The sequence below is a fragment of the Herpailurus yagouaroundi genome, unplaced genomic scaffold (genome assembly GCF_014898765.1).
Source record: "Herpailurus yagouaroundi ecotype Mexico unplaced genomic scaffold, PumYag 159, whole genome shotgun sequence".
Classification (NCBI taxonomy): Eukaryota; Metazoa; Chordata; class Mammalia; order Carnivora; family Felidae; genus Herpailurus; species Herpailurus yagouaroundi.
The window spans coordinates 1,514,578-1,586,227 of NW_024412400.1; the positions used below are offsets into that span (position 1 = coordinate 1,514,578).

At 47.0% G+C, this 71,650-nt stretch overlaps 3 long non-coding RNA genes across 4 annotated transcripts; 1 reads left to right on the top strand and 2 right to left on the bottom strand.

Annotated features, from left to right (window-relative positions):
• Window positions 1-17,993: 17,993 nt before the first annotated feature.
• On the top strand, window positions 17,994-27,658 carry LOC121033301 (uncharacterized). Of its 2 annotated transcripts, XR_005791813.1 has the most exons (3): window positions 17,994-18,128; window positions 23,495-23,885; window positions 27,405-27,658. It is a non-coding gene; the product is annotated as an uncharacterized LOC121033301 (long non-coding RNA). The 2 variants fall into 2 exon arrangements; XR_005791812.1 differs by lacking the exon at window positions 27,405-27,658 and having other exon boundaries at window positions 18,000-18,128; window positions 23,495-24,069.
• A 2,437-nt stretch (window positions 27,659-30,095) lies between these two features.
• LOC121033416 (uncharacterized) lies at window positions 30,096-33,270 on the bottom strand. The gene is made up of 2 exons (XR_005791883.1): window positions 32,023-33,270; window positions 30,096-31,818 (listed from the first exon to the last, which is right to left on the bottom strand). It is a non-coding gene; the product is annotated as an uncharacterized LOC121033416 (long non-coding RNA).
• Window positions 33,271-38,570: 5,300 nt separating this feature from the next.
• Window positions 38,571-42,728, bottom strand: LOC121033303 (uncharacterized). The gene is made up of 2 exons (XR_005791814.1): window positions 42,546-42,728; window positions 38,571-39,776 (listed from the first exon to the last, which is right to left on the bottom strand). It is a non-coding gene; the product is annotated as an uncharacterized LOC121033303 (long non-coding RNA).
• Between the last annotated feature and the right edge of the window lie 28,922 nt (window positions 42,729-71,650).

The following is a 71,650-nucleotide window of genomic DNA, read 5'->3' on the forward strand; positions in this document are numbered from 1 at the left end:
TTCTCCTCTTTCATTTCTGGTTTTTTGAATGTTTATTTTTGAGAGAGAAAGTGTGAGCGGGGGAGGGGCAGAGAGAGAGGGGGACAGAGCATCCGAAGCAGGCTCTGCACTGACAGCAGGGAGCCTGATGCAGGACTCAAGCTCATGATCTGTGAGATCATGATCTGAGCCAAAGTTGGATGCTCAATCCACTTAGCCACCCAGGTGCCCCCTGATTTTATTTATGTGAGTCCTCTTCTTTTTCTTGATGAGTCTGACTAAAGGTTTATCAATTTTGTTGATCTTTTCAAGAACCAGCTCCTGATTCCGTCTATTCTATTGTTTGTTTAGTTTCTATTTCTTTGATTTCTGCTCTAATCTTTATGATTTCCTTCCTTCTACTGGCTTGGAGTTTGTTCTTTTTCTAGCTCCTTTAGGTATAAGGTTGGGCTATTTGAGATTTTTTTTTGCTTCTTGAGGTAGGCCTGTATTGCTATAAACTTCCCTCTTATGACAACTTTGGCTGTATCCCAAAGATTTCAGACCAGCGTGTTTTCATTTTCATTTGTCTCCATGTATATTTTTAATTTCCTCTTTGATTTCTTGGTTGACCCATTCATGGTTTAGTTGCGTGTTATTTAATCTCCATGTATTTGTGCTTGCTCTTTCTACATTTTTCCTCGTGGTCCATTTCTGGTTTCCTAGTGTTGTGGTCGGGAAGGATGCATGGTATGACTTCAATCTTTTTGACTTAGTTGAGATTTGTTTTGTTGACTAATATGTGATCTATTCTGGAGAATATTCTGTGTGCGCTTGAAAAGAATGTGTATTCTGCTGTTTTAGGATGAGATGTTCTGAATATACCTGTTAGATCCGTTTGGTCCCATGTGTCATTCAAAGGCATTGTTTCTTTGTTGATTTTTCTAAGTGGATGATCTATCCATCGATGTAAGTGGGTTGTTAAAGTCCTCCACTATTATTGTATTGCTATTGATTACTTTCCTTATGTTCATTATAAACTGCTTTATGTATGTGATTGCTGCCACGTTGGGTGCATAACTTTTTATAATTGTTATATCTTCTTGTTGGATTATTACCTTTATGATTATATAGTGTCCTTCTTTGTCTCTTGCTACAGTCTTTGTTTTAAAACCTATTTTGTCTGAAATAAATATTGCCACCCTGGCTTTCTTTTCACCCCATTTGCATGATAAATGCTTTTCCTTCACTTGCAATCTGCACATGAGTCTTTTGTAGGCAGCATATAAATGGGTCTTGCTTTTTTTTTTTTTAAGATGTTATTTTTAAGTAATCTCTGTACCCAACGTGGGGCTCAAACTCACAACCCTGAGATCAAGAGTCACATGCTCCACTGACTAAGCCAGCCGGGCACCCCATGGGTCTTGCTTTTTTTATCCATTCTGTCACCCTATGTCTTTTTATTGGAGTGGTTAGTCCATTTACATTCAAAGGAATTACTGACATTTATGTATTTATTGCCATTTTGTTACTTGTTTTATGTTTTTTTAAAAATTTTGTCTATTCTCCCTTGCTTTCTTCTCTCACAGTTTGTTGGCTCTCTTTAGTGAAGAAAAGAGAAATTTGGATTCATTTCTCTTTATTTTTTGTATATCTATTACTGGCTTTGGATGTGTGGTTACCATTAGTTTGTATATAACGTCATCTGCAGTCTATATGAAGTTGATGGTCACTTGAGTTTGAACCCATTCTTTACTCTTCACCCCTCCACACACATTTTAGGTATGTGGTGTCATACTTTGCACCATCAGTGCAGAGCCTGATGTGGGGCTCGAACTCATGGAACCGTGAGATCATGACCTGAGCCAAAACAAAGCGTCAGATGCTTAACCAACGGAGCCACCTAGGCACCACTACTTTTCATCTTTTTGTTTTGTGAATCCCTTGATTGATTTTTATAGATATACTTATTTTTACTGCTTTTGTGTTTCCTACTTTTCTTAGTCCTAATTTTGGTCTTTCCTTACCACTCAAAGAGTCCCCCTTACCATTTCTTATAGGGCAGCTTTCGTGGTCATGAATTCCTTTAACTTTTGTTTGTCTGGGAAACTCTCTATTTCTCCTTCTATTTTGAATGATAGCCATGCTGGCTAGAATATTCTTGGTTGCAGGGGTTTTTTCTTCTAGTACTTGAATATATCATGCCACTCCCTTCTGACGTGTAAAGTTTTTGCTAAAAACTCAGCTAATGGCCTTATGGAGTTTCCCTTGTATGTAACTGTCTTCTCTTAACTGCTTTTAAAATTATCTCTTTATCATTACTTTTTGTGGGGTGCCTGGCTGGTTTAGTCAGTAGAGCATGTGACTCTTGATCTTGGGGTTGCAACTTTGAGCACCACGTTGGGCACAGAGATTACTTAAAAAAAAAACTTTTTAAAAAGGCAAGAGGAATGTAACACTACATTTTGCAATGTTATTACTATATGTCTGGGTGTGGACCTCCTTGGATTGATTTTGTTGGGGGCTCTCTGTGCCTCCTGGATCTGGATTTCTGTTTCCCTCCCCAGATTCAGGAAGTTGTCAGCTGTTATTTCTTTTTTCAACTTTTTTTTTTTGGGGGGGGGACAGAGAGAGACAGAGCATGAATGGGGGAGGGGCAGAGAGAGAGGGAGACACAGAATCGGAAACAGGCTCCAGGCTCCGAGCCATCAGCCCAGAGCCCGACGCGGGGCTCGAACTCACGGACCGCGAGATCGTGACCTGGCTGAAGTCGGACACTTCACCGACTGCGCCACCCAGGCGCCCCTGTTATTTCTTCAAATACATTTTCTGCCCCTTTTTCTCTCTCTTCTCCTTCTGAGATCCCTATAACGTGAATGTTTTTATGCTTAATAATGTCACTGAGTTCCCTAAGTTATTTTTTCTCTCTCCTGTTCAGCTTGATTGCTTTCCATTACTCTGTCCTCCAGGTTGCTGATGCCTTCTTCTACTTCCTCTAGTATAGATTTATTCCATCTAGTTTATTTTTAATTTCAATGATTGAGTTCTTCACCTCTGATTGGTTCTTTTTTATGTTTTCTGTCTCTTTGCTGAGGGTCTCACTGAGGCCCTCCGCTCGTTTCTCAAGTCCGGTGAATATTTTTACGATCATTACTCTAAATTCTCTCTCAGGCATATTACTTACCTCAATTTCATTTAGGTCTCCTTCTGTGATTTCGTCCCATTCTTTCATTTGGGACATATTCCTCTGTCTCCTCATTATGTCTAACTCTCTGTGTCTGTTTCTATGTGTTAGGAGAGTCAGCTACATGTCCTGCTTTTGAAAGTGGTGCTTGTGAAGAAGAGGTCTGATAGTGCCCCACAGTGCAGTGTCCGCTGTTCATCGTAACCTGGCACTTGGGTGTCTCCTACGTGTCGTGTGTGCCCTGCTATTGTGGCTGAGCTCCTTTTGCCTTCAGTCATCTGCAGTGGCTCCCTTTGCCTGTTGCGGGCAGGGTTTGGTCCTAGTGTTGTTAGTGAGTCATTCAGGAGCCACCTCGGTCTTAAACTGAGTCAGACCAGGCATTTGCCAGAGGTGCAGTAGCACGAAACTACAGAAGAATGTGGAGGTGGGATGTAAGGTGCCAGCAATGTCCCTGTTGGTGGGAGAGAATCTGAAGCTGCCAGGCACTGAGGGAGGCCAGGCTGGAGAGGGCGGATCCACAGAGGTGCTCAGGGACAGGGTAGCAGTGTTGGTAAGGTTTTTCTGGGTCAGCTGTGGGAGGGGCCTGAATTGAAGGCCTGGCTGGAGGGGGTGTGTCCACAGGAGAATGTGGGGGTGGGGCATACTTTTAGCAAGTAAGGGTAGGGAGTGTTGGTGCTACATTGGTTCCCACAAGTTCCCAGTGTCTAGGCTGTGGGATGGGGAAGAGAAACGTTGCCTACCAGCTCTTTTGTTCCTGGAGAAGTCTCCTAAAGATCCATGCCCCTCCAGAACATGCTTGGAGATTAGCGGACACATCTCCCTCCTGTATACCCCAGGAGCTTTTCAAACTGCTGCTTCTATGCTTTATCTCAGGGGGTTGTTTCTTGTACTCTCTTTAAGGGTGAGGACTCAGTTTCCTTTTGCCCTCTCCGCTCACCCAGAATCAAGCCACTGATTTTTGAAGCTCTAGGTTTTAAGCCTCGCTGATTGTAAGAACTGTTGAAATTCAGGCCCTCTGGTTTTCAAAGTCAAATGCTAGGGGATTGGTCTTCCCCATGTGGACTCCCTGATGTGAGAGTCTGTTTCTCTCCCCTCTCTGTGCCAGCAGCTCCCTGCCTCCCATGGACAGCGCAGGTCCATTCATTCCCACCACATTTCCACCTTTCCTACTCTCTTCAATGTGGCCATGTCTCTACATTTAGCTGTGGAGAGTCTGTGATACCAGTCTAAGGGTCATTTTGTGCATTACTTACACTGATGTGGCTGTTACCCAGTTGTATCCGAGGGACAAGAAGAGCTCACGGTCCTCCTACTCTGCCATCCTCCCTGGAAATCTCGTTATTATCTTGAAGTGCTAACTGAAATGCTAACTGAAATGCTAACTGAAATGCTAACAGAAATAATCAAATTTCCGTGTCAAGTTCATTGCAATGAACTCTCATCAGATCTTTAACCAGGGGGACTTGAAGTCTTTCATCATTGATAGGCAGATATGTTTTTACTCTGATGCTTTTACAAAAGTGTTCCTGCAGAAAGCTTCCTCTCCAAGCAGATTCTTGAAAAAGACTCCAGAATAAGGTTTATGATAATTTTGAGATCATAAAACTAAGTAAACATTTCCAAAACTAATGGAAAAACTGGATTCAAGCAAAACAAGAATTAATTACAGGGGACTGAATAAACTGAAGAGGGTGATTGTAATTTTCACGACTTTTTGTTTGAACACTGATGATTTTTTTTAATATTTTCTTTTCCCTTTTTTTATTTTTATTTTTTTAATATAAAATTTATTGTCAAATTGGTTTCCACACAACACCCAGTGCTCATCCCAACAGGTGCCCTCCTCCGTGCCCCCCACCCACCCTCCCCTCCCTCCCACCCCCCATCAACCCTCAGTTTATTCTCAGTTTTCTCTTAAAAACTCCCTCTCTAACTTTTTTTCCCCCTTCCCCTCCCCCATGGTCTTCTGGTAAGTTTCTCAGGATCCACACAAGAGTGAAAACACATGGTATCTGTCTCTCTCTGTATGACTTATTTCACTTATTTCTTATTTCTTGTTTCACAGGAAAACACTCTCCAGTTCCATCCACGTTGCTACAAAAGGCCAGATTTCACTCTTTCTCATTGCCACATAGTATTCTATTGTATATATAAACCACAACTTCTTTATCCATTCGTCAGCTGGTGGACATTTAGGCTCTTTCCATAATTTGGCTATTGTTAAAAGTGCTGCTATAAACATTGGGGTACAAGTGCCCCTACACATCAGCAATCCTGTATCGCTTGGGTAAATTCCTAGCAGTGCTATTGCTGGGCCATAGGGTAGACCGATTTTTAATTTTTTGAGGAACCTCCACACCATTTTCCAGAGAGGCTGCACCGGTTTGCATTCCCACCGACAGTGCAAGAGGGTTCCCGTTTCTCCACATCCTCGCCAGCCTCTAGAGTCTCGTGATTTGTTCATTTTAGCCACTCTGACCGGCGTGAGGTGGTATCTCAGTGTGGTTTTGGTTTGTATTTCCCTGTGCTTTTTCCAGATTGAAAGAAACCTTTTCTCTTAAGCTAACGGACGTGCAGCAATTTGGTAAACTATACCTTTATAAGCAGAACTAAGGCATTTACCTTTTTTTCCCTACCTGATGCCTCCAGAATTCAGAAACTGTCTGTAAGTTTTCTTATATCTTCATGGCAGTATATTTATTTGCATAAGTTCAGTAAGCATCTGTTTTCCTCATAATAGGATACAATTGAAAATATTGGTTATAACACCAAGGCTTTTGACTAGAATGTTACACTTGAGAGAAACCTGTGTAGACTCAAGTATGACCAGACATCTTTAAGGAGTTAAAGTTGGCTTTGTGCAACGAATGAAGTTCCTGGGGAAAACAGTCTGACGCTTTGCTTACAAGGTTCCTAGCAGCCTTACCAGATAGGCAAAGAGGGTTGTTTCCTGGCAGGTGCTAGAATCTCAGGGTATTTTGAAGGACCTCAGGAAGAGAGAAAGTAACCCAAATCTATAGGTATTGCAGGCAAATCTGGTGGCAAGTATTTGGCTTGGCTTCTTAGCCCAAGAGGCTATTAAAAGTTCAGTCTGGGGGCGCCTGGGTGGCTCAGTCGGTTAAGCGTCCGACTTCGGCTCAGGTCACGATCTCGCGGTCCGTGAGTTCGAGCCCCGCGTCGGGCTCTGGGCTGATGGCTCAGAGCCTGGAGCCTGCTTCCGATTCTGTGTCTCCCTCTCTCTCTGTCCCTCCCCCGTTCATGCTCTGTCTCTCTCTGTCTCAAAAATAAAATAAAAACATTAAAAAAAAAAAAAGTTCAGTCTGGAGGAGGGCCTGGGTAGCTCAGTCGGTTAAGCATCCAACTCTTGCTTTTGGCTCAGGTCATGATCTCACAGTTTGTGAGTTCGAGCTCACATCGGGCTCCGCTTTCGACTCTGCATTAGGCCCTGCTCTGACAGAGCAGAGCCTGCTTGGGATTCTCCCTGTCTTCCTCTCTCTCTGTTCCTCCACCACTCATTCTCTCTCTTTCTCTCTGTCTCTCCCAAAATAAATAAATAAACCTTTTAAAAAATGTCCAATCTGGAGATTCCTTATGAAAAGTAACAGCACAGCAAATTTAAAAGAGCCTGTAAGATCAACCGCTATTCTCTAACACTTATGTAAATGATCGGCCCTTGTTCGTTGAAACTAAACTTATTTTGAACACAGATTAGTCTTGTTTTAGCTAAGTTTGAAAACAAGGGTGACTTTAGAGAGAAAAATTATGTTTCAGTAACACACTTGTGATTCTAGTTCTGTTCACTTGTCTTTGAGGTTTTGTTTTCCGCCTGCAAACAAGCCTAGATCCTGAATTTTTCCAGTTTCCTCCAATGTCTGGGTACAATGCTGAAAACTAACATTTTTAATTTTCTCCCATCCTTTTGACTTGGAATTATGGAAAACCAAAACTGCCCCCCCCCCTTTTTTTATGAAGCCCTGCACACTGAGTACGAATGGCTTGATGGGAAATCAAGCCACATATAGACAGTCTTTGGGTCAAAGCTGCCCTCTGGGTGACGCAAAAGGATTACTGGAGGGGCGCCTGGGTGGCGCAGTCGGTTAAGCGTCCAACTTCAGCCAGGTCACGATCTCGCGGTCCGTGGGTTCGAGCCCCGCGTCGGGCCCTGGGCTGATGTCTCAGAGCCTGGAGCCTGTTTCCGATTCTGTGTCTCCCTCTCTCTCTGTCCCTCCCCCGTTCATGCTCTGTCTCTCTCTGTCCCAAAAATAAGTAAATATTAAAAAAAAAAAAATTAAAAAAATTAAAAAAAAAAAAGGATTACTGGACACACTTAAATTACAAACCAGGGGCGCTTGGCTGGTTCAGTCAGTAGAGCATACGATTCTTTATCTCGGGTTTGTGAGTTTGAGCCCCACACTGGGCATAGAGTTTACTTAAATAAATAAATTACAAACCAGGAAAATCTGTGAGAATTGCAGCTGCCTGTTTTCACACTGAAGATGCTTCAAGCCTGACATCTATGTAGTTGGTTGTGGATGGACCAAGCTTCACAGGCCTAGAAGGCCCTTGCTACCCAAGCCTAGCGGACCAGGTGTGCACAGGCCGGGCAGGTCAGGTGAGGCAGGAACCCGGAACAGGTCAAGCGTCCAGAGAAGGTGGATCGAGGAAGCAAGCTCTTGGAGGTTTATACCAGCTGCCTAATTCCAAGCCTTAACCTATACACATATTCCCCCAAATGTAAAGCTACAGGAATCTGTACCGCCTTGTCCGGGAGAAGCTGGGAAGACTGACAGGGGTGTCCCCCAATAACAGACACGTGGGAGCCTGGAAAAGTTCTGGACCTCATCAGACAGCCACTCGAAATGAGGACTGACTGTTGCCAATTCAGAGCTGCCTCCGCAGAAAGATGTTTACAGGGAAGGCTCTATGTCCCCTGTTCAGAGTTTGAGGTTCAGCCAGAGTATTCCCTACAGCCCAGGCCACCTGCATGTGGCAAACTGTGCACGTGCAGACCACACAGGTCAGGGTAGCCAGGGACCTGGAACAGGGCAGTGTCCAGCCAGGCCAGCTCACAGGAGGGAGCTATTGGGGGTATTGTGGCACCTGCTTAATTCCAAGCCCTAAACGACACAAATGCACATGTTATCCCTGAAGGCAGAGCTGGAGGGATCTGGACTGCCTTGCCAAAGCTGGTTCACGCAGGGTGGCTGGGGGGTCTACACCCTCTGTAAGAGACACCGAGGAGCCCCTTTTACTGCAGAAGTCTGAGACCCCAGCAAACAGTAAGTACTCATGGGAACTAACTGTGACTCACTTCGGTGGCTGCTTCAAAGTGACTTTTCATGGGTGGGCTCCCTCTACCCTTGAGGCAATGCGTGTGGTTGGAGACGGGCCCAAGCTCCACAGGTCCGGAGGTCCCCAGCTGCCCACCGTCTGCTGATGGTGTGTGTATTGTGCATGTGTGGGCCACACGGGTCAGGATAGCTGGGCACCTGAAACACAGCAATGTTGGGTGAGGCCGAGCCACAGAAGCAGAATTTTGGAGGTGCCTGGTATCCGGGACGTGCTGTCCCTTCCGTCTGCTTTGTTTGAGGAGGCAAATAGTGCTCAGACAAATCCTGTCTTTTCCAACCGTGTACTTAACTCTGGTTCACTGTGCGAATGTCATAGGCCGATAGAGTACAGGGTGATGTTTAGTTTACCCATAAAGAAATAATATACGCCAAAGCAACGTGAGATTAATCACACTGTTGTTCCGGGCCAGGGGAGGTGAAGGGGATCAAGTCTAGATTTTGTTGTCGTGTGTCCCCTTATAGGACCTGGTACTCAGGGGAGATGGCTTAGCCAAGCGAGAGCTGGTGTCGGAGTTGAACTCCTGCATGGCCAGAGCACGTGGCTAGGGAACACGGGTGCCGGTGACGATGGCCAAGAGGATGTTGTTCAGGAGGTCGCCGCATGGCATTCACCACTGGCAGTAAAAGAGTCACCTTTACTGCAGCAAGAACTGATTGCCTCATGGCCTTGGGACAGCTATTTTCAATCAGCAAAGTGTAGCCTTGCCCGGTGTTCACAGTACACGTGCCCTTGTCTCAGTGGCTTCTTCCTACGTCTTGGCTGATGAGCCCCCAGGGGGGCCCCTCAGCATTGGAGCCACTGAGTTCTTACGGCTAAGAACCGATGAGACCCTGACATCCTCACACCACTTCTCTTCACTCTTGCATCAAAACGTTACTTCTAAAAACTGTTTATGTCTCTGTCATAAACAAGTGGATCCAAAATCGCATCAGGCCAACACATGACAGTCCGCCCTGCGATTTCAAATCACTCACACACCGGCTAACACTAAAGCGTAGGGCCCTGCACAAATCCAAGTTCGCAAAAATATCAATCCCCCCTGTGATTCTCCATCACTTACCACCTCGATCACACACACCTGGTCATATTTCGTATTTCTCCTTTACACATCCTTTTACACCATACTTTAGTCACCAGCGTAAGGAAACATTTTCCTGATGTCATCAATATAAACATGACAAAGGACTCTTCAACATGGTACCATGTCTAATCACCAACTGACCGGAAGTTAACCCTCTTAAACCACTCCGTTCGACCTCCTTAACAATTATGTTTCCATAGGAAGATAATTTTTATAAAGCTCCGGGAGGTACAAGCCTGAGCACTGCTATCAAACACGTGTTCGACAGCCACAGCATCAGAATTCGAGGCTGTTGTCATTCATGCACTTTTGTGTTTTCAACATCTGCAAAGTCCTTTTGACTTTATTAGTATTATCTTCCAAATGTTTACGTTTTCTAATGTATGATTTCCGTGTGTTAGATTTATTTTAGGAGGTTCAATGTGAAATATTTCTCTGATTTTTTTTTTTATTTTTTTTTCAACGTTTATTTATTTTTGGGACAGAGAGAGACAGAGCGTGAACGGGGGAGGGGCAGAGAGAGAGGGAGACACAGAATCAGAAACAGGCTCCAGGCTCCGAGCCATCAGCCCAGAGCCCGACACGGGGCTCGAACTCACGGACCGCGAGATCGTGACCTGGCTGAAGTCGGACGCTTAACCGACTGCGCCACCCAGGCGCCCCTCTCTGATTATTTTTATGCTCCCTTTATCTTCTATTGACCTTGAATAATATCTTTTTTCCTCTGTTGTCACATCTGTTACCTGTTTTATTTTTACACATGCCATCGTGTCGCGTTTCTTATTTTTTCCCCTGACTCTAGAAGGTTATGATGAGGGGCTTGGCTTACTGTGTATTATCCTGGTCCAATTTCTCATGTTCTATGTCTCACCGAGGAGCCACCAAGGCCAAAGTCACAGATACTTGTACTAGAGGTTTTGGTTCTGTTCCAGCAACATACCCTTAGCAACATGTCTTCCTTCTGTCATAAGTATTGCCCCAATATTATGGCTACTCTGGGAGTATTCCACATATCAACTGTTCTTAAGGGCAACAACTGACAATCTATAGTTAGAAAAACATGTTTTAGGGGCTCCTGGGTGGCTCAGTTGGTTAAGCTGGTTAAGCTGATTTCAGCTCAGCTCATGATCTCGTGGTTTGTGGAACTGAGCCCCCGACAGCACAGAGCTTGCTTGAGAGTCTCTCTCTCGCTCTCTCTCTGTCCCTACCCCACTCACATGCACGTTCTCTGTCTCAAAAAACTAAACTTAAAAAAAATAATAAAGATTTTTATGTCATTTTATAGTACTTCCTAGTGTTTTCTCCAACTGCATTATGTCGACTTTCCATTCTTTTTTGTTTTCTTCCATGTTAAACTCGTTTATGTTGTTTTAATGTATTTACTAATTTTATTTATGTGTGTACCCGACCATGACAACACTACCACAGCATGTGTGTTAAAGTGAGATTGTTTGATTTCAGATATTTTAAAATGGAACATGACTCAATGGACTTGAACTCGAGAAAAAGTGGCTGCCATTATTCCTCCCCTGAATCCCCCCACCAGTTCAACAAGGACCTGTAAGGGTTTCCTTCATTTTAACGACTCTATTTTTGGCATAGGTTGTAAACTGGGCAGAAATGAGATGGATAAAACTGAGCACAGTTCGGGGATCTCTATCTGGCTTGAAAGTCCTTTGTGTTAAATTTCAAGGTTACTATTGTAGGTTTCACTATGATCAAGAGTGGTTTTATTAACATAGGATCCCATATTCCTGGGACAGACATCTGTGGTGTGAGATTGAAGCCTGATGTACACCATCAAAGATAATGCTATGTGAAAAGTAGTATTTATGTATTTAATAAACTTTAAAAAAAAATTTTAAAAAGGGTGGGACGCCCGGGTGGCTCAGTGGGTTAAGAGTCCGACGTTGGCTCAGATCATGATCTCATGGTTCGTGATTTCGAGCCCTACGTCAGGCTCTGTGCTGATAGCTCGGAGCCCGGAGCCTGCTTCGGATTCTGTGTCCTCCTCTCTCTCTGTCCCTCCCCCCTCATGCTCTCTCTCTCTCTCAAAAAATAAATAAAATAAATAAATAGATAAATAAACAAACACTAAAATTTTTTGTAAAAAGACAATGATATGTGTTTAAAAAAAAAAAAAAAGATAGGGGCACCTGGGTGGCTCAGTCGGTTAAGCGGCTGACTTCGGCTCAGGTCATGATCTTGCAGTTTGCGAGTTCGAGCCCCGTGTCAGGCTCTGTGCTGATAGCTTGGAGCCTGGAGCCTGTTTTAGATTCTCTGTCTCCCTCTCTCTCTGTTCCTCCCCAGCTCACACTCTGTCTCTCTCTCAAAAATAAAGATTAAAAAAAAATTAAAAAAAAAAGACAACAATATGTGTCATATGCTCAGCTTTCTGTGTCCTATATACACCTTCCAAGGTGTCCCTGTTCTTTTAAAGTCTGGACATGCTGCCCATGGGGCCTAGTTTTCATTTTCTAATAAGTGAAAATGGATTAAACAGGGCAAGTTGGGAGTGTAGTAAATGATCAGTTTTTCACCTACTTATGTTTAAAGATATCATTGCCCTTTCCATATATTCAGTAGCTGCTTTTTTACAACTAAACGCTGGCCCACAAAATGAATCAGCAATTAGATTGGGGATATAGTGACGGAGTCTCTGCCATGTGTCGAGTACTGTACTCAGTTCAGTAAGATAAGGGAAAAGTGTAAAAGTCGGTTCCTGGCTGTCTTACACGCTGGGTTATAATAACCAAGAGCCAGCCAGTAGTCTGGGCCAATCTTCCTCGTCCAAGTCCATGTCTGACAGAGGGTGCGGTATGGGATCTTCATCGCTTCCCGTGGAGCTTGAAGGGGAGGTTCCCACGGCTGCACCTGCTTCAGTTAGTTTCTCCCCTGAATGGAAGGCTTCCCAGCGAGCAGAAGGTGCAGATGGCAAAGGGTGGCGTGGACAGGTTGGGCTCGGTGAGGCCGGAAGTGGTGGGGACTCTGGTGAGCCCTCCGTTGCAATTAGCTGACCAGGATGATGATCTGTGGAGGGAGTAGAGGGTTTCACGGACGGTAGAGTTGTATCTGGATAGAAGATGGCGTTCCAATTCGGAATGGCGGGGCGAACAGAAGAGCATCCCTGGCCACAGCGAGCCTGGTATCCAGTGGTGCCCAACAGGCAAGATAGTATGGCCAGCAGGCAGCGTGCTGCCCTGCCCCACTTGGGAACATGGGCAGGGCTACCACTTTATAATGGAGTCATGCTTGCAACAGAAAAATAGTGTCCTACAAAACTTCAAGTCTTTCTTGTTGTTCTTGCCACTCAAGGAAATCTTGGGTTAGTATGGCCATTGGTGCCAACCCTGGCCCAAGCATAATTGTCCTGCATCATGTCTAAACGTTAGGCATCTAGAGTTGGTACAGTAAAAGATGGTGTTGTTTATGCCCGAAATTCATATCGAAGCGGCATATCACTTTCTTTACTTTGGTGCAATGTGCCGTTTCTCCAGTCACCCTGTAGGATTTACTAGTGGCACGTGCTGTAGTTTCCCCAAAACTATACGTACATCGTTGTTTTCTAATTAATACTTTTCCTGTTCATTTAGATGTTGGGGTGTGGGTAGTGCTAGTTCTTATCTCTGTGGGTGCCTGCAGTATTAAGTCAATGGAAGTTTTTCATCCTTCCTGTTTCTGTGGTTCAGAGATCTTGCCACCTCCAAGATTGTCTTCGTTCCAGCTTTTATGCCTAGGTTGTTAGTGAGCGACCTAAGCTTTTGCTTGAGCCAGTCAGCATAGCTTTCAGTTGATCTGAGGTTTGTTCTAGGATAAGTGGAAGTTCCATGTTGTGTCTTAGCCCGTTCTTACATTAACTTTCCTCTGAAGTGGGTGCCCCGATAGGATTTTATGATGGTTTGGATGCCATAGCAAGCAATCCAGACTTCTAATTCTCTGATGGTGAATATTTTTTTTTTTTTACCATCTTTCCTACAAGGAAAGGGGAATGCCCTTCCTAATCATGTGTCTACAATGGTACAGGCATGTAATGTATTCTCTGATACAGGCAATGGCCATATACTATCCATTTGTACAATTTGGAAGGGTCTGTCAGCTTTGACCTTATCTGGAATATTCATTGATGCTTTCACATTTCACAATTCTCACATTTCTTCATTTGAAATTGGAGGCGTTGGTTAGGTACATGCATGCTTCTTTTCCCCGAACATGTTCTCGTGCCATGTGTGACAGCAACGTGTTTGGTGACGTGCCCATGCCATGATCCTATCATGCATGGCATATCTGTGCGTTCGGGTTTTATGTTCCATTGTTCTTCTTGTTTATGTCTGGTTTTTCTTTTTTTTAAGTCTATTCATTTGTATTTGAGAGAGAGCACGAGCGGGCAAGGAGCAGAGAGGGAGACACAGAATCTGAAGCAGGCTCCAGGATCTGAGCCGTCAGCACAGAGCCCAACGCGGGGCTTGAACCCACGAACTGCGAGATCATGACATGAGCCAAAGTTGGACACTCAACAGACTGAGCCACCCAGGCACCCCCTTTGTTTTGCTTTTTTTGGAATTGGTTTCCTCCTTATCCATGAATCATTGTGTTTTTAAAGTTAAATTTAAGGAATCTTTTTTTTAATGTTTATTTATTTTGAGAGAAAGAGCACAAGAGGAAGAGGGGCGGAGAGAAGGAGAAACAGAATCCCAAGCAGGCTCTTCGCCGTCAGCTCAGAGCCCCAGCGTGGGGCTCGAACTCACAACCCAGAACCGCAATATCATGACCTGAGCTGAGATCAAGAGCCGGACGCTTAACCGACTGAGCCACCCAAGCACCCCAATTTTAAGGAATCTTTGCCTCTTTAGTTTTCTTAGTGAGTTTATCTACCTGGTTATTAAATTTGGTTACTTCAAAGTTGTCTTTCTGACGTGCAAGACACATATGATGAATATGGAGGTGGCAACCAGTGCTATTTTCTGCCATATGTCCTTACCCCATATGTTCTTACTTCCTATTTTGCAGTCATCTCCACTTCCCCCATGTTCCCAACGAAAGATCTGTCCCATTAGCCACCACCATGAATCTGAGAAAAAATATACCTCATTCTGATTTTCCTCCACAGATTTTTCCATCACTTGCTTCATGGTTCAGCATATTGTACTGATTCTTCTAAGACTGATTCTGTTAGTCCTCAAGGCCACAGTCTGCCAGCTACTCTGGATGGTGTCACCGACCCCGATCCTCTGTAAACCATGCGTTGTTGAGTGCCATGGTCCAGGGTGGCCCCCGTCGCCCGACTGCTCCAGCTTGGATAGGCTCCTCCCTCAGAAAATCTGGCAAGTCCTCTATTGGCATAGATGAGATTTTCTCACTTCATGCGGAAGGTTGACCCTCCTTCCGTATTACCCACCCACCCATTCCGTTTCCATGCTAGGACTTCATGGTCAAGAGTAGCTCCCCTGCGCTTGTCAGGGGTCTGCCTTACCCACTTCAGAATAAGCTGTTAGACAATTGGTTTATTTCCTGTTAGTGGCTCTGTATTTCGTAGGGCCTCAGAGGGTGCCCTGATGAAGCTTTCAATTACTTGATATCTGTTCTCAGCCATGGAAACTTCCTAGTCCAAAATGCATCTGGGTAAAACTTTGGGGTCCTGTGGTGTTTTAGTCCATGGTGAGCATGTTTCAAACCTCGGTGAGTATAATTACTCTACTTTATATCGAGAGTCCTTATTGGCTGGTACCAATGTATTTCAATCTCAGGCAGTATTTTTCAAATAGAGGCAGCCCTTGAGTCTCTGTCCATCTAAATTCTCTACTCCTCCTAGTTATTTCATAAATGTGTCTTAATATGAACCCCACATGTGGCATGTGCAGTTTCTAATATCCAAACACTGCTATCCTTTTCTGAGTTTCTTCTGTACTGGAACTTGGTATGCAAATCTGTTTTATTCATTATTGGGTCTGGTATTTCTCTGCCTCCAGGGGACCAAATTACACCTAGAAATTTTACTGTCGTGTGGAGTCCTCGGCCCTTACTTGGGCTGATTGTCCATCCTGTGAGTGTAAGGAATTCAACAGACTCAATTTTGATCCTGGTCTGTGTTCCAAGTAATCACCAGAAATAAGGATGTCATCCGTATAGGAAATAATGGTTTGTGTGTGTGCCGTTTTCATCCAAGGCCTGAAAGTCTTGTGTTAGGTCGGGGGCTGTTACCAGACTGTTCAGCTGTCCTTGTGGTGACCTAGTAACCTGGTATTGTCACCCTCCCACGGGAACACAGTCATGGGTTCCCTCTCCCGGTGAAGTGAAATAGCAAAGAACATGCCAGATAAGTCTATCTCTCTGTAGTAAGTTCCAGATCCAGCGGTGATATTGTTCATGACAGGCCTGGATCTGGGGGTGTTCCCTCAATTCTAGGAGTGTGTTTAAGTTCCTATCATTTACTGTAAATCTATAGGACCCATCTGGCTTTTTAATAGGCCGTAGCGGGTAATTACATGGTGAAGTACTTAGGCACGATAATAAATTCCTTTAGGAGTTTCTGAATGTTTCCTTTGAGTATGTCCAATTACATCCATTCCAAGAATGTTTCCTAAATCAGGACTTCTAAGGCATTTAAGGCATTAAGCTTTCATGGGTGAACTGTCATCAATTGTTAGGAATCTATGGCCCACGTCCTTGAGGGTGAAGTTTTATTCAAATCCTTCAGTTAGTCCTTTTTATTGTTAAAGAGCTCTAAATTAGTAGAATATCTTTGTATCATTGTTAATTGGAAGCCTGTATCTAACAATCTGGTGGTATACGGGGTTTTATTTATAAATGGGGTTTCTATCGATACGGCCAGCGTAACATGGGTGAATGCCTCCTTTGTCTGTCGGTGGCTTTTCTGTTAATGGGATTAGGTTTCGGGGGTTTCGTGGGGGTTTTTGGATTAGGCTTTATAAAGGGGTTAGTATTTACAGGAAAGGGATTAGTGGGTCTATATGTGGGTTGATTTTCTCTGAGTCTATTTACTCTAAAACGTTGGTTGCTTCCATTTCTCTACCACTTATATAATTTTTGGGGTTTCTAGCTGGGTTTCTATGTTTATCGTTTGTTTTGAAGAGTGGTAGTGTAAGTCTCTTTGGGCTATTTTGACCAGGGCTGTTTACACTGGTGTAGGCCTGCTTTGGCTGTCTGCACGGGTGTTAGCTTCACCTACTTCCTCAGCTGCTCGTACCAAGTCAATTCTGTGTTTCTGGTGCCTGCAAAGACGGTAAAAAATGCTGCTCTGTCCTATGGGGGTACGGCTTTTGGACTCACCTTTTAATTTGTTCTTTTCCACAGGTAGAGGTGAGAGTGCCCCCTGTCGTGTGCGGCCCATACTCTGGGAGCTGGCCTTGGGCTGCTGGGAGCAGGGTGGGGAGGGGGCACTCCAGGCCTATGGAGCTCAGGTGAAACTCTAAAAGCGCCTCAGGGTATTATAGAGAGCCCACACTCCGAAATCTTTCTGAGGTTCCATTTTATGTTATCTTTTATTTTTTATTTTTACGTTAGAGAGTCAGCATGTGCGAGTGGGTGAGAGGGGCAGGGGGAGAGAGAGACAGAATCCCAAGCAGGCTCCAGTGTGGAGCCTGATGCGGGGCTTGATCCCGCAACCCTAGGATCGTGACCTGAGCCAAAAGCAAGAGTCGGACGCCCAACTGACTGAACCGCCCAGGCGTCCCTCTGAGGCTCCATTTTTAACTGGGGACTTTCTGTCTCCATCCGGACCGGCTGCCTCTGTGGAACCCTGGACTCCGGCAGTCAAGCCTCCCACATATCTCTTCTGGGAGAGGACCCTAAGCACGTCATGCGGCCCTCCCGGGTCTGCCTTCCAGGGAAATAGGTGCATTTGTATAGGTTAAGGCTCGGAATTAAGCCGATGCCAGCTCTCCCTAAAAACCTGCCCCTGCGACTGTTCCTCTTTGGCCACTTTCCCTTTCTTGTGTCCCCGGTTACCTAGACTTACAGTGGCCACGCGTGTGCGGTCAGCACGCTGTCCGTTGGCCCGGGGCTGCAGGGTGCGCTACAAATCTGCGCGGGTCCAACTGGACCCCAACCACTTGAATGGGCGTCGGGTACAGGGAGCCCACACTCCACAAAGCGTTCTAAGGCTGCCTTTTAAGACGGTGTCCTCTTTGGCCACGTTAAGTCTTGGAAATAGGCCGTGCCAGGTGCTCCAAATAGTTTGCCACTGTGACCCGCCCTCTCCCTGCAATTGCCCTCCAGGGCCAGGCTGCCAATAAGAGCTGATAATGTGCATGTGCACACAGGCCGGCTTCTCAGGTCAGGTAGCCAGGCACCTCGATAAAGTCATGAAACGGGAAAGACAAGGTCACAGGAGTGGGCATTTCGGAGGACAAGGCGTCTGTTGGATTCCAAGCCCCACCCAACGCAAATGGGCATATTACCCTGAAGGCAGAGCTGGAAGAGGCATGTCTCTTCCAAGAAGAGACATTTGTGAACCTTGATACAGAAGATGCCTGCATGCAGATTAGGCAGCAGATTCAACTGGGGACTGTCACCAATTTCAGCTGCTGTCTCAGAGTAGGTATGGGGGGGTGGGCTCCAACCACCCTGGAACCTCTGCAGTCCTTTGGCGCCATGCCCAGGTTCCCTAGACCTGGAAGGTTCCTGCTGCCCAAGGCCTGCTGAAAGACTGCGTACTGAGCATACGGGGACTTCACGATCCAGGGTCACCAACTATCTGGAAGACGGCTAGGGTTTGCAGATGCCAAGTAACAGAAGATGTCTCTCGAGGACGCAGGGGACGCCTAATCTCAAACCCTAGCACGGTCTCCCTGAAGGCACAGCTAGAGGATCCCACACGGCCTAATCAGGGTAACACAGGGCTGCCCTCTGGTGACTCCTCCAGCGAGAGTCACCTGGGTGCCCTGGTTTGGGAGAAATCTGGGACTTTTGAGACAGCAGGTCCAAATGGGGACTGACTCTCCCCCGATTTGCAGCTGCCACATCAGAGTGATCTGAGGGGGGTGGGCTCACACCACCCTGGAGACTGCAGTCCTTTGGGTCCTCGTCCTGGCTCCTCTCTCCCTTCCCTCCCCCACTCTATCCCTCCCCCTGTCTCTCCCTCCCCCCCCTCCCTCCCTCTCTCCTTCCCCACGGAAAACTACCCAACATGGCTGTGAGCAGTTAAAGAAGGACCACAGAAGCCGAAAGGCGTCCTGTGCTCATGGATTGGGGGATTTCATGCAGGGAAGGGGGCAATATCTCTCAGAGGTATCTGCTGACTCAATACAAGTCCTATCAAAGGTTATTGTTCCTTTTTTAATGTTTGTTTATTTTTGAGAGAGACAGAGACAGAACGCGAGTGGGTTGGGGCAGAGAGTGAGGGAGGCACAGAGCCCGACGCGGGGCCCGAACTCACGAGCCGTAAGATCATGACCTGAGCCGAAGTCGGAGGCTCAACCGACTGAGCCACCCAGGCGCCCCTCAAATGTCTTTCTTCTGCATTTTCAAGCTGCTGTCCGTCTTTTTGCAGGGCATTTCCTTCCAAACATCACCGTTTTCATCTCTTAGAGTTAGATGGGATCTTTTTTATGTTTTCCATTTATCTATTTAACGTTTTAAATCTATGGACTACAGACGGTGATAGCAAATGTCGGAATGTCCTCCTCCGGTGGCTCTAGCATCATCGTCACCTCTGGGTCATTTTTCAGTGATTGACTGATCTCGCTAAGAGTCATTTCCCAGGCTCTTCGCGCACCTCAAAATCTTTGATGGGATACCAGACGTGCGGAAGTTGATTATGTTGGTTGCTGGTTATTCTTATGTAAATGTTGTTCTTTTTATATAAATTTCCTATGAATTTTGAGCTTTGCTCTGGGATGCGCTTAAATTCTTTGGAAACGGTTTGATCATTTCTGGTCTTGCTTTTATGATTTAAGTGGTCCAGATCAGTGCTCTGTCGAGGGCTGATTCGTTCCCGCTACTGACGCAAGACCTTCCTAAGTGCTCCACCCACACCCCCCGGGGTTATGAGTTTTCTCCCTTTCGTTTCTCTGCTGGGAACGAGGGCCATTCCCGGCTCCGTGTGGTGCCTGGCTCTGTTCCCTGTAATGATTTCCCCCCGACTGAGTACTTGCCTCACTTGGAGGTGCTGATCGGGACGGTTCTGCACACTGGGCAGGCCCCCAGACGGATCTTTCTGACTGGCTTTCCTCAGCTCTCTCTCCTCTCAGGACCTTGGCGACCTTGGCCTCCCTGAACTCCCAGCTCAGTGTCCTCAACTCGACAGGCCTTCTGGGCTCGTCTTCAGTTTCCTCCACCCTGCGATGCTCGGAAATCGTTCAAGGCAGTAAATTAGAGCAATTGACGGACTCAACTGTTTCCCGCCCCTCAGGGATCGCTGTCCTCTGATGTCTGATATCTTGAAGATCTGTGTTTCACGTATTTAGTCTGGTTTTGTTGTTTTGTGTCTTCAGGCAGGAGGGCAAACCCAGGTGCTGTTACCCTGTAACGGTGTTAAAATCTAAGTTGGAAAGTGTTCATCTAGGTTCTGAATAGACGGGGCGCTTGGGTGGGGCAGTCGGTTGAGCGTCAGACTTCGGCTCAGGCCATGATCTCACGGCTCATGGGTTTGAGCCCCGCGTCGGGCTCTGTGCTGACAGCTCGGAGCCTGGATAGAGCCTGCTTCGGATTCTGTGTCTCCCTCTTTCCCTGCCCCTCTGCCGTTCACGCTCTGACCCTCTCTGTTTCTTAAAAAATAAAATAAAAATTAAAGAAAATTTAGATTCTGATTAGAGGCTTTTACAGAGTACAGAAAATAGCGAAAACCAGAATGCAACTCGACTCGCCAGCTGGCTCCCAACACCTGACCTTACAGCCCTCCAGCATGTACCCACTGACCTTTGTCCCACATTCTTCCTCAACCTCTTCTTTCTGGTTTATCGCTTTACTCGGGCAAATAGAGAGTGAAACCGGGGCGTCTGGGTGGCTCAGTCAGTTAAGCGCCAGACTTCGGCTCAGGTCACAATCTCATGGTTTGTGGGTTCGAGCCCCACATCAGGCTCTGTGCTGACAGCCCGGAGCCTGCTTCGGATTCTGTGTCTCCCTCTCTCTCTTGCCCCTCCCCTGCTTATGCTCTCTCTCTCTCTCTCTCTCTCAAAAAGTAAACATTAAAAAAAAATTTTTTTTTCAACGTTTTTATTTATTTTTGGGACAGAGAGAGACAGAGCATGAACGGGGGAGGGGCAGAGAGAGAGGGAGACACAGAATCGGAAACAGGCTCCAGGCTCTGAGCCATCAGCCCAGAGCCCGACGCGGGGCTCGAACTCACGGACCGCGAGATCGTGACCTGGCTGAAGTCGGACGCTTAACCGACTGCGCCACCCAGGCGCCCAAAAAAATTTTTTTTAAAGAAAGTGAAACCACCCTCAAGCAATAGCGACTGCCCCATGTGACCTCCAGCCAGCCCTGACATGACCTCCAGCCGGCCCAGACCACCCAGACCAGTTTGAACTTAACCCCTGACTCCTCCTTGTGCAGATGGGCCCTGGAGTGACCTCTAGAATGACCGATGACTACCTTAACCCATTATAATACTAAAATCTCCACCCCAGAAGGAGCCTCGGCCTCATTGACATAACAAACAATGTCTGTGTAGACATGTTTCCTTAAGGCACATGGACAACTTCTACCTACCCTACATATGATGACAGGGCTTCCCTATCTAAATATGCATCTTAACCCTAAATGAAAGGAGCCCACTCACCCCTGCTCTGGGAGTCCTGGTTTTGGAAGCCACTCCCCATTATCTCCTTATTTGCTACAACTGAACTTTTCTTTGTGACAACTCAACCTGGTGCGGCTTCTGACTCACCAAGGAGGGAACTCACATTGGTTCCGTTACAAAACCCTGCAGTAAAGAAAACACTTAACGCTTGTATTTGAGAAGCACCGCACCAGTTCTGGTGACAGGTTTTTGTTTAATGCTTATTCATTTTTGAGAGAGAGAGAGAGAGAGAGAGCACAAGCAAGGGAGGGGCAGAGAGACAGGGAGACCGAGGACCAGAAGCAGGCTCCGCGCCGACAGCAGAGGGCCCATGTGGGGCTTGAATTCATGAGTGGTGAGATGGTGACCTGAGCTGAAGTGGGACAGTCAGCCCACTCAACCGACTGAGCCACCCAGGAGCCCCCTAAGGGCAGTTTTTGCTTGCCTCTGGAGCAAAAGGAGAGCAGAGGCGCCCTCTCCCTTGCCCAGGAGCTGGGTGGATGGAAGTTCCTGTGGGGTCTGCGGTGAAAGCCCGCCCTTCGCCGCTCGACATGCCCCCGTGAGAGCATGTCAGCCTTGATGTTTCTTTCAAGGGCCCCCCAAGGGAAGGACGGACAGGACTGCCAAGTGGCCTGAGGGGAAGACTCCGCTTTTTCTGAGCTTTTGTGGGGTGTCCCTGGCTAACACTGGGCCCAGACTAACTTCTCCCTGGGGATGGAGGGAAGGACAGAAGCTTTGCCAAATCCCCGGGCTGTCATCCGAGCACTGAGGGAGAGGCAAGGAGGCCCGAGTCCTCTCCTAGGCACCTCGCTGTGCTGCTCCAAAACAGACCAAGAGAGGCCTCCACTCACAGGATCGTGATGGGATGTTTGGGGTCCAGGAGCAAATGGTCAAGGAAGAATTCTTGAGGAGCGCCTGGGTGGCTCACTCAGTTCAACGACTGACTCTTGACTTTGGATCAGGTCATGGGATCGAGCCCCGCCTCAGGCTCTGCGCTGAGCATGGAACCTGTTTAAGATTCTCTCTCTCTCCCTCTGCTTCTCTCCCCCACTCATGCTCTCTCTCTCTCTCTCTCTCTGTAAAAGTAAAAATATTTAAAACTTTATTTAAAAACAGAAAGAATTCTTGAGATGTTCGGTGCAAAAAAGGTGCTTTTATTAAAGCGTAGGGACAGGACTCTGGGTGGGAAACGCTGTAACGGGGATTATGAGGGGTGACTGATTACATACTTTTTAGTTGTGGGGGGAGGGGAGGGAGAGCTAAGTCTCCAAGGAATTTAGAAGCAAGGCTTCCAGGACCTTGAGGGGCTAATTGCTGTTAAGATAAGGTTATTCAGTACTGTGTAGTAGAATATCAGTCATGAGACCCTTTCGATGTGTATCAGTGTGCTATATGTTGAAAGGTGATCGCTAACGTGTATCTTGTGGAGGGAGGAGGGTGTTGAGATAAAGGAAGTTTCCGAAGGGATTTTCATCCATTAAAGAAGACTTACAGGACCCTGGAGGTCAGGCCCCTGTCAAGCTAGGGTTGCTCGTTGCCACTAAGCAAAGAATTAACATTAAGGCAGGCTCACTCTGCCTGCCTCCAGTACTTGTCAATGGCCTGCAAGTTGCAAGGAGATTTCATTTTTGCTACATTTCTTTTGCCTTTGTTCTCGGTATCAGATCAGACTACAAAGTTCGCGTACCTTACCTGCTACACAGCAAAAACTGGGCTAGATCCCGTGTATGAGTTGGGGGTCTCGCTGTCTGCTCTCCTCGTGCTGTGAGATGTAGCACGTGTCCCCCCCCCCCACCCCCACCCCCGGGGTGTCTCAGTTCAATGGCCAAAGCCAGCTCTTTCCCAACCCAGCCCAAACTGCAGAATGGAAATAGCCCAGAAGTCAGAATCCCGGCACTTAGATTTTATTTTTTGCGAAAAGCTGCTTGCCTTGCGTAAGTATTCGGTAACACCTCGTCTACACTAGCCTAAAGATGGAATTGGCTTCTTACCACCCCTTGCTGGGGAAGCGGATCCCCCCACACCCCCACCCTGCAGCAGCTTGTACAGCCGCATCCCACACGCCCGCCGGGGGGCAAGGACCCGCGCGTCTCCCGTCAAAAGTCGACTTCAACTCCCTCCACTTTGACCTCAGGCTGTACTTTCCAATTGGTTACATTCTTTCCACCTTCTCTCTTAGCTCAGGCAGAAGACTGCTGGCCCAGCATCCCCTGCCGGAAGCCGCAAGTACCCCCCTCAAGCAATAAGGACCGTCCTGCGCTAGCAATATCCCACCCACGACGAGGACAGCCTGACCTCCCCTGCGCACCTGCACGTGCCCACCCGCCTCGGTCCCACGTTGTCCTTATAGAAGCCTGGAAGCATTTTCGGCACCTTGGAGACAGTCTTTGAAACCCCAGTCCACGTCTTCCTGGCATCAGCCTCGCTGAAGTAAATTCCCTTCTTGTTTCACCTCCACCCGAATCTCTGCCTTTGGATGCTGCAGGCTGTCAGTGGCCCAGCCTGGCCTGTGTGGGGCCCCAGGGGCCCGGGGCCCTTGGCCGCTGCGCCCCCGCTGCGCTGTCCATCAGGTGAGCCCCAAACTGAGAAACATGCCCTGGTGTACGTGTGGGAGCTCTGACTTCTGCCCAGGACAGCTTCACACCCTTCCCCTGCACGCACTGGGTCGCTGGCCTCCCCACGGCCCTTCCCCAGCCTCCCAGCCCCCACAGCACTCGTCCTAATAAAGTTCGAGCAGCAACTCTGGTACTTGCACAGCCCCGGGATTCTATGGAGAACTACACCCTTGTGCTGCCTGACTCACACCCCTGGCATCTAGGGTCACCCCGCTCCTCCAGCCCACACCCTGCCTCCTGCCCCGCCCCCACCTATTGTTCAGCGGTGGTCCTCTTCCTCCTGCCCCCCAGCCTCCTCATCCTCTCCAGCCTGATCAGGACTGGGCCAGCCCGCCCACCCCCGATTACCCAGGCCAGCCACCCCAACCACACACACACACACACACACACACACACACACACACACACCTGCCAGGCCAGCCCCCCTCCACACACACACCCAGGCCAGCCATATACACATACACACACACACACACACACGCTAGGCCCCCTTCATCCCCAACACACACACATCCACACACACACACACACACACACACACACACACACGCACACACACACACACACACACGGCAGGCCAGTCCTCCCCCATCCTCCGGAGAAGCATGGGCACATCTCTTTCTGGCCAGAACCAGGTTTAGAGGAGACTGAGCAAGATAGCTCTGAGGAACGAGGCCTGGGCCGCGCCCGCCTGCTGCCAACCCGGCAGAGGTGTGGCCAAGAGTCGGGAACCCCTGGACGCTCGGGGCTGACACCTGCCCCTCAAGATCCTCCCACACTTTGCTTCTTTGCGAGGCGACTTCCCAGGGCAGTACCGGGGCGCCCCCGCGTGGCCTCTGGGGGAGGCGCACAAACATCCCGAGTTCAGGCAAGGGCAGGTCCAAAGGAAACCATCGCGTCTGCGCCTCTGCCCCGTTGAGACCCAGCTGAGACTTTCCAGCAGGAGGTTAGCGGGGTCCCAGGCACCCCACCTCTGTCACCGCCTTCCCTTCCGCCACCACTGTGCACTTCCCCTAGGATGAGATTTCTGCCAAGTCGGCCCTTGGAGGGAAAAAAGCCACATCTGGAAAACAAAGCAAAACAATTACTCTGCAGAGCCTGGTACTTGGGCAATTTGATGGTCATCCAAGGAGCACTTGTACGGTTCTAATTTGCCTTTAAAAAAAAAAGTTTATTGACTTATTTTGAGAGAGGAGAGCACGAGCAGAGGAGGGGCAGAGACAGAGAGGGAGAGAGAGAATCCCAAGCAGGCTCCTTGCTGTCAGCACGGTCTCGTGAACCATGAGATCATGACCTGAGCTGAAATCAAGAGTTGGACACACTACAGGGCGCCTGGGTGGCTCGGTTGAGCGTCCGACTTCGGCTCAGGTCACGATCTCACGGTTCCTGGGTTCGAGCCCCGCATCGGGCTCTGTGCTGACGGCTCAGAGCCTGGAGCCTGCTTCGGATTCTGTGTCTCCCTCTCTCTCTGCCCCTCCCCTGCTCATGATCTATCTGCCTCTCAAAAATAAATAAACGTTAAAAAAATTAAAAAAGAAAAAGAGACGGACGCACTTAACTGACTGAGCCACCCAGCTGCCCCTGATTTACCTTTGTTCTGCTTTGCTGTTCCAGGTTGTGCCTTGAGGTAGTGTCTTAACTTCACTGTTGAAATCAGAAAAGATATTTTTTAGTTCCAATATTAGTAGCTGGCACCTCAGCAAATAGTGTGGTGGTAGAAGCAGAAAAACACCACCCCTTCCTAGGAGGTCCCCGTACCAGCCCCTGGAAGCTGTGAATATGTTCCATCACAGAGCAAAAGTGACTTTGCCAATGTGCTTATGGTAAGGACCCTGAGGCGGGGCGACACGCCCTTAAAACTGGAAGAGTCAAGGGCACCTGGGTGGCCCTGTTGGTTAAGCATCAACTCTTGATTTCAACTTGGGTCATCTCACAGTTCTTGAGTTCAAGCCCATGTTGAGCTCTGTGCTGACAGCTGGAGCCTGCTCGGATTCTGTCTCTCTCTCTGCCCCTCTCCCACTCTCGAGGGCTCTCTCACTCTCTCTCTTTCTCAAAATAACAAATATTAAAAAAGGGGGGTGGGCTCTGTTTCTGTCACATAAGGGAAAAGAATATAATTTACCAAAAGCTAAAGATTAGACAATCTTCCTCTCAGATACTTTTTTTTTTTGCAAGTAGTTTTCTTAAGGCAAAGAGCTGCTTTTCAACATCTCATAGAGTGGATTGGTTGACTGGATCCTGAGCAGATCTGGGATTGATATGATGTCAGATGTTGTCGCTTTCCTAGACGTTATGCGTATAAAATTCTTGCAAGCATCTCTGACCTGTCCATTGGTTACTGATCACATTATCAGCGCCACCCCCCCCCCCCCTGGAAACACAGGGGTGAAGGAGAAACTGCTGAGACCCGGGAAGAACCACAGGCCTAGAGGGCCCCAGATTTTGCTACTCTGTCTAGAGCGATGCTCGGTGGGTTTGCCGATATCTCATGCGTTCGGCTGATTCTGCCAGGAAATATCTCTGAATCGACAGTCAAGGAACCTCAGGAAAATGTTTCACCCCGTGTGAAAGCAAAGGAGGTGAAAGTGGGGTGTGTCTGCACGTCGGGCACGAGTCTGGTGAGGGTGGTGGTAGTTCTTGTTTGCTTTACATTTTTCACTGTTTCTAGGAAATAACTGTGATGTGAGAGCTTTATTCTGTTTCTGGAAGACAAAAGGACATCAACTAAGGACTCTCCCCAAGGAATCTTTTAAGACCTTTATGTCAACGTTTATGGAATGACTTATACACTGTTCAATTATTTTTTCTCTATTTTTTTTAACGTTTATTTATTTTTGAGACAGAGAGAGACAGAGAATGAACGGGGGAGGGTCAGAGAGAGAGGGGGACACAGAATCCGAAACAGGCTCCAGGCTCCGAGCTGTCAGCACAGAGCCCGACGCGGGGCTCGAACTCACGGACCGCGAGATCGTGACCTGAGCCGAAGTCGGCCGCTTAACCGACTGAGCCACCCAGGCGCCCCTACACTGTTCGATTAAAGAGCCTTGGTTAAATTCATTTATAGTTTTGGTTCAATGTATAGTACTAAATTTTTTATTTTTTTTAATGTATATTTTGAGAGAGTGTGTGTGTGCATGAGCAGGGGAGGAGCAGAGAGAGAGAGAGAGAGAGAGAAAGGGAAAACCCCAAGCAGGCTCCACACTGTCAGCACAGAGCCCGACACAGGGCTCCATCCCACAAACCATGACCTGAGCTGAAACCAAGAGTTGGACATTTAACCGACTGGGCCACCCAGACGCCCCTAAACTATGCTCTGCAGCTCACCTGCATCGCAACTTTCTGGGGTATTTATGTAAGAAATGCAGATTCTGGGTACCACAACAACTCAATCTCTTGGGACTGAGACCAGGATGTAGCTTCTGTCTCCACTACTGAGTCCCCCCAAATCTAAGAAGCATGCTCTCACTTTTGCAGATTGAGGATTCTCACAAAGCAACAAAGAAGGAAAAGCTTGTTCTTTCAGACCCAGACTTCAAGCCTTAGACTGTGAGCTTTTCAACAACAAGGTGTCTTCCCTACTCTTCCACACTCAGCCTGGAGACTGGTGCCGGACTTGGAAACAAAGCAGGTGAAGAAAAAGTGTTGATTTCTTTTTTTTAATGTTGATTTCTTTTCTTTTTCATTTTTAATGTTTATTTTTGAGAGACAGATTGACAGAGTGTGAGAAGGCAAAGGGCAGAGAGGGAGGGAGACACAGAATCTGAAACAGGCTCCAGGCTCTGAGCTGTCAGCACGGAGCCCGACGCGGGGCTTGAACTCACCAGCCGCGAGATCCTGACCTGAGCCGAAGCTGAACGCTCAACTGACTGAGCCGCCCAGATGCCCCAAAAATGTTTATTTCTTTACATATATTTTGCTTTAATAGCTACCAAAGGCTGCGTTTCGTTCCCTCTAATGGACCCTGTCCACCAGTTACGTTGGCCCTCAACATACCGCTAGAGCAACGCGTATGAATATGTATCATACATTTAGACCCACGTATGCACGTACTAAAGCGCCGTGAGATGAGCCCAGGCTTTCTCACAACTGGGGGCCTCTCACATAGCATGTAAAAATCATCACTGGTTTGCTTTTACACAAGACTTTCAATGGACTTGCTCTGGCCATTGGTCACAGTGCCCCAGAGAGGACTTAGGATGATGAAAGGGGACAGGATAGTCACAGTGAGGTCACCACAGTCTGGAGATCATACAGAAATAGAAATAGGAGGTGCTAGGCTAAGCATGAGTTGGCAGGTGGGGAGCCTCGACTTTCACCATGCGGATTCAAAGCACTCAGGTGCTGCAGTGTAGACTGACATCCAGCCTGACCGTGACCCGGCTGAGCGAGCCTCGGTGGGTATGGCCCTGAGAGTAGTGCTTGCTGAGCCCCGCTGTCCATCGTGTGCTTTAGAACTGCCGAGGAGCTCCTGCGTCGGGACCATCTGCCCCATCTGTCGGGTTGACCCTCTGAGGATGGGCGCTGAGGGGACACATGGCTGTTGCTAGTTCCCAGGCCACCGTGGCATTCAAAAGCAGTGTCACGAGATCCTCTACAAACCATGCGTGTTCTCTCGGTGTGGAGCCAGGCAGACCTTGGCCGGTGGTGTTCCTTAACTGCAGGAAAGGCTCTCTGCTTTCAGCCCTGCCCTACCCGGCCATGTCTCTGGATCCTTCTGGGCCCCCCAGCAGGTGTGGAGGAGTGGGACCAGAGCTCCTCCGCAGTGGGGGAGGTCCATCCTGCCTGCTGTTTGAAGGACCTCAGGTGACTCCTAGAAGGGGAGGGTCACAAGACCGGGGTACAGAGCAGAGCCCTTAGAGGTTTCACTTGGTGACAAAGATGACACAAGCTGAGAGTCCATTACCAGACCCTACCGGTGGCTCCCTGAGGCTGAAGTGAGAACAGAACGGTGGCAGCCACAGGAGTGCTGTGAAAGCGTGGTCGGTGGATGAGTTGAGGGGGGGGGACACTGCAGTGTGGAAGAACCACTGAAGCCACCACGTTAGAGGCAAAGCTTCCCGCACCTCGGTGATGATGGCCCCACACCTCAAGAGGGAGAGGTAGGCCCTCAAGAGGGAGAGGTAGGCCCTCAAGAGGGAGAGGTAGGCCCTCAAGAGGGAGAGGTGGCCAGAACCTGCCAGTCCCTCTTGAGGGGCCGGGTTACGCTAGAATTCACTTGAGAGTGAAAACGTCTTCGGTGACCTCCGGGGAAAAGAAGTGCTTCCCGTGATACGTGGACACATAGAAACAGCCTGTTGTGGGAAGGAGAGGACATCTTGCAGGAAGTCCTCCTGTCAAGTTCATGTCCCATTTACTTCGGGGGCGAGGGAGGGGGCGAGTCAGCAGGGAGCTCACTTGAGTCTGGTGCCACCTCTTGGAGATGAGGGACCAGCCGAAGCCACACAGTCAGTCAGGGACAAGCCTGGGATTGGAATCCAGGCCTCAAGTGCTTTCCAATGGCCTCTTGGAAGCGAAGAGGAAACCTCCAGACTGGGGGACGCTAGCGGGGAAGGGGAGCTGTGAGGTTACCTTTGCTGGGGCCGGAGCGAGGCTTTACGGAGGCCATCTTGTAAAAGCTCTTCTTTCTTTCTTTCTTTCTTTCCTTTTTTTTAATGTTTATTTATTTTTGAGAGAGACGGAGACAGAATGCGAGTGAGTTAGGGGCAGAGAGAGAGGGAGACACAGAAGCAGAAGCAGGCTCCAGGCTCCGAGTGGTCAGCACAGAGCCCGATGCGGGGCTTGAACTCACGAGCTGTGATCATGACCTGAGCTGAAGTCGGACACTCAACCGACTGAGCCACCCAGACTCCCCTGTAAGAGCTCTTCTAAAAAGTCTCAGGAAAGAAAAGAACCACCAGAAAAAACACAAAGAGGAATTAGACCCCCAAAAAAAGGCAGGGTAAAATCATGGCTTGACCCGTTTTCACGCAGCAGGCTCAACATTCTCTCAGGTTACAACCAAGGAACGTTCTGGGGAATATGCTCAATTGCTTATGGCAAAGCTTTAAGTTCAAGTTAAAAGGGTTAGTTTCTGATTTTCAAGCCATGTCCTACACCTCGAGTCTCTTCAAAGTGCTTGCGAGGGAATGTGTTAGTGTTTACATAAACGTACAGAACAGCTCTTCCTGGAAGTTTCAGGTTTCATTTATCATCACATTTGCTTTTATGCCAGTAAGATCCAGTGGGTTTCTTTTGCAATGTTGCTTAAAGAAAAAGACGTATCAAAATCTGATTGCTGTTCTCAGCCCCACAGTGTGCAGTGCAATTGACTTAGTGGGTTGCCTCTGGCTTTTACTTTTTCGTCAAGTGGTATGGGAAAAACGGGAACACACAACTGGCCCTAGGATCCCTTTACTGGAAGCCAATTCGGACGCAGACTCCCAGATGTCCTCTGACATTGAGAACCAACTGAATTGCATTTCTCCAGACCCCAAACCATCCAAAAGGAGGGATAAGTGGGTGAGGAGAGAGGAGGGTGACAATGTGATAGGGAACCAAGATGGCAGGGGTGGGAGGGGTGACAGGGAAGGAAGCTACGAGGATGCTTACTGAGGACCCGTGTCCTGCAAGAGGCCTGGAAATCTTCAGCCGGAAGGTCAGAGCAGGTCGGGGATCACCTGTAGACTCTGAAGACAGACGGGAATGGGTTTGGGGTGGGCTCTGTGGCTCTGACTCGTGCCGTGGTCTCCTTACCTACACATTCGTCTTTGCCTTCTTCAAAATATCACGTGTCGTGGTCACTGAAACAGTGGAACAGCCCCACGAGGCAGAAATGACCAGCTGGGCCCAGACCAGCCCCGGGTGTTTGTTCTAAAGGGTGTTTTTCTCATCACTCAGCTCAAGGTCTCCTGCTGTCCCCATGCACTCCTCCCTCTGCATCCACAATTACTCGTGGCCAGGAGGTTTGGGGACATCACATCAGTCTCCCCCCTCCCCTGGCCTCTCTGGTCACCATCCATCCACAGCACAATTTCCTCTTCCATTCCTGGTCGGCAGTCTTCAGACTCTCAGCCGTGCTCTGCAAGAGTCTCTCCTGTCTGGACAGTTTGGTTCTCAGTTCCAGAAGTTCCTTTTCTTGGACTGTCCTTGGGGAAGAGGGACAAGCTCTCTGTCAATGGTCAGAAGTGCTCTGTGTCTCTTAAAATCCAAAGTAGGATTCTACAATCTTCCTAACTACTCCTGGACTGGAATCCCCCGCCCGTGAAAGTCTCTAACAGCCTCCAGATGAGGCCAGATTAGGATGAGGCCATTAGATGGGACCATTGGGAACCTGGAAGCCCCCATGCAGATGTGCACGGGTCTCCATGCCTGTTGCTGAAGAGAGCCTGACCCCGGGCAGTACTGGAACCCCCAGCAGTGAACAGGAGCCAACAGTGTTGACATTAGTTCATTTGCCCGGGGAATCCTGAATAAGACTTGCTAGCTAGGAATATTACACTGCACACACAGAGCTGGCCTGGGATGGTCAACGGTTTTGTAAATATTGATGTCAACGTCAAGATGGCAAAATATACCCTCTCTTGGAATTAGCATAGTTGAGTCCCTCCCCAAGGGTCGACAAGATTAATCTGACCCTAGAATCCCCGGGAGGGACTGGAAAACCTTCACATCCAGGGCTCCGCCAAACAGAGAGCAGGCCTGGGGGCTGAGGGCACCTGGGGGGCTGGCTCTCCCCAGGCCTGACCCGGGGACGCTGAGGTACCGATGTGTCGGCATGCAGCGGGTGGCTACAAGTGGCTGTCGTCTCTCGCGACGTCCTGTGGTCATGCTTGACGATGCAGACGTGGGGCTGGGGTGGGAAAGTAGGCATTTGCACTTTCACATGACCCTGAACTTCAGCTCAGCCAGCCTTCAGAGAGTGAAAGAAACGGGTTTATGCGTCTTCCTTCTCTGCCTTCTTTATTTCTGTCCTTTCCCTCTTCCATTTCTTCTCCCTGGGGGCCAGGGGTAGGAGGGGAGGGTACGTCGTCGGAGTTGCAGTGAAAGCGGCCACCGTGGATGACAAACCTCCGACCGGAGACATGCATCTGAGGTCTCATCTGCCCCAACTCACCATCCGGCTCCTGATCCGTAGGACTCTTGGGACGGAGGGGACGGAAGCAGGAAAGGACACTGTCTCTCACCACATGGCCGGGCAGCGCGGGGCTGTGGGCTCATGGAGGCTGCAGTGGGAACCGGCCCAGAGGGAGGTCAACTCCTCCTCTCGGGGTGCGGGGCCCTCGTCTTCCTCCCAGGTTCACGGCCCCCTCGGCTGCCCGGCCCCCAGGAGGAGGGGAGTGGCCGTGGACATCACCGGGCTTAGAGATGGGTGTTTTTTGAGCACCGGGCTCAGGCTTCCTTCATGAGTGAGGCACAGGCGTGGGCCTGCTGGACGCTGTGAAAGCCTTTTCTAACCTCCCCACCTCAGCAGCGACCTCCCACTGGCAAGACTCCCCTGGACCCCGGCTTCCCCCACACTCCTTGAGCTTCTAGGCCTGCCCCATGCTTCAGAGTCAAAGGACCCTGCTTCTGGAACTGGCACTCCTGCCCTACCCTAATCCCACCTTCTGCTTCACCTGGCCCGAACGAACCGCCTCTGTCTCCGGGGACTGAGATACGGCTGCCATCACGTGCAATGTTCTCCTCCACCCGGAGAACCTACACAGCCATGAACCTGTGACTTTCCTGGCCCGAGACAATGTTGCTTGCACATCTCAGAGGATGGCTTCTAGCACCGCCCGGAGCTCCTTGTACTCATTTGCTCCAACGCGCGTCTTGCCCTCCTGTTGGGGGAACTCCCGGGGTGGGGTTGTTTCCCCGCCTGTGTGTCTCTGGTGGCTCAGACAGCACAGCAGCTGAGGCCTCTTCTCAACTGTGAGGCTGACAGGCCTCCCTGCCTGCCTGCCGCCCCTGCTCAGTCCGCACAAAAACCATCCCGCGGCTGCTTGGTTTCCTACCCCTTCCGCGCAGGCCGCCCATCTGCACGCGAATCCACGATATCTAGCCATTGGATTGAGTGATTTTATTCTGCCCCCGGATGACCGCGTGCCACAGTGACTGTAACAGATAACAAGCTACCAAAGTGGGCTCAGGACAGCGCGTGTGTAGGTCCACGCTCAACAGAGGCTCACGAGGACGACGATGCTTCACAGGCTTGTCTGTGGTTCTGAGAGGAAAGATCGAGGTGGCCCTTCTTTAGACAACCCTGAGCAGAAACAGCTCCTACTTAGAATGCAGTTGAGGATATGGCCATGGAGGTGGCGACTTGAATGGTACAGCACAAGGAAAGAAAGAAAGGAAGTAGAAAGGAACGTGTGGGGGGACTGGGGGTTGGGTCAGCATTAACATTCATATTGAAACGGGGCAGTGAGATGGACGGGGGGCATTGAGAGGAGAGGGAGAGCGGGCGAGACATTTCTACATGAAGGGCAGACGCGGCGGGCAGGAGAGGTGGAGGACAGCCGCTGGGAATAAACCAGGCCACCACCCCCTGCTTTCCCACAACCAGGATTGCCTCGGACACAGAACATTGTCCACTCAGCTTAGCGCCCCACAAATCAGGTCATGGGACGCCAGGATAGGGATCTGGGAAGGCCAGCAACACTGATACAGAGCATACTGAGGTGGGAGGACCGAGATTAGAAATCAAAGATTGTACTATGGAGAAGCAAGTCTTTAAAATGGTGAAACGTCTTCATAAATTTCAGATCTAAAGAATTCTGGTGTAACAGCCAGTTTACAATTGGTTGCTACTTAGTTTTCCTTCAAGGCTCCTAGGAGTTAAAATTCTGCTAAATGAAATTAAGAATGATGAAAAAAAGAAAAAGGCTTATGACAAAATCTGAACGAACAAGTTACAGAGTGGGGCACCTGGGTGGCTCAGTCGGTTAGGTGTCCAACTTCGGCACAGGTCGTGATCTCCCGGTTTGTGGGTCCAAGCCCCACATTGGGATCTGTGCCGACAGCTCAGAGTCTGGAGCCTGCTTCGGATTCTGTGTCTCCTTCTCTCTCTGCCCCTCTCCCACTCACACTCTGTTTCTCTCTCTCTCTCAAAAATAAATAAAACATTGGGGCGCCTGGGTGGCACAGTCGGTTAAGCGTCCGACTTCAGCCAGGTCACGATCTCGCGGTCCGTGAGTTCGAGCCCCGCGTCGGGCTCTGGGCTGATGGCTCAGAGCCCGGAGCCTGTTTCCGATTCTGTGTCTCCCTCTCTCTCTGCCCCTCCCCCGTTCATGCTCTGTCTCTCTCTGTCCCAAAAATAAATAAACGTTGAAAAAAAAATTAAAGAAAAAAATAAATAAATAAAACATTAAAAGAAAAAGAAAAGGTTACAGGGGTCTGTGAAGGGAAATCTTTGGAAAGGAATTTTATGTGAAGTCAGGACTAAGGTTAAAATGAATGGGTTTTAAAAGTGTACTGTTATAAGATTGGAATTCCGTTTTTCTCTGTTAAAGACAAAGTTTTCTTGGATTGTTGGTCTGCTGCTAGTAAGAAAATGTAAACAAAGGCTTTTTTTCTTTTGTCTGCCCAGAAAACCAAAACTTATGTTTTGTCTTGATCAGGTCTTTGATTATGTTTATAGCAGCACTATCAACAAGAGCCAAAGTATGGAAAGAGCCCAAATGTCCATCAATAGATAAATGGATAAAGAAGCTCCTGCTTAGAATGTATACATACACACACACACACACACACACACACACACACACACACACACACAATGGAGTATCACTCAGCAATCAAAAAGAATGAAATCTTGCCATTTGCAACTACGTGGATGGAAATGGAGGGTATTATGCTAAGTGAAATTCATCAGTCAGAGAAAGACAAATATCATATGACTTCATTCATATGAGGACTTTAAGACACAGAACAGATGAACACAAGGGAAGGGAAACAAAAATAATATAAAACAGGGAGGGGGACAAAATAGAAGAGACTCTTAAATATGGAAAACAAACAGAGGGTTATTGGAAGGGTGCTGGGAGGGGAGATGGGCTAAATGAGTAAGGGGCACTAAGGACTCTACTCCTGAGTGTAATGCCCAAAGTTCCGAAACCTCCCACAAAAGTCCACCAGAGTCGTAAGTCAAAGCCAAGCGGCAAGGGTCGTTTATTGCAGGTTCGAACCTGGTCCTCTGCGCACTCGTCGCCAGTGACGCAAGAAGCCTTGATCAGGGTTGGTACAGCGTTTTTATAGACAGAGACAAATAGCACAGGGGAGGTTTCAAATTATGAGGGGCCTGATTAGTTGATTTTAAAGTAAGGACATTTGGGGAGCCTGAGTGGCGCAGTCGGTTAAGCGTCCGACTTCAACCAGGTCACCATCTCACGGTCCGTGAGTTCGAGCCCCGCGTCGGGCTCTGGGCTGATGGCTCAGAGCCTGGAGCCTGTTTCCGATTCTGTGTCTCCCTCTCTCTCTGCCCCTCCCCCGTTCATGCTCTGTCTCTCTCTGTCCCAAAAATAAATAAACGTTGAAAAAAAAAATTTAAAGTAAGGACATTTGTTGTTCTCTGATTGGGCGTCCTTTGTCTGTCCTTTGGTGGGAAGGCTTTGTCCGTTACTTGTGGCGGGAGGAAAAAGGGGGAAGGGGGAAGGGGAGGAATGTGTTGAGCAAGCAGGTTTACAGAAGCGAGAAATGCCGGTTAGTTCATGTACAATCACTTATTCTATTACATACCAGACTACATTTAAGAAGTTTTACAACTGACTCTATTATATAGCGGGTTACATTCAGGAAAGGCCTCACAATGCTCATAGCAAACAGCAAGCAAAACAGACTTCCCAGCAATTGTATTTCTTATCAAAGATCCATAATAAGCAGAAAAGAGAACCTAGCTTTAAACTAAGGCAGGGCTGTCATTTGGATTGTTCCTTTCACTGAGATCATTGTTGCGCTATGTGCTAACTAACTTGGATGTAAATTGAGAAAATTAAATTAAATTTTAAAAAATAAGAATAAATAAATAAGAATAAAAAGATGAGACTAGGTTAAGGGAACTCAGAGCATTAAGCATAATAACATGTGCATGCCACATGGAGAACACAGAGAAAAGATAATAGAAAAGTTATTTGAAGAGATAGCTGAAAACTTCCCCAATCTGAGTAAGGAAACAGACGTCCAGTTCCAGGAATACAGAGAGCCTCAAACAAGATGAACCCAAGAAGATCCACACCCAAACACATAATTTAACTAGCAGAAATTAAAGCTATAGAGGGAATTTTAAAAGCAGCAAAGGGAGGAAAAAGTACTTACATACAAAGACCGCTACATAAGGCTATCAACTGATTTTTGAGCAGAAACTTTGTAGGCCAGAAGAGAGTGGCATGATATAATCAAAGACCTAAAAGAAACGTTGCAGCCAATACTACTCTAACCAGCAGCCACGAAAAAAATGCTCAACATCACTAATCATCAAGGAAATGCCAACTAAAACCACAATGACATATTATCTCACACATAATGGCTAATATCAAAGACACAAGAAATAACGAGTGTTGACAAAGGTGTAGAGAACCAGTTGATGGAAATGGAAATCCATACAGCCACGGTGGAAAACCATAAGGTTTATATTAAAATAGAAATACTAAACGATCCAGTCATCTGCTACTGACTTACTAAAGGAAAATAAAAACACTAATTTAAAAACAGAACAAAATTCAATGTTAAAGGAGCTAAGTTTTGCTAACAACTATATAACCCTACATATTTGCCTTTGGAATCTCTTGCCACCTTGGTTAAATAAATAATTAAGGTTTAAGTTTTCTAATAATCTGTAATCCTATTTAGGCATGTGATTTATAACTTTCTGAGGTTGTTAACACATTTCCCAGGATTTAAACTGTACATAAAGTCTTTTTAACTAGGCTTTATTTGGAATGTTAAACTTAACACTGTTAAATAATAAGCCTTGGGTTATGTTGTTTGGGTAAATACTATAACTAGTCTAGAGATCATATGCATTCCTAAAGTTTTAATACGTTTTGGTATAAGGCCATTACTTGATATTCTGATTATTCAAGTGTTATGTGTCACAGAAATAACCAGATTTCTTTGTCAGCTGTATTATAATGAACTCTCCCCAGATCTCTGTGTCCATTTTTTAGTTTATTGGTACTAAAGTTATGATACTTATCCTCTTGCAAAACATGTTTCATCTTCAAGGGGATTCATAAAAAGGGCTTTTGACAAATGCAGGTTTTTGTCATCTTTAAAATTCTAAGACTGAACTGGGTAAGAATTTCCAGGACTAAAAGGCTGCATTCAAACTGAACAAGAATTATTAACATGGGACTAAATGAATTGAGGAAGAGGATTATAATTTTTGTGACTCCCGTTTGAAACATTTCTGGTTCTTTCATGTTTGCTCTTCCAGATTAAGGAAACTTTCTCTTAAGATAATCTAGGACTTACAGAAATATGACAAACTATTCCCTTGTGAACAAATTGAAGCATTTAAATTTTCTCTCTACCTGAACCCTCCAGAATCCAAAACCCCTCAGTGAATATTCTTTCTTCCATGACAATTACAGCATTTGCATAAGTTTAATAAAAATCTGTTCTCCTTGTAATAGGACACCATCGAAAACATTGGCTATTTTATCAAGGCTTTTGACTGTAATGTCATTTTTTTAAGTTTGTTTTTTGTTTGTTTGTTTGTTTGTTTATTTAGAGAGTGAGTGAGCACAAGCGGGGGAGAGGTAGAGAGAGAGGGAGAGAGAGAGAAGCCCAAGCAGGTTCTGCACTGTCAGCATGGAGCCTGGTGCGGGGCTCGAACCATGAACCATGAGATCATGACCTGAGCTGAAACCAAGAGTCTGACGCTTAACTGACTGAGCAGCCCAGATGCCCCTGGAACGTCATACTTGAGAGACCTGCATAGACTCAGGTATGAGCAGACAGCTTTTGAGAGCTGAGATTGACTTTACAAAGCATGCAGCCAATAGAGTCCCTTGGAAATGCTGACCTGTAACCTTGCTTACAGGGTCCCCGGCAGCCTTACCAGGCGAGTAAAGACTGTCACTTCCCGGCAGGTGCAGGAACCTCAGGATGTCCTACAGAACAGGGACTATTGATCTTGTTTATTCCAGCAGCTCAGACATAAAAGATTCTCCTCTTGATAATGCAGCTGACGGTTGGCTTACTGATGGCAGTAGTTTCATGGAAAAGGAGATAAGAAGAGCCAGGTGTACAACAGTCAGTCTAATTCAGATTATTGAGGCCAAAGTGCTCCCCGCAAATAAGTCTGCCCGTAAGGTGGAGTGAATATTTCTAAATCTCTAAATACACAGGCCATATCCTCCCTACTACTGATCTGACAGTTACTAGCAACCCACCAAGTATGAACCCAGTGGACATGGTTTATTTAAAGGATTGGAAGGCTAACACAGCAAGGAATTTAACTACAAAAGGGAAGGGCCTGTACCAGGTCACATGATGTACTCCCACAGCCATAAAATTAGAAGGACATTCCTCGTGGACTCCGATCAAGAAATTAAACCTCTTGCCTTCCTCGTGGGAATCCACAGTACCAGCTAACACACCTTCTTATTCCTGTAAACCCGTGGAAGGCCTCAAACCTCTCTCCAAACAACAATGAAGAACTGGAGGAAAATTGTGGTCAACTATCAAAAGTCTTTTTTATTGGGCTTTATTCTCATAATAATATTAACCTCATTTTGTTGTCTTTTCCAGCGTCTTCCTGCCTGTTGCCAAGACTCCCTCATGCCATAACTTCCAGCCTTCAGATGACCCTTTCTACTCAAGGAAACTCGTTTATGTTTCTACCTTGGATTCAGTGGATACATCTTCCCCAACTGACCAATGTTGACCCATAGGTCCTATCTCTGTTCCCCATTCAGCAGGAAGAAGTTACAGAAGGTAAGACCTTCCACTCTCAGCAACCTTACAGACTTAAGGGTCAAAACTGTTCAGGGGGAAATGATGCGGAGAACAAAGGCAAAAGGAAATGTGGACAGAATTAAATTTCCGTGTAACTTGCAGCCCATCGACAAATACTTGAAACAGGCAGATCATGACATTCCTCCAGGAACTCTTAACTGTCTTGATGTTAATGCCTTGTTAGAGGGAAAAAACAACCTTAGCTTGATAATAGCCAGGCCTCCAGGATCCTGGAAGTCTCCTTAACATATGAAAATCCTTTTGGAAACTTCCTTTGTCTCTACACTGTCGCCCCAACTTAAAAGTGTGTAACTGATCACTCCTGACAATCCCGGGGCAGCTCTTCCTGCCCAAGAGTCCTGTCGCTGTGCTATAATAAAACCACCTTTTTTTTTACACCAAAAATGTTTCAAGAATTCTTTCTTGACCATTCGCTCCTGGCCCACATTGCATCAGAGAATGTAGCAGGATTCTCGCAGAGTTGTGGCACTGAGGCTTTTCTTTCCAGGAAACAACTTTATTCCTGCGGGCACAGGCTCAGAGAGTTTGTGCCCCAAAAATGAGCCGTGTGGTGTATCCTTTTATGCATTTCCTACTTCTTTGTCTCCCATATATGGGTAACGTATAGACTTACGTACAGACATACAGTCTGATTGAGCGGTCTCATGTCACAGGGTCACGAGGAATGTCACATAGGCACACAGCCGGTTGCCTTCCTTTATCTTGAGGTCTTTTCTCACCACATTCCTTAGGGAGGGGACTCTACCACATTGCCCCTTTGATGTTCGGACCCCCCGATTTTGGGTCAAAGGGCATCATCTTGGTTTAGAGGTTTATATTTCCATAACGTCATCACACGCGTGGCCGGTTTTCTTTCAACCATTGTCTCAGTGAGGCTGGAGATCTCAGACGGTATAACCAGGGGAGCTAGGCAAGGTAGGATTAAACAAGCTTTCAAAACCAAGAATATAATTCCCATGAGGGTTTTGAGTCCCCTGTCTCTGGCCTCCAGATGACCCACCATTCTCACTATTTGAGAGTTCTGTTCCCATCAAACACCTATTTTGCTCGGGCAAAAAAAAAAAAATACTCATTTTCCATTGTCCACTTTGTGGAATACAAACTTTCATCCCACGTTGTAGGGCTTCTCCTTTCAACTGAGCTGACTTCTCACACCCCTGACACAAAGCTCCCCTCCAAGCTGGTTGTCCCCAGCATTCCCCCCTGACCCGGTGCCCCCATGACTTTGTATGTAAGCTATTCCCTCAGCTTGCTGCACCCTCTACATTTCTTCAAGTTCTGGTTCACCTTCTCATCGGCAAATTAGGAAATTCAATCAGGTTTTATGAAAATTCAAATTTGGCTGAATACTGAAAATTCTTCAACTATACTGCTTAAGGAATTTTAAAACACGTAACCAAGAAAACTGAGAATTGAAAGGCTCACAGAATCAACATCTCGCCCAAAGCAAGAGCTGCTTCTATAGGATCCCTGACAAATCATCCCTTTCTATTTCAAGAAGGCTTGGAGGAGAAGCTTGCTCCTTCACAAACCAGCCATTGCACACTAGAAAGCTCTAGTGTTAAGGAAAGCATTAAGTATGTATGTTCACATCCCATTGTCCTTCACTCTTTGACCCTTGCTCAGCCCTCTGAAGGGACACAAAACACATCACTCTCCTTTACCTGACAGTTCGTCAAATAAAATTCTCATCTCCTCGTGATCTTTTCCAAGCCTAATTTTTTTTTTAGTTCCTCCAACCATTTTGAGATGTCAGGCCCCTCAGCAACATAGGCCATGTCTTTATTACAGTGTATACTTTGTCAATGTCCCTTTTATAAGATAGTGCCCCACAATCGAACGGTATGTCCAACATGATCTCACCATATGGAGACCGTGTTTAAACTACTTCTGTATCAGGGTGAGTTGGCTTCTCCAGCAACCTTGGCCTGCATGCTGCTTGTGTAGATGTGTTTCTACCTAACTCCCCCATCCCCAAGCCCATAAATGGCTACACAGCCAGGCCTCCCATCCAGTACTTCTACTGCTGATATTTTTTTTTTAATTTTTTTTTCAACGTTTATTTATTTTTGGGACAGAGAGAGACAGAGCATGAACGGGGGAGGGGCAGAGAGAGAGGGAGACACAGAATTGGAAAAAGGCTCCAGGCTCTGAGCCATCAGGCCAGAGCCTGACGCGGGGTTCAAACTCACGGACCGCGAGATCGTGACCTGGCTGAAGTCGGAGGCTTAACCGACTGCGCCACCCAGGTGCCCCTCTACTGCTGATATTTTTAATCAAGCTCAGGAATTTTTGTAATCTTTGCTCAATTTCATCATATTGGCATCAGCTCTCTGTTCCAGCCTGCTTGGATTTATTAACTTTCTTGCTTAGAATACCCTGTCTCATCTGTAGAAGATTCTCAAAGGCTAGATGATTTCAGCAGGTAGCAAAAGTCCTCAATAAAAGAGTTTAAAATTTAATTTCAGGCTTGAAACCCGAGTCCTATTTGTGGTACTTCTGCAAATGTGTTTTGTTGGATCGTTTAATTTTCTCACTGGGAATGGGTCAGGGTAGGAGCACATCATCCACTCTACCGGCTGCATGGGAGGTCAGTATGTATTATTCACAACGTCTGAGAGCTTTGCACACGATTATCAGGACTGTTCCTTGCATTAAAAAAAACCACCGTATAGTCTGGACTTGGACTTTTCTCTGGCCATCTAGGTGGGTGGAGCTAAACTCTTGTGGTCTGTTTTTGAGGACGCCTGGGCTGGATCTTGCTCACGTCACCAACCTCTGAACTTGGTGTAGGAGAGCTTCCCTCTCTTCGTCCTGGGAACCCCAGGTCTAGCTGGGCTCTTCTCTGAGACAGAACTCGGTAGCTTTCCAGACCTCCACAACTCCCAAGGCGAAGACCTCACCGCAACCTTAAGGGCAGGAAGCTCAGGGGTGGGGGCATGAGGAGAACACATACCTTTCAGCCCCTTCTGGAAGGTCTAGAAAGAGCCCCGTCGAGCCGTAGCTCTGACCGGAGAGACTGGAAGAGCTACCGTTTCTCTTCACGCTGTTGCCGCAGGAGGGCCAGCTTATGTGCAGCGGCCAGGAGGCCAGCAAGGGCCCGCCGAGTGCCAGGGCCCCTCGGCCACCCCAGGGCAACCCGCTGTCAGCCGGTCTTTGCATTAGGGGCTGTTAGCCCTAGATGTCAACCTAGGGATCACAGAGACCAGCACTTTTATTCCAGCGACGTGGAAACAGAGGCTCAGGGAGGTGACGTAACTTGGCTTGAAGTCGTGCCATTAGCTACATTAGCTAGAAACAGACACCGCAGCCCCGTAGTGTTACTGCCCCTACAGAGCTCTCCCCCATGTGACAAGAAGTTGTAGGATTTGTGCTGGGGACGAGCAGCGTGGCTGGTGCAGATGCCCCCTACTTTATGGGGAGGCTAATATCCTTAAGCTGACTGGAAGCATGAGTACATCCTTTCTCCAGTACGTGTTAGGCTGAAGCCTTCCATAAGAGGTTTTTTTGCTCTATCTTTGGAGGAAAAAGAGCATTCCCAGAGAAGTCCTTCCTTCTGGGAAATAGCAGAGGGCCAACAGGTTTCAAAAAGGGGTCAGCAACTGTCTTGCCAATATCCCTTCTGCGAAATCTGAAAATGGGGCTGTCCCCCTTATCAATGGGGCTCCCTCTTACCTGGAGTCTATCTCCCAGAGGGATATAGCTGCTCCTCCTGGAAATTCAAGATCTCCTGCTGCTTCTCCTTCAAGTCTTCCAAAAGCTGCTGCCATTCCCCCTTCCCAGCTCCCAGCGCTGGGATGGCGGTGGAGAGGACAACAGAGTCTCCCTCGGGCTGCAGACTTCTGTCTCCTGGGAACACTCTGGTGAGCAGAACACAGGGGCGTTTATAGTGTGGGGCCAAAGGTGGCAGGAAGAGGAGCCCAGACACATCCATAGGGACACCCAGGGAACCCAGGCCACAGGAAGACCAGTTCACGCTACAGCCGCCCAGGGAAGCAGAGCGTCCGCTCATACAGCCACGCACCCTGGGGAGTGGGGAGCCTCCACCTTTGCAACGTCTTTGATCTTCTTTCATAAGGCCTCCTTGACGTTTAGGGAAAACACCCTGGTCTTTAACATTCGCTCTTGTCTAGGTTTTCACACACCCTCTGTGCAACGTTTCACTCTTGAACTTTGCCGAAGATCAACACCAAGACTTCTCGTCTGTGGCTCTGAGACGATACCATTACCATCATTCTGAAAATGGGGACAGCTGTTCTTTCCCGGGCTTGCGGCATCTCTGTGCTCTTCATGGTTTCTCAAAGGTCACTGACAGGGACTCTGAGAATCAGGCTGCGGGGGTGTCACTCCCAGGGGAGTCTCCGGGCCTGGCAGAATGTCCTCATGGAAACCTTACGATCTCCCCCCGAGGAGGTCTGCCGAGGCTGTCCAGGCACGCAACGGTGGCTTAGTCGTGGTGCCTTCTGTCTGATCTGTTAACTCGGGGCACCGAACTTTGGTTTCTTCGCCAAGCCGTGACCTTTCTTCACATCCTCCTGCTCTGAGGTGGCTAATTTAGAAGCATCACTTGCTGTCTTTTCCCTATCCCACAAGCCTTCTTTCATTCTGGGATTAACCCTTTTGCAAACTATTCTTAGCCTTTTATGGCTATTCCATAAATATGTGTAAGTAAAAATAATTTGTTATTGCTAACATGTTGACTTGATCGAGTCCGTTAACTCTAACGTCAGCTGCCCCCAGGCCACACACCCATCCGCGGGTGCCTGTTGAATTAGACCCAGAGTTCGGAGGATTCGGGCCCCGCGAGGAGCCCGGGGGACTGGGGGGGGGGGCGGGGGGGAGGGGATACAGGGATGACAGATTGTTACCGGGAGGGACACACAGAGCTTCCGTAAAGTCTGGAAGGGCAGAACAGACACCTCACCAGTATCCAATCTGACAACTTACGATTCTGGCTATCTGAATGTTTGTGGGTTGCACCGAGGTGGTGGGTTTCCTAGAGCTGTGTCCCTGGAGCCCATGGTTGGGACCTCTCAGGAAGCAGCCCTTTCTAGGCTGAGCGTAGCCAGGGGACTTTGGGTTGGGTGTGTTTAGCTCTGCCACCTCTGCCTTCTCCTCTTTGCTTCTCCCGTTAGGGACTGGTGTGGGCAGGGAGGAAAGGAAGCGGGGAACGAGCACAACTTGTGGCTTTTACCACCTAGCTCTGGAAACGTGACTCGGCTGAACCTGAGAGGCCTGGTTTTCTTCCCTGAGGACTGTGTTCTCACAGTAAAGCTGAGACGTGGACTCCAGGCCATGACTGTAGAAGTTCACGGTGGATCCTGTCCCGGCAAGTGCGGGCAGACAAGCTACACGTTTGGGTGACGGACGCTTTCAGCAGCTGCCCATTCTGTATCTCCAGAGATATTATCCCAACCCAGAAGAAATGCCTGGGGACTCGAGGCCTGGGCACAAAGCCCGATGGGCCAAATGCCTGCTTTCTGTGTACCTCCACATAGAGGGTTCCAGGCGTGCACCACCATATGACCTACCTTCAGTTGTTCGGGAGGCTCTTTCCCCTAAATAGCTGCCGCCGTGCACAGGACGGGGTGTGTAGCTGGATGGTCTCCAAGTGACAGCAGCCTGGGGGACAGTGTGGGGACAAAGGCCACCTCAATGAGTGGCTGGGGGAGGCTCAACCGACTGAGCCACCCAGCTGCCCCTCAAATCACTTTTAATAGTGAGGGACGACAGGAGAGCCTGCACTGACCTAGGGATCTGAAGGCCGGTTAGAGAGGAGGAAGGGGCAGCCCCAAGGAAAGAAACAAGATGCAGAAAGACAAGTGGGAGGGGCACTAATGACAGGGGACACCTCCCATACCATTGTGCTGAGGGTGTGGTCTTTCTCTGACGACGACAACTGTCTTAACTGCTGGAGCTGAGCTGTGTCCAGAACCCACTCACCTGTATAGTTAACACTCTCCACTTGACGTGATGTCTCCTGGCCTTGACCAGGACAGCTGGAAGTGAGAAAGTCTGATGCAGAGGAGATGTTCACAGGGTGGGGACCTGTGTGGAAACAGCCTCCCTTTCAGCAACAACTCCTGACTGATGGAAGAATCTCCTATGGCTGTGCCTGGCATTCTGGAAGGTTCTAAGAGTGGGCTGTGAGGAAGTAGGATGCAGGGAGAGAGAAGGACGTGAATGTGAGAGCACAATGTGGGTCCCCGACTTTCCTATACCCCTCCACGGGCTGTGCAGGTGGTTCAGGCCCTACCCGAGCCCCACGGGCCTGGAGGACCCTAGCTGTGGATGCACCCGCCAAGCAGGTCAGAACAGCCAGGCACCTGGAACACAGCAAGCGTCTGGGGAGGCAAGGTCATGGGAGCTGGCCTTTGGAGCTTCAAGGCACATGCCCGTCCCCAGGCTCTACCTTCAAATTTCCTCTGAGATCAGAACTGGAAAAATCCGCCGTGCCTTGCCAGGCTGGGGCCTCACATGACGGTCGGGGTACCCTCTAAGAGACATCTGGGAGCACCGACTCACGTAGAAGAAAAAGACCCTGTAAGGCAGCCAGTCTCAATGCGGATGGACTGACGCCAGTTCAAGGCTACCACGTCAGACACAATTTCATCACGGGCGCCGTTCACTCAAGAGGCTGTTCGGGACCAGCCCCAGCTCCATAGCCACGGAGGGCTTCAGAAGTACTGGTCATGCAGGTCAGGCAGCCCAGAGGAGTGGAATCGGACAAGGGTCGGGAGAGGCTGGTTCACTGGAATGAGTTGCTGGGGGTACAAGACATCGACTTCATCTCAGGCCTTACCTACACGAAGGTGTATACTCCCCTCGAAGGCAAAGTTGGAGGAAACTGCACTTCCTTGCTAGCATCAGGCCCAAGAGACTGGCCTACGTGTCCTCCGATGAGAGAAAGCATCTGCCCTTGGCCCCTACAAAGGCATCTGCCCAACTCCGAGCTCAAATCTACACAAATGCAAGTATTCCTTTTGAAAGCAGAGCTGGAAGAAATGAGACTGCTTGCCAGCTTGGGGCCCAGCTGACTGGCTGGCATATCCTCCAGTAAGAGACACCTGGGGGCCTTGATGGCTGGAGAAGCCGGAGACCCCATCAAGCAGCTCGTCCAAATGGGGACTGACTGTCCACAGTTTAAAGCCACCACCTCGGAGATTTTCAGGGATGGACGCCCTTCACACAAAAGGCTATACATGTGGTTGGGGACAGGCCCACTCTCCAAAGGCCCCAACTGCCCAAGGCCTGCCGATGGGTGTATACTGCGTAATCCCTTCTTGCTCTGGTCACTTTAACCAGGGACTGGGACGGGGTAAGTGTTGGGAGAAGCCTGGTAACTAGAGGGGACTATTGAGCGGACAGGGCATCTGCCTAATTCCAAGCCCTAAGTTACATGAATGACCTATTCTTCAAGAAGGCACAGCTAGAGGGAACTGGATTGCCCGGGATGGTGGGGATAGCCTCTAAAAGGAGACCCCTGGGAGCCTTGGTTGCTGGAGGACCCTGGGGCCCCATCAGGCAGCCAATCCAAACGTGGTTTCACCATCGCCTATATAAATTTGCCACCTCAGAAAGATTTTCTGATGTGGGCTCTTTCTACCCAGAAGCCATTCAAGTGGGTGGGATCCTCCCCCAGCTCCACGGGCTTGGAATGCCCCCTGGTGCCCAAGTCAGGCTGGCCAGGTACACACGGTGCATGTGCAGGTCAAGAAAGCCAAGCACCAGGAACAGGGCATCTGTAGGGAAAGCCTAGGTCACTGGAACAGGCTATTCGGGGTACCTGGCAACTGCCCAGTTCCAAGCATCATGCTACAAAACGCGCACAGAATGGGAGGAAAGCACTCCACCTCGCCAGCGTCCTGCCCGGCTGACTAGCCTGGGTACACTCCAATAAAACACACAAGCCAGCCTTGACCGCTGGAGAAACCGGGCACCTCAGAGACAGTGAGGCTCAATGTGGGCCAGCTGGAACCAGTTTAAACCTGCTGCCCAACACAGACTGTAGGGCACAGGGTTCCTCTGCCCAGGAGCCTGTCAAGGTGGTTCAAGACCTTCCTGCACTTCTGCAGCTCTGGAAGAGCCCTCACTGCCCCGGGAGGCTGACGAGGGGCATAGGCAGAAACACAAGTCAGGGTGGCCAGGGACCTGGGGTCGGACAAGTGTCTGGAGAGGCCCCAGAGAAGGAGCGGGCATCAGGGGCACAAGGCCTGACTCCAGGCCCTGCCCTACACAAACGCACGTATTCCCCTGAAGGTAAATCTGCAGAAGTCTGAACCACCTTGCCAGGATGGGGCCGGACAGGCTGCCCTGGAATTGTTCACTACGAGACCGGGTGTGGCCCTGATTCCTGGGAAGCCCCCAGGGCGGGGGGTCCCGGAATCACCTGGCATCTGCCTGATCCCAAGTCCTCACTCACACAGATGTGCATACTCCCCCCGATGGTCAATCTGGAAAAGTGTGGACCGCCTTGCCAGGATGGGGTCTGCTGGGCTGCGGGAGCTCCTCCAGCAAGAGACACGTGGGAAAGCCTGGGACCCCAACAGGCCGTCAGTCCAAATGGGTATTGACTGTCACCTGTTTAAAGCGGCCAGGTCAGAAAGACTTTTTGGAGATGGGCTCCATTAGACCCAGAGGATACCCAAAAGGTTCCGGACCAACCCTAGCCCCTGGCAGACGGTAGGGGGGAGACCCCGCCCTCTGGCTAGGCTGAGGGGTGTATCCTGTTCATGCACAAGCTGCCCAGCCCAGGAAAACCAGGGACCTGGAAAGGCCTGGTCACAAGAGAAGCAGCAGGCTGTGGGGGGTACAAGGCATCTACCTAATTCCCATTTCAGCCTACGCCAGGGTGCATATTACCTCAGGGGCATAAAATGAAGGAATACGAGCATTTGTGTGGTTCAGGGCTTGGAATTAGGCGGCTCCCAGATACCCCCACCAGCCGCCCTCCTCCTCATTCCCCCCACCCCGGTCGTCCCCATCCCCCCTCGCCACTTGTCCTGCTCCACGTGGGCCTCTACCCAGACCCTAGTCACAGGGCCCCGCGTGCACCGCGTCAGCCCCCCTCGGGTGCAGGGGGAGCCCCGGGCAGCTCGCTGGTTCCCAAACCACCCGCTTGGGCTCAGGGAGGAGGGAGCACGCGCCCCCACGTCTGTCTGTGGCGGCCCGTGAAACTGCCCCCACTCAGTCTCCACTTCCACCGACGGCCTGATGGGGTCCCCGGCTGCCGGGTGATCACGGCTCCCAGGTGTCCCTTGTCGGAGGAGCCCCCGCAGCGCGACCGGCCCGGCCGTCCACACTCCGCCAGCTCCGCCCGCAGAAGGAGTACGGAGGCGCCCTGGCATCGGTGAGAGCTTGGGAAAAGGCAGATGCGTGCGCCACCCACCCCCCTCTCCCTAGCCTCGGCCTCCCCCTGGCTCTGCCCCGCGCCGGCAGGTGCAGGCTCGCGCATGCCCAGTACGCAGCACGTCCGGCCGCCTCGGACACGTGGGGCCCTCCGGGCCGGAGGGGCCTCGGGCGGGGGGCCCAAGCCCCAGGCCTGACACGCTGGGCAGAGAGATCCCCCAGCTAAGCTCTTCCTGGGGCGGCGGTTCTCAAAAGGCAACCCTTTCTTTTTGAGGCCGGTTTTGGACCAGTTGCCACTTGGGGTCCCCGTCTCCCCCAGCCATCAAGGCCCCCAGGGGTCCCTTATTAGAGGAGGCCCCTCGGCCAGTCGGCAGGCTTCGCGGCATCGGGGTTGCCTCCATCATTACCTTCAGGTTGATTATGCGCGTCTGTGTGAAAGAAGGCTTGTTAACAGGTTGTTAGTACCTCAATAGCCCTCTCCTGTGACCTGGCCTGTATACACAACTGCGGAGTTCCAGGTTTCTCATGACCTTGCGCCGGGCTTCGCTAGCGCGTGCGCAGTATGCACCCCGTCCGCAGGGCCTGGGCAGCTATTTTTTTGTAGGCCTTTGGAGTTACGGCCGGTTCCAAACCCGTGCATAGTCTGCTGGACAGAGGCATCTCCCTGAAGCTTCTCCTAGGTTCCGTAAGTATAATTTAATATTTATGCATTTTTAAGAGAGAGAGAGAGAGAGAGAGAGAGAAAGTAGGGGAGGGGCAGAGAGAAAGGGAGACACAGAATCTGAAGCAGGCTCCAGGCTCTGAGCGGTCAGCACAGAGCTCGACTGGGAGGGAGCTCGAACTCAGGAGCGGTGAGATCTTGAGCTGAAGTCGAAGGCCTACCCGAGACTGAGGCACCCAGGCGCCCCTCCGGGCTCCATCTTTAAAGAGGCAACAGTTTCCATGTGGAGCCGTTGCCTGATGAGTAGCTGGGCTTCTCCGTCCGTTCCTCCAGGTATCTGTTACCGGAGGACTCCTCTGCCAGAGGGCCTGCTCCACTCTGGGAAGACAGGCCACTTGCTGTAGCTCTGCATTTAGGGGACAATGTGTGTATTTTGTGTGGCTTAGGGCATGGAATCAGGCAGATGTAGACACACACACCCCCCGTGACTTGCACCCTCGCCCCTGCCTCTCACCATAGCTTGCCTTTTTCCGGTTCCCGGGTCCCCTGACCTTCATTCCCCACGCATTCAAATTCTGCACTCTGTCCCAGCCTTGGGCTTCTGGGGACCTCTAGGACTGTGACACTCCCAGGCACCTCGTGTTTGTGGCGACCCCAACCATGCGGCACTGCCCTGCTTTGGATTCCCCTCAGGGGGGGATACACACAGTTGTATCAGTTAATCCGTATAATCAGGCTGAGGCCAGGTTTTCCCGACGGTCTTCTTTTCCCAACACGATATCACTCCAGGACCCTGGTCGGCCACCCTGATCTGGGCTGCCCACATCAGTGGAGTCCACACTCCATTAGCCTTGAACTGCGGGTGCACTCCAGGACTCCAGGGGTCTGGGAAGACCTCAGCCGCCCGAATGGTCTCGGTGTGGAGAAAGCCCACCCCGTGGTAACATTTCTGAGGCTCCACTTCGGGGACTGCCTACCTGAGGGTGTCCTGGGCATCTTCCAGCCCCGAGGATTCCCGTCGGGCCTTCAGTCCCGGTGGGGACCAGCTGTCACCGGTTTAAAGCTGCCATCTTAGAAAGATTTTCTGAGGTGGGATTCCTCTGCCCGCGAAGCCGTGCCGGTGGCTCGGGACTGGCTGGAGCTCCACAGGCCAGGAGGGCCCCGACTGCTCCCCTGGGACCGCTGGGGTGGGTGCGGCACATTCGAAGTCTGTGTGGGTCAGGGGTCCGGAGAGGCCAGGTCAGTGAGGCAGGTCGTTGGGGTAGAAGACATTTGTCTCCCTCCGAACCCTAACCTGTAACGTGCGCATTTCCGCTCTAGGTGAGGCTAGAGGAGTCTGGACCGGCTTGCGAGGATGGGGCCTACAGTGCTGCCGAGGTCATCCTTTGGAAAGCAACACTTGTGAGTTTTCACCACCTCCAACAGCCAATCCAAATGCGGGCTGAGTGTTGCCAGCTTGGGCTGCCGCCTCAGAAAGATGTGGGGTGGGGTGGGGTGGAGGAGTTATGAGATCCTGCTGCCCTGGGGCCCGGGTAGGTGGTTTGGGACCCGCCCGGGTTCCACCGGCTTGGGGGGCCTCGGCTGCCCCCGGCAGCTGATATGGCCCATAGGGTGATAGGGTGCACGGGGGAGCTGCGCAGCTGAAAGAGGCCCGGAGACCCATAACCGGGCAAAGCGTCTGGAGAGGCTGGTCCTGGGAGTGGGCTGGTGAGGAAAACAGGCATCTGCCTCATTTGAAGCGCTAACCTCCACAAGTGTGCGTATTCCCACTTGACAGCAGGGGTGGGGGAATCTGGACTGTCTCGCTGGATGGTGGGGGGAGGGAGGCAGCCAGCAAGGGTCAGGGTACCTTCCGATGTAACAGGCATCTGGGAAGCTTGATGATTGGAGAAGCCTCGGACAGCCTCGGAGGCGGTCCAGATGGTGATTGACTACCGCCCATTGAAAGCGGACATCTCAATTTAGGGAGCGAGTACCCTCCTCCCTGGAGGCTATGCTGGTTTAGGGGACCAGCCTGAGCACAACAGGCCTGGAGGGCCTCAGCAGCCAGAGGCCAGCTGATAGAGAGCAAACTGTGTGTGTGCGGGCAGTGCGGGTCAGGGGTCCAGGCACCTGAAACATAGCAGCTGTAGGGAGGGGCCAGGTCACAGGAGCGGGCTCGTGGGGATACCTGGCATCTGCCTAACTCCAAGCCTTATTCTACACAAATGCACATACTCTCCTTGAAGGCTGAGCCAGTGTTGGGCCTGGCTAACCCCTGGTGGGGGTCTCCTCCAATAAGAGACAGCTGGGAACCTGGATTGCTGACCAAGTTGGGGGCTCCATTGGGCAGTCAGTCCAAATGAGGACTGACTGTTGCCAGTTTAGAGCTGCCTCCTCCGGGGTGCCAGGGTGGTTCAGTCAGTTGAATGTCTGACTCTTGATATTGGCTCACATTGTGATCTCATGGTCGTGAGATGGAGCCCCGTGTTGGTTAAGATTCTCTCTCTCCCTCTGCCCCTACCCTGCTCATTGTGCGTGTGCTCTCTCTCTCTCTCTAAAATAAAAAAAAAAAAATTAAAAGAAAGTGTTTCTGGGGTGCCTGGGTGGCTCAGTGGGTTAAGCGTCCAACTCTTGATTTTGGCTCAGATCATGGATCTTGTGGTCTTGAGATCGAGCACCGCATCAGGCTCCATGCTGAGTGTGGAGTCACCTTGGGATTCTCTCTTTCCCTCTCTCTCTGCCTCTCCTCCACTCATATTCTCTCTCTCTCCCCCTCTCTCTCTCTCAAAATAGACAAAATTTTCCAAAAAAGAAATAAAAGGAATCCAAATAGGTAAGGAAGCAGTAAAACTTTCACTAGTTGCAGATGACATGACACTATGTATAAAAACCCTAAAGTCTCCACCCAAAAAACTATGAGAACTGATAAATGAATTTAGTAAGGTTGCAGTATACAAAATCAATGTACAGAAGTCCATTGCATTTGTATATGCTAACAATGAAACAGCAGAAAGAGAAATTAGGAAAACAATCCCATTTACAATTGTACCAAAAATAATAAGACACCTAGGAATAAACCTAACCAAAGAGGTGAAAGACCCATACTCTGAAAACTATAAAACACTGATGAAAGCAGTTAAAGAGGACACAAAGAAATGGAAAGACATTCCATGCTCCTGGATTGGAAGAAGAAATTTTGTTAAAATGTCTATACTACCCAAAGCAATTTACACATTTAATGCAATCCCTCTCAAAATGCCAACAGCATTTTTCACAGAACTAGAACAAACCAATCCTAAAGTTACATGGAACCACAAAAGACCCTGAATAGCCATAGCAATCTTGAAAAAGAAAAGCAAAGCTGGGGGTAACACAATTCCAGACTTCAAGTTATATTACAAAGCTGCAGTGATGAAAACAATATGGCACTGGCATAAAAACAAACACATAGATCAAAGGAACAAAATAGAAAACCCAGAAATAAAGCCACAATTAAATGGTTAATTAATCTTCAACAAAGCAGGAATGAATGTCCAGCAGGAAAGTGACAGCCTCTTCAACAAATGGTGTTGGGAAAACTGGTAAGCTTCATGAAAAAGAGTGAAGCTGGGCCACTTTCTTACATCATACACAAAAATAAATTCAAAATGGACTAAAGACCTAAACGTGAGACCTGAAATCATAAAAATCCTAAAAGAGTATAGGCAGTAATGTCTCTGACGTTAGCCATAGCAACACTTCTAGATATGTCTCCTGAGGCAACGGAAATAAAAGCAAAAATAAACTGCTGAAACTGCATCAAAATAAAAAGGTTCTCCATGGTAAAAGAAACTGGAAAACTAAAAGGCAGTCTATGGGATGGGAGAAGCTATTTGTAAATGACATATCCAATAAATAGTTAGTAGCCAAAATATATAAAGAACTGATACAACTCAAAACCCCCCCAAAAACAAATAATCCTATTAAAAATGGGTAAAGACATGAACAGACATTTCTCCAAAGACTAGCCTCCACACTGTCAGCACCGATCTTGATGCAGGGCTCTATTCCCTGAACCGTGAGATCATGACCTGAGCCAAAACCAGGAGTCAGACGTTTAACTGACTGAGCCACCCAGACGCTCCCAGAGCATGCTACTCTTGATCTCAGGGTTGTGAGTTCGAACCCCACGTTGGGTGTGGAGCTTACTTTCAAAACAAATGTTAAAAATAGAACTACCCTACTATGTAATAATAGTAATACTGGATATTTACCCCCAATATACAAAAACACTGATTCAAAAGGACACATGCACCCCTATGTTTATAGCAACATTATTTACAATAGCCAAATTATGGAAGCAGCCCGTGTGTCCATCAATAGATGAATGGATAAAGAAAATATGGTGTATGTATATGCAATGGAATATTTTCCAACCAAAAAAAGAATGAAATCTTGCCATTTGCAAGGACATGGATGGAACTAGAGAGTACAATGCTAAACAAAATAAGTCAGAGAACAACAAATATCATATGATTTCACTTACATGTGGAATTTGAGAAACAAAACAGAGGGGAACAGAGAGAGAGAGAGAGATAGAGAAACCAAGAAACAGACTCTTAATCATAGAGAACAACTAAAACACTAATCCAGTGGTTATTGGAGGGGAAGTGAATGGCGGCAACCGGTGAAATAGGTGATGGGGACAAGGCGATGTATGGAAGTGTTGAATCACTATATTGTACACCTGATACTGATACAATACTGTATGTTAATTAAACATTTTTAATTTAAAAAATTTTAAGAAATACTTTATTGCTAAAAATGCCAACCATTATCTGAGCTTTCAGCGAGTCATAATCACTGATTACAGATCACTATAACAATAATAATTTAAAAGTTAGGTGTATCGTGAGAATTACCAAAATATAGAGAGAAGGGAGGACATGTTGGAAAATGGTACAGATAGACTTTTGGGTCATCGGGTTGCCACAAATCCTCAATCTGTTAAAAAAACAAACAAACAATATCTGCAGAGTATATTCAAGTGAAGCAGAATAACATGAGGCATTTTGTCACAGGACTTTTTTAGTGCAAATGGGAAAAACTGGGTATTTTTTCTTCCTTTGTAGGAATAACCCAGTTCATCCCTTGTGTGTCTTTTTTCTCTGTGTGTCTCCTTTGCCTTCACAGAGAACACTTCACTTCTGATACTTGTGGTCACCATGCCCCCTACGCACACCCTTCAGATGACATTCACAAGCCCAGGCTGTCACCTGAGCTTCTGACCAACCGGCTATATATCGGAGGTCCCAATGGGCCCCTCGTTGGGTTTGATTAATTTGCTAGAGTAGCCCACAGAACCCAGGAAACACTTACATTTATTAGTTTATTAAAGGATTTAGTAAAGGATACAGATTGGCAACCAGATGAAGAGATACATAGGGCAAGGTGTTGGAGAATTCCAGGTGCAGAAAATTCTGTCCCCGTGGAGTTGGGATGAATCACCCTCCTGATGGATGTGTTTACCAACCTAGAAGCTCTCCAAACCCCATACCATTGGGATTTTCTGGAGGCTTCCTCGTGTAGAAATGGTCAGTTATTAACTCCATTTTTAGACCCTCTACCCTCTCTGGAGGCTTAGGGTTAGGCCTCAAAATTCCAAAGCTTCTAATCACGGCCTGGTCTTTCTGATGACCAGCCCTCACCCAGGAGCCAACCAGGGGCCCACTCAGTGTCACCACAATGAACAAAAGATGCTCCTTAAAGCTCTTATATCTTAGAAATTTACAGGAGTTTGGGGCACCTGGGTGGCTCAATTGGTTAAGCATCCGACTTCCACTAAGATCACGCTCTCACGGTTGGTGAGTTCAAGCCCTGCGTGGGGCTCCGTGCTGACAGCTCGGAGCCCGGAGCCTGCTTCGGATTCTGTGTCTCCCTCCCTCTCTGCCCCTCCCGCCACTTGTACTCTGTCTCTGTCTCTCAAAAATAAATAAAAAACATGAAAATAATAATGATAAGAGAAATTTACAAGAGTTTTAGGAGCCCCTGTCAGAGACAGGGCCAAAGGCACATGTTGCAAGGAAGGCTCCTAGTGTTATTACTTAGAAAGTCATAAGGGCTCTGGGGGCTTTGTGCCAGCAACCAGGGCAGAGGCCAACGTATATAGCTTCTAGCATCTAATGAATATTATTTGGCTTTTGAAAAATGTGTATACGTGACTTCAATAAAATAAAATTTAATTTAAAAACTAAGAATAAAAAAGCCAGGACTGGATGAGATCATGAGGCAGAAAGAACTACTGAGCCCAGGGCCCATCCGGTGTTTAGAGGTCAGGAAGATCAAGAGGAGCCAGCAAAAGAGACAGAAGGAGCAACCAGAACCATAGGAGAAGAACCATAAGAGAGGGTGTCCTGCCTCGAGGCCAAGTGGAGAAAAGATTGAGGGAAGGAGAGGAGGGTCAGGCCTGCCAACTGCTGTCGGTAAGAATGGAAATTGCTCATTGAAATGTGTATAATCGACGATAATCTTCAAGAGCAATTTTGGGGGAGGGAAAGCCTGACGTAAGTGGGTTCTGGAGAGTCTGTAAGGATGGAAAGTCAGAGTGGCAAAGACAGCGACCCTTCGGTAAGAGAGAGAGGAGGTAGGGGGTGTTGAGAGGGGGCTTCATGCGTGCAACTGTGAGCCTTTGTGCGTGGTTGTAAATGAAGATATGAATGTTGACGGGAATGACCTGTTACGGCACAGGCTGGGCATGTGATTTACATCCATGTGTTCCTAAAATAAACTCTAGCAGGACAGACAACATGAACCTTTTACTGCGGTTCTGGACTCAGTTTGCTAAATTTTAAGATTTTTTTGCATCTGTGTGTAGTACAGGTTTGGAAGGCTAAGCTGGTTTTCCTAAGAAAATTAGAAAGCTATTTCTTGTTTTCTGTGTTTGAAAGACACACACAGAAACGTCTCATCCCCTGAACGCATGTGTTCATTAAACTGAACACATTAAATTAAATTAAATTCATTTAATGAATTCATTAAGTTGCCTGGACCAAGTGGGGAAACGTGGTTAAACGGATCAAACAAACCTGGGTCCTATTCCAGCTTTTTCTAATAAATGAAGGAAAGAAAACTATATAACCGCAAGGTACCTACCTTTACTTCTGTAAACTTCAATTTCCTTCCCTGTACAAACTGTTGTGTTAATAATAATAGTAACTATCTTATATTGTTGTGGGAGATTAAATAAGACAATTTATGTAAAATGTTCAGCATGCCATCTAAATATAGCTAAAGGGTGAGCGAGGCCAATAAATGTAGGTACTATCATTAACGATTAATTATTTTTCTTTAATGATTTTTCCAATTTCTCCTATTAGTTATTGACCCACTGATGTGGGTCATGACCTACCGCTTCATGAATTAATCTTTGCCAAAAGGTCTTTGACTTTGTTAACAGGTTGGGCTAATTTTTTTTATTGGGTTGGATACTTCTTTTTTAAAATGTATTTATTTTGTTTTCAGAGAGAGAGAGAGAGAGTGAGTGTGTGCGAGCATGCATGTGTTGGGGAGGGGCAAAGAGAAAGGAGAGAGAAAATCCCAAGCAGGCTCCACGCTGTTAGCGTGAACCCATGAACCGGGAGATCACGAACTGAGCCGAAATCAAGAGTTGGACGCTTAATTGACTGAGCCACGCAGGCGCCGCTGGATACTTTCAGCTCAGTTATAAACAGCAGGCTATAGGCTAGCAGAGAGGGAGAGGAGGAGGCCAAGGGAATGAAAGAGGGTAATGGATGAACCAAGGTCCACAGTGAAAAGGGAGAGGTGAGACCAAGCACACAGATCCATGGGTCAAAAAGGCACAGCAGCTACTGAGGGTGGCAGTAAGGGACACATTCATGTAGATGGTTTTAAACGTAAAGGGAAGGAAGAAGGAGGAGGAGGAGTCTCATGGCATGTGTACATTCTAATTCACCTCAAAACACCTTAAATTACATGTGATGGTCTCAAACACAGTGACATGTTTTTGTTTCCCTAAACTACCTTAGCATCACAGTGTAGAATTGTACTTCAAAGGATTCACATATGAATGATACAAAAAAACTAAAATGTGGGCCCTTCCTGGAAGAAGCGATATGGAAAATATACAGAAGACTGCAGGGGACATTGAGAGAAAGCATAACTCATGAGCGTTTCAGCAAAACACATCACCTCCTGGGTGCTTTTATCACACAGAAAGGACAGAAGTTCTTTGAGAAATAAAATTACAAAATATATATTATGATCCTGCTATATTTATTAAATAGATCATCTTACAAAAAAAATATTTACAGAATACACATTGATTGTTTTGTTATACTCAGAGTAGGAAATTTTAAAAAGCAAGGAAAACCTACTAATTCATATCAATATGTCAAAAATGGCCACATCTGAGGTTTCCCTGCGCATAAATTACCAAGCATCAAAAGATATTATCTACTACAAAAAGGGCAGATAACAATAGTTTATCAACTAAACGTTAGCTGGGGAATAACTCATGTTACAGGTCATATGTATAGATGTTATATAATAACAGTATTTTTATTAACTAAATATTAACTAGGGAGTAATTACTCTCCGTGTAAGCTCTCAAGCTCTTATCAGTTTTACAACTGTCTGTGGTAAACAACCAAAAAAAAAAAAAAAAAAGAGCAGTTAACCAGTGAAAGGTATGGATGAACAAATGGGGAGCAGGACTTTTGAAAATGCAAATCATAAGTATTTGTTAAGTCTGCTCATTTTCCATGTGTAGCGGTGACATGAATGACTTTCAACACATATCAAACCTTAAAACTAATTTTAGGCAAAGGTCCTGTTCCCGTTAGTATAGGATAAGGAGAGAGGGTTCAAAACAGGGTTCAAATTCTAGCTTGGTCACCTCCTATCTGGGTGACTTTAAACGAGTGACTTCAGTTGTCTAAGTCTGTTTCCTAGACTAAAGTTTGGGTATAATAATACTTTCCTCACATACTTTCCTACTGAAAGGATTAATCAGTGACAACTATTATTAAGAAATTTTATCTTAAATTTTGAGAATTTTGAAACAATGAAAATCAATTTTCTTAAAATTTCCTTTTTTTTCCTTCAACTTGCTTTTTTTTTTTAATATGAAATTTATTGTCAAATTGGTTTCCATACAACACCCAGTGCTCATCCCAACAGGTGCCCTCCTCAATGCCCATCACCCACCCTCCCCTCCCTCCTACCCCCATCAACCCTCAGTTTGTTCTCAGTTTTTAAGAGTCTCTTATGGTTTGCCTCCCTCCCTCTCTAACTTTTTTTTTCCCCTTCCTCTCCCCCATGGTCTTCTGTTAAGTTTCTCAGGATCCACCTAAGAGTGAAAACATATGGTATCTGTCTTTCTCTGACTTATTTCACTTAGCATAACACTCTCCAGTTCCATCCACGTTGCTACAAAAGGCCAGATTTCATTCTTTCTCATTGCCATGTAGTATTCCATTGTGTATATAAACCACAACTTATCCATTCATCAGTGGATGGACATTTAGGCTCTTTTCATAATTTGGCTATTGTTAAAAGTGCTGCTATAAACAATGGGGTACAAGTGCCCCTATGCATCAGTACTCCTGTATCCCTTGGGTAAATTCCTAGCAGTGCTTTTGCTGGGTCATAGGATAGGTCTATTTTTAATTTTTTGAGGAACCTCCACACTGTTTTCCAGAGTGGCTGCACCAATTTGCATTCCCACCAACAGTGCAAGAGGGTTCCCATTTCTCCACATCCTCTCCAGCCTCTACAGTCTCCTGATTTGCTCATTTTAGCCACTCTGACCGGCGTGAGGTGATATCTCAGTGTGGTTTTGATTTGTATTTCCCTGATGAGGAGTGACGTTGAGCATCTTTTCATGTGCCTGTTGGCCATCTGGGTCAAAATTGCATCAGCATTTTTCTCAAAGCTAGAACAAGCAATCCTAAAATTTGTATGGAACTACAAAAGATCCCGAATAGCCAAAGTAATGTTAGAAAACCAAAGCGGGAGGCATCACAATCCCAGACTTTAGCCTCTACTACAAAGCTGTAATCAGCAAGACAGCATGGTATTGGCACAAAAACAGACACATAGACCAATGGAATAGAACAGAGAACCCAGAATTAGACCCACAAAAGTGTGGGCAGCTAATCTTTGACAAAGCAGGAAAGAATATCCAATGGAAAAAAGACAGTCTCTTTAACAAATGGTGCTGGGAGAACTGGACAGCAACATGCAGAAGAATGAAACTAGACCACTTTCTTGCACCATTCACAAAAATAAACTCAAAATGGATGAAGGATCTGAACGTGAGACAGGAAACCATCAAAACCCTAGAGGAGAAAGCAGGAAAAAGCCTCTCTGACCTCAGCTGCAGCAATTTCTTACTTGACACATCTCCAAAGGCAAAGGAATTAAAAGCAAAAATAAACTACTGGGACCTCATGAAGATAAAAAGCTTCTGCACTGCAAAGGAAACTATCAACAAAACTAAAGGCAACCAACGGAATGGGAAAAGATATTTGCAAATGACGTATCAGGCAAAGGGCTAGGATCCAAAGATACTAGTATAAAGAACTCACCAAACTCCCCACCCGAAAAACAAATAATCCAGTGAAGAAATGGGCAGAAGACATGAACAGACACTTCTTTAAATTTTCCTTTTTGAAATTCTTTTGTATTTACCATTAACTGCTTGAAGAAGTGTCTTTAAATCCATTAACTCTGCTCCATTTATTATAATTTCTAAAATCTTCCAGAAATATTCCTGTAAAGTTAGCACAGTTACCTTGATTATGTGCATCCTATGTGTTGATTATTGTAGGAAGAAATTTTTTTCATGGTAACTTTGGCAATTAGAGAAGGTAAATTACATTTAATAGTTATATAGCTTATTAAAACCGATTTTGTGATAAACAACTATAAGTGTTATTTCTATCGTTGCAAATCATTTCGATCTATTAAACCCCATTTCAAGCTTCAACTAGATTAATTGTGGCCTCACACTATACGGAGATTAGTAGTTAACTATTGCCTCATAACAAATTACCCCAGACCTTAGTGGCTTAAAACAATTAACATTGATTATCTGACAATTGCTGCGGGTAGCCAGGCAGAGATGAAAGTTTTTTTATGACTGAGCCATGAAAGTCACATACCATCACTTCCACCGTAGTCACAGACCAACCTTGATATGATATGGGAGAGGAACACACACGAGCAGGACTACCAGGAGGTGAACGTCCCCAGGAGACCATCTTGGAAGCTGGTTACTCCACACCCACAGAGAAGTAAATATTATGAAGAGATGCCTTTAATAGTGAAACTCCTTTTAAAGGCAAAGTGTTTCACCTTAAACATAAAGGTATTCAACCACTTGCTGAATGAATAAAAGTTCACTCTTGCAGCCTAAAGAGAAAACACTTAAGCAAATGAACTTATTGCCTTTTGGGGTCTCATCTTGGAAATTGATGGGTCAGCTCAGACGGTGTGGCCATCTGTGCCTTTCAGAGATGGTGGTTCCCAGAAGTGAGGGAGACAGTTAGACCACTGGGCACCTGGGGCAATGGTTGTGCATTTGATCACTACAGGTTTCCATGCTCCCGGGAGGCAGAATGAGGATATGGCAGGATGTCTCCACCGCTCCTGGGCCTTGGGTCTTAGGGGATAGGAATCAAGGAAAAAAAGGTCTTTAGAGGATACCAGGATATCATAGTCAAGAGATAATGCCTGAAAATACAGAATGACCTGCACAGCATTTCTTCCTATGCATCCCTTTCTAGTTTGTGATACATGTATCATCAGGATATCTTTAAGATTTCAGCAGAAACACCACGTTTTTCCTCTCTACAACCCAAGTTTTCATTTGCAGGAAGCTGAGGGGACCCATCCCAAATCTCAGATCTATGAAGATAATATTTTTTTGCAAAGAGCATCTCAGTATTTAATAAATATTTTTAAAGGAATAAATGAAAGAATGAGTAAAAGTGCCCGCGTGGGAATTGGAAAGAAGTTTTTAAACTATTTAATGGGAGACAGAGTATATGGTTCACACTGTGTATATGGATAGCTAGTTGGGCCAAACATGCCCTGAACGCCTCTGTGAGTCACTATTTTGATGTCCATCAAGCAGAATGTGCAGAAGCATGTGTTGTTCAGTGTTCAAGGGCTCCAGCCGTGGCCAATGAAGAGTGTCCAGGTGGCAGGCCTTAATCGCCTCGGAAACGCTGGCCATTCGAGGAGGAGAAGGGCCACCGATAGTCTAGGGTAAGTTGCTATGAATAAACACTTGCTGCACAAAGATCCCAGCAGCTGATACTCTGTCCAGTCAGCTGCTCCTCGACCCCCTGTATGTCAAGTTTCCCCCATAAACCTCTGTCTTGATCTCCGTCTCCAGGATTTTCTTTGGCCTCCCCAGACCATCACCCACCCTAGGCTTAGAGTCTGCTGGGCTATGGCTGCACACTGAGTCAGCCAAAGATACGTAATACACACTTAGGTGTCAGCATAATGCCATCACATCCGGACCCAAGCTCCCTGCCTCTGTGCCCTCGCTCCTCGATGGAAATGGATACCTTGGGGAAAGTCACCAAGAGGCACAATGTTCCTTCTACGGAACATTGTGGCCCTCAAACAACGAAGTTTGTTAATGAATGTCTACTACTAGGGAATGGGGTCCTCTAAATGATTTAGTATCTCTCAACTCCAGTAGCAATAAAGACTGATCGCTGAACACCTTAAAGAATGGGCTATCATGCCCGTCTCACCTCCTGCTGGCACACAGCAGACACTCAGCAAACATCTTGTGAATGAATAAATGCTATGCCAGCTGCACTACCTCCGCCATACAGGCTCCATAAGCAGTTAACCAGCATTTAAACTGGAGTGTAAAGCTCTTAAACCTCTTGAGAGAGACCTATTTTTGCTTACGTGAAAAGGAAACAAAAGCATGAACCAAACTAGAAAGGTATATTTGGCAAGAGACAGATTGAAGAATACGAACTGAACTACTTCATGACGAGCCAGGTTGTAATGATGGATGAAGTTTAGAGCCAAAGACATTACCAAGTTAGGACAGGGAAGATGTGGTTGAACCAGTTACAGGAGCTTTGAAGTTAACAATCTCAACCTGGCCCCCCCCCCCTTACATTGTGAAACCGGCTTGGGCTGTCTGGGTGGCCCCTAGACCTCCCTCTCTTCTTTCACCTTTTTCCTAGGCTGACAGTTCTCTCGTGTGTTCTCCACTCCCCCATTAACTTTCTTTATGTTACAAGAAAAATGCAATGGTGATAGTTTTCGATGATCTCCAACATATCCTTAATCCACATATTGCAATGGTCTCAGGGCAGATTTCCCAGGCTGTGGACAGTGGGTTACACCACTGCTGAGTTGAAATAAACTCCAGTATTTTTCCTAGGAGAAAGGGCTCGATTTCTAGCCTTTCTTTCTTACTTTTTCCCAGATGTGTGCTTTTGCAAGCCCAGCTTCCTCCTCAAGTAGTGTGGCTAGACAGAATTTCACATGGATTGGTTACGGGAGGTGGTGTGGACAAGCAGAGCTCTTTGAGATGTTCAGTAATTACAAAATAGCCATTGAGTTTGGGGATTAGTTGGTATGTAATCAACAAACCCTCCCCAACACTTACTCAGGCAAGAAGATAATCCAATGCAAACCGAATTGGGCATTTCTTTGGGCAATTTATTTAGAATCTTTTGTCCTTGCGTGATTCAACCTGCCCTTTTAATCATGGTGAATCACCATGATTCTCGTTCCGACCAATATTTTAACACTTCATGGCTTGGGGAGGAAATGAACATTGCATTTCAAATCGGGCACATTATATCCAGCATATCTGGTATTAACTATTGAAAGATTAACAAAGAACTATGTTATAGCATGGTACGTGATAGCCTTTGGATATTGTGTGTCTGGATGTGACATGTGGAACTGCTGCAGCCATCTTGTGACCATGAAGAAAGTATTTAAAGAAATTTTCACTGAACCTTGAATATATGCCTTCAGACTTGCTCACTGCATGACGCTGACCCTATAATATACAGCAGGGAGTCAGGGCAGCTGCTTTTTCAAAAGAAGGAGCCAGAGAAATTGCTTTTCAGAATGCTAGCCAGAGTCCGTAGAAAAGCTGCCGAGGGTGAATTTGTGACTGGACCGTCCAGACTCGAAAAACTGACTTGAAGCGTAGCCATCAGCTGTCCCAAGCTCCAGTACAACCAACCAGTTTCGAACTGGCAGTCCAAAAGTCTGCTTAAGCCAAGTAGTCATTTCTCCTTGTAAAAATTTGTGACCTCTACCTTTAGAGGTCCCGCCCCTGCCTTTGATCAGAGACACGGTCTTCGGAAGGCTGTATTCTCTCTTATACACCTATGAGTGAGCAAATCCCCAAAACTTTACACTCAATTTGTCTCCAAAGTCTTATTTGCAGTTCAACAGTTATTCTGCCTCAGAATCTTTGTTTCTTTTGTCTGGAGGTCAAAACTGATACACCAAGGGTGGCAAAGTAGACAAAAGGAACCCGGTTCCCTGATAATATCTTTATTTTCCTAACTGTGGAGACTTCCACCTCTGGACTTTTTGTTGTGTGATATAATACATTTCTTCTTTTTCCTTTTTCTTTTCTTGCCTAAACCACATTGAGTTGTGTTTTCCGTCTACTTGTACCAGAGGCAGAATAGCTGATATACCCTCTCTGGCTAGTCTTTCCAAAATAGTGCCTCACTTCCTCACGCACCCCTCTATTATCCTCCTCATTACATATTTCTTTGTCTGTTTACTTGTTCATTGCCATTGTCTCCCACTAAAACGCAAGCTCCACAAAGACAAGGAACTTGGTGTGTTCAGACACCCAGCATCGAGAAAGCACTAGCTCATTGTCAATGTCCAGTGATACCTGTTTAATAGATGCTGATTGAATCCATAGGATTACTCACTGTCCTAGGTTGGGTTTTCTAGAAGCAAAGCCTAAGACAGGGATGCAGAATCGTGTGGGGTTTTTTTAACGATTTTTTAAAGTTTCTTTTATTTTTTGAAATATATTGTGAGAGAGAGAAAGAGAGAGTGAACATGAGCGGGGTGGGTGGGGCGGGGAGGGGGGGCAAAGAGAGAATCCCAAGCAGGCTCTGTGCTGAGAGCACAGAGCCCTATGCAAGGCTCGATCTCATGAACCGTGAGATCATGACCGCAGTCGAAATCAAGAGTTGGACGCTTAACCAACTGAGCCCCCCCCCAGGTGCCCCTTGAAGCAGTGCTCTTACAGAAGGACAAGGAGAGTGACAGAAGCAGGCTATGGAAGTCAGAGCTCATCGAATGCTCCAGAGCACAACTGGTACCACAGAGTTGGGACCACTTTAAAGCAAGGTAGAAAGCTTTTTTTTTTTTTTTAAACACCCAAATCAGTAAGTCATTAGTTATTGGCTATATGCTGCTTGATGGGAATGGAGGAGAAATGTTATTTCACGGGCAAGTCAACCCCCGTTCGATGAAAGGCAATTCTCCAGAGATGGGGGCAGCTATGAGTAGTTAGTAGTCAACATTCAGGACAGCTGGGGGATGGGTACACTGCTCTGCAAAAGGAGATCCCAGTGGGACGATACCTATCTAGGAAAAAAGCCTACAGAATTCCTTAAAACAGAAGTAATAATAGGATTCAGTAAAATGGCAGGTTAGAAATTTAGTATATAAAAACCAACAACATATCCCTAATCAATAACTATTAGAAAATTCAGGGGTGCCTGGGTGGCTCAGTTGGTTAAGCATCTGCCTCTTGGTTTTGGCTCAGGTCATGATCTCACGGTTCATGTGTTCACACCCCACATCGGGCTCTACACTGACAGGGTGGAGCCTGCTTGGGATTCTCTCTCTCCCTTTCTCTCTGCCCCTCCCCGCCTCTCAAAAATAAATGAGTAAACATGAAAAAAAAAATTCAGTGGAAGAAACTATTTTAAACCCATAAACCAGTAAAATACTTAACTATTCATAAATAAAAAATGTATATATAGAACTTAAATGAAGAAGACTTTAATTTTTTTTTAATGTTTATTTATTTTTGAGACAGAGAGAGACAGAGCATGAACGGGGGAGGGGCAGAGAGAGAGGGAGACACAGAATCGGAAGCAGGCTCCAGGCTCTGAGCCATCAGCCCAGAGCCCTACACGGAGCTCGAACTCACAGACCTCGAGATCGTGACCTGAGCTGAAGTCAGACACTTAACCGACTGAGCCACCCAGGCACCCCATGAAGACTTTAAAATTCTATTTGGGGTCATAAAAGAAGAGAAATAAATTGAAAGACATTTCTTTGATCAGGAAACTAAATATGTTAAATATACAAAATCTGCATAAATTGTCCTATAAATTCAACATAATCCCAATTAAAATACAAACAGGAATTTTATTATCTTGAAAAATAATTCTGTAATTCATGGTAACTGTTGCAGACTATGAGTCTGGAGGTCTCTCTTGTCCGGCAAGAGAGCGGACACAGAATTGAATACAAGAGAGGCTAATATCCAGGAGGAGACAAGAGCCTGGAACAGGGGTTTTGTCTCTGTATTTATTGAGCTCATAAGATATTACCCACATGGTGAACATGAAGAAAACAAGCTCTTACACACATGAACATAGAGAAAACAATCAGACAGTAATCATTAACTTGTATGTGTAAGAAGCAAAGTGTCTGGGGAGCAGGTGGAGTTTGTGATCAAAGTACCGTAGTAGATTGGCATCAGATGGAAAGTAGTTTCCTGCAGGTGATATAACAAGTTACTCATGATCCCATTACAATATCTCACTAGCTAACCTTGGGTGCTTTCACCCCGTGGTGGTGGCTTCCTGCCCTAAGCTTTTTTCTAACCCAGTTATGTAAGTAGAACCTGTTTTCCCCCAGGTAACTAGGAAAATTTAAAGCAAAGTATGGCGGGGGCCTGGTCCTACTACAAATTAATGCTATAATAATAACAACACTTTAATACTTGCAAAACAATGGGCAGATTTATGGAACAGAGTCCAAAATAGACCCAAATATGTGCAGAGATTTAGCATTAAAGGTGGCACCCCAAACTGATAAGAGATATATGATATCAAAACAACTAGGTAACTTTTGGAGGACAAAAATGCTGGATGCCTACCCCACTCTTAAACCAGAGGGGCAAAGATGTTATGCAACAAATGAAAAACAAAAGCTTCTAGAAGAAAGCATGGGAATACAGTTTTATTATTGTAGAACAGGGAAAGCCTTACTGAGGAGTACATAAATGCATAAACCATAAACAAATTCAAAGCTCAAGTGATGAGAAAAATGTTAGCAACACATTTGACAGGTTAATTTCCATACTATATAAAGACCTCTTATGAACCAGTAAGATTAAAATTGTGCAAAAGTTAAGGACAGATGGTTCTGAGAAAAAGAAATACTAATGACCAGTGAACTTATAAAGAGAGGCTTAACTTCAGCCACAGTTAAGGAAATACAAATTCAAACCATGGAAGATATTCTTTCAGCTTTTAGATTGGGAAAATTTTGAAGTTTGATGCTATCCAGTTCTCCTTTTTTTTCTTTTTTAGTGTTTATTTATTTATTTTGAGAGAGAGAGAGAAAGAGAGAGCACAAGCAGGGTCAGGGCAGAGAAAGGGAAAGAGAGAGAATCCCAAGCAGGCTCCGCGCCACCAACACAGAACCTGACTTGGGGCTCCATCACGAACCGTGAGATCATGACCGGAGCCGAAATCAAGAGTCGGATGCTTAGCTGACTCGGCCACCCGGACGCCTCTGGCATCCACTATTAATGCAGAATGCACATACGCTTGGCCTATCCTGCTCACTGCTAGAAATATCCCGTAAGGCTATACTTGCAAAAGTTTACTGAGGTAAGATGTATAAAGATGTTCCATGAAGCAGCATTTGTAATAGCAGAACAAAACAAAAACAAAACCTAGCAACAAATGACTAATTCATAGGGTATTGGTTTAATACTTAAGATAGAATAGTCTGCAATCATTTTTTTAAAATATGAGGTAGATTAGTTTGTGGTGATATGGAAATGATATGAACAGTAGGATGTTGGGCTTCATTAACTGGTACCTTTCCTCAAGCGTTGCCACATTCACACTCACAGATTAGAACAGCGATGTAACGCACGAGTACTGTTAAACTCCCCTAAATAGATCTTTTCAGTTCATTGCACTGCCTCAATGTTGTCCTTAACATCAAGCGTCCCGGTAGGAACAAAACAAAAGCTATTGCAGATTTGCATTTGGGGGAAGAATAAAACAGTGACTGAGGATACAGGCTGCCAATAATCTATCGCTACGTTTACGAGTTACCCCGAAGTATAGCAGCTTAAACAACAACTATTTATTATCTCACAATTTCTGTGGGTCAGGAATCCGGGAGTGCCTTAGCTGGATGGTTCTGGCTCAGGGTCTTTCACGAGACTGTCTCTGACTGCAGTCATTTCAAGGCTCAAATAGGGCTGGAAATGGGCCTCCAAACTCTCTCATTGTTGGCAAACTTCAGTTCCTCTGTGGCCGTGGGCTAGAAGCCTGCTTTGCATCACCAGCTGGGGCTCTCCAGGGGGCTGCAGGCTGGGGCCACTGGCTTCCCCCAGAGCAAATGATCCAAGAAAGAGAGAGGGCAGTCACCTAAGACAGAAGTCACCGTCTAATCTCAGAAGTGACACGCCATCTCTTCTGCTATTGGTCTCACGGCCCAACATGTGAGCACACGACACAAGGTATAACTACCAGGAGGCAGAGGCCATCTTGGAAGCTGGCCACAACACAGCCTCTGGAGTCAGAGTTTCTGGGTTTGAACCTCTTAACAATATTTGCCTCAGTTTCTACATATGCAAAATGGGAATGGTAACAGTGTCTACTTTTGTTGTGAACATTAAAATAGCTCGTGTATTTTAAAACTTAAGAATACATTTAAGATATTTATGACTGAATTGTAGGACATCTGGATTTTGCTTTAAATACTCCAGGAAAAAGAAATTGGAAGATAAGAATGATGATGTCCCCATAAAACAAAGATGGCAAAATGTTAAAATGTTTTTGATAATGGTTGAAAGTGGATGATATAGAGAGAGAGGTTCTTATATGAGCTTTTCTATATTTCTTAATTCTCCATAATACATTTTCCATACTAAAAAGGTACATAATTCTTCGTGCAAATTGTTTACAGCAGTATCTGGAACATAGTATGCACTCAATAAATGTTAATTATTAGTTTTTGAATGCTGGATAAGCCAGGTTTTTCTTCATTCAAGTGATATAATTTCCTATACCCTGGGTCTTTATACATGTATGATTCTAGATTAAATAAGTTAATTTAGGTGTACACAATCTTTGCTTAAAAATCATTTGTCAATTCAAGGGTGCCTGGCTGGCTCAGTCGGTAGAACATAAGACTTTTGATATTGGGGTTGTGAGTTCAAGCCCCATGGTGGGTATAGAGATGACTTTAAAAAATATATTGATCAATTTGGCTATAATCATTTTTCTACCAGTCCCCAAGTAATCTTTGCAACTGCAAAAATGCAGATATAATTTCCTACATCTTGTATGTCATATTCATATCCTATGGGCCACAAGAGGGAGCCCACGTCCAGAAGCATACCAAAAGTGACAAACTTAGAATTACCATGGACAAGAATGGTAGTCCGCTGAGAGGTCCCCATAAACCAACATAGCCAACAGTCCTCCGATCAGCATTCTCCACTCCTTCCCTCAACGGAGAGGCCAACGTTGTTTCCAAAGACTCCTGAGAAACAAGTGGAGCCCTTGCATAAACGTGTCAAACTTAATGCCTGCTGGTAGATATGTAGATGGCTTACGGTGCAGTTCTGAAAGCCCTCCTTGAGGGGAGTTGGGTAGGCAGTCTTGGTAGGGAGTGGTGTGGGGCGAAGGCGATTTGCCACACACTGGGGGGCTGGGGGGGGGGGTGACATGAGCTTAGCTTCCCTGCTGCACCAGGGAAGAGAGCCAGACTGGGAGGAGCCTGCCTTAGAGGGTAAGACTCAACAATATTTGAGGGGCACCTAGAGATACTCCTAACCAAAATATCTTATCCAGCTTGTTATCTTGCCTGAAATTTCTGTCTTTCTTTTTTTTAATTTGAGAGAGAGCAAGAGAGCGTGCACGTGCGTGAGTGGGTGAGGGGCAGAGGGCGAGGGAGAGAGAGACTCTTAAGCAGGCTCCAATGCCCAGCTCTGAGCATGATATGGGGCTTGATCTCATGACTACAAGATCATGACCTAAGCCGAAATCAAGAGTCACTTGCTTAACCGACTGAGCTACCCAGGCACCCTGAGATTTCCCTATTTAGGGAGATATATTCCCTTAGAAGTTGGCCATGCTTGAAATGCACTTAATGCACAGGATAATGGGAAGGAAATACTTCTTCTTTAAATACTAAGGCTGTTTATCAGGTGACCCAGGAGGGACTAGGGGAAAGGAGTGAATGACAGAGTCACAGGAAGAATGCAGTCCTGAGAAGACACTAAGCACCTGGTTGGGCAAGCTAAAGGAGCCCAAGGGAGACACGGCCAATTTCAGACTGGCCTGGAGTGAGTGTGAAAAATCACACTGACACAGGGCTTATAACGGATAATTACAAAAACTTGGATTTCCCTCATTTTTATAATCTAGGGCTCACCTGCAATTATACTCAGTTTTGTAACCCAGTTTTGGTGGAAGCTTGGAGAAATATGTCCAGTCTTGGCTATTTTGAGACAAATATGTTTTACTTTTTTTTTTTTTTCATTTCGTCTGATCACTAAAACTTTTCTCTCTTTCATAAATACTGCTTTCAATTACAGAATTATGGATGTCAGTATTCTCCGTAGGGTTCAATTTTCCTCTTCAAAAAGAGAAACTTTGCCAATTTCATTGTGAATTTGGATCTAACTTGGCTATAGTGGAGGCCTTCTTGCAAACATTCAGCATATCAAGATCCAACAGCGGTGCACAACTGAATATATAAAATTCATATTGTTTCTATGCAACATTAACTCCCTTTATGTTTAGTCGACATTTATTGGAAGTCAACCATGGGGGTGCCATGTTATATAAGAACAGTGATAATATGACTTGCACACAATTCTTGGACAAGTGGCACTTCTGAGGCTGGTGAGCTCCGTACTATGCCCCTCCTTTTTTTTTTTTTTTTTTTTCCTGGAAGGAAGGATATTTATGACTAATACAGCTCATGTCAACTTGTGAATATCCTATCCTCCTACCTTTTATTTATGTCATCTTTAAGTTTATAGAACAAGATCATAGGTATGGGACTTTTTTCTCCTAAGAGTAGCCAAGTGAAATGAACTTTTCATCCAGGTGACCAAGCACATTAATGTGTGGTTTCAGTACACCTGATACTTAACACGATGGAAACAGAGTTGTCAGCAGACTCCTTCTCCTACCCCCAATAAAATGAGACCAACTAAGTTATTAAAGGCCCCTTGAAGGAAGCCTATGCAGGATTCTCCTGGACGGAGAACAGGGGGGATGGGATGAACAGTAGAGAGGAATGTCAGAGGATTGGGAGAGTCCCCAAGGCTGAGTCCCCAAGGCTGAGGGTTTGGTGAGGTCAGTAGGGTGACCCGTGCTTAGCTCCTTAAAGCTACTGCAAGAGGCGGCAAGCAAACTTAATTGTAAAACATTGTAGCGACTCTCTACCTAGGAACCCTGAATGCAGCAACTAGCTAACGACTCTGGAATTGGCCATCAGTGTCCTCAGCTGGTGTGAACTTTGGCCCGATTGTGACATCTTTTAGGCTGTCAGACAGGAGGGAGATATCCATTTTGCCTTCCTTTCAGGGTAGTGTAGTGGGGAAGCTCAAAGAAGTCCTAGGATAAGAATGACATCTAGTAGTTAAAAAGGATAAGGTAGAAAGGGGTAACCACTGGTTACTGCACAGGAAGTCATCTTTCCTTGTGAGATAGAAATCATTTTGTTGATCTTTATGACCATACATGTAACACATGCTCATTGCCACAATTCAGAAAATATAGAAAGTGTAAAGGCTCTGTGAACCATCTTAATTGTTCTTTTTTCCATCAATTACGTATTTTGGACATCATCCCATAGTAAGGAATATCAATTTATGGCCACAGGGTATTTTCTTGCATAAATATGTCAACCTTAACTTAATACCTACTGGTAGATATGTAGATGGCATACAGTACAGTTTTTATTTTTATTTTTAATTTTTTTTAATGTTTTTATTTATTTTTGAGACACAGAGAGATAGACCATGAGCAGGGGAGGGGCAGAGAGAGAGGGAGACACAGAATGGGAAGCAGGCTCCAGGCTCTGAGCTGTCAGCACAGAACCTGACGTGGGGCTCGAACTCACAGAGTATGAGATCATGACCTGAGCTGAAGTCGGATGCTTAACCAACTGAGCCACCCAGGCGCCCCCAGTACATTTTTTATATAGAAACAGTGATACAACGAACAAAACTTTGCACATTAACCCAATTATCTTCTTAGGACATATTTCTTTTTTTTTCTTTTAATGTTTTTATTTATTTTTGAGACAAAGAGAGACAGGGGAGGGGCAGAGAGAGGGGGAGACACAGAATCTGAAGCAGGCCCCGGGCTCCGAGCCGTCAGCACAGAGCCCGACGCAGGGCTCGAACCCACGGAGTGTGAGATCATGACCTAAGCTGAAGTCGGATGCTCAACCGACTGAGCCACCTAGGTGCCCCACTTAGGACATATTTCTAAAATTGAAATATTTGGGTCAAAGATTACATAAAGTTTCAGAA